Consider the following 72,089-nt stretch of genomic DNA (forward strand, 5'->3'; position numbering starts at 1 on the left):
ACGTCAGCACCTCCGTACACAGTTGGCCTACGACCCTCGTACCTGCAAAACAAACACGCAACAACACAGAGGTAGCAAGAATAGAAACAAAAAAACATTAACAGTTGTATTTTTTTCTTCGGCTATAAAAGCCACTACAAGTTGTAATTTTTTTTACACAGCAATCAAAACAGAAGAAAAAGAAAAATTTTAAAGGTAGTTTTGGCGATTCTGTTATTTTCATTTTTTTTGTTTGTTTTATTTTATTATTTTTTTTAAAAAAGGGGAAGAAAAGAAAAAAATAAAGAAGAAAAGTCGAATATTACCGCTTCTTTTTGCTTTTTTGCCGCCATGGGAGGCCGAAGTTCGTCGTTTCTAATGAAAAATGACATTTTTTAGGCTCAGGGAGTTGAAAAGCCAAAAAATGGCATTTTCTGACCGGCGGCCGCCACGGCGGTCCAATGGCCGGAGCCATGGCCGGAGAGGGGAGTTGAGAGAGAGGGAGAGTGTTTTCTAACTTTTTTTTAGAGAAAGGGGAGAAATGAAAATTTTTAAAAAAAATTTACTTTTTATAGAGGATCAAAACGACGCCATTTTAAGCCTTAATCCTAGTGGCCAAAACAATGTCATTTCACCCCTTTAACCCGCACATTGACCCAACCCGTAGGAGGATCCGTGTGTTTTTGTGGAAGGGTGTATTTGCGCGTTAGACCCTTCCGCATTTTTCAATTGTTTTAATCAAATCATTTTTTATTTTTTTATTTTCTAATTTGTACTTCAAATTTTATTTCATTTTCGATTTAGTCCTAGAAAAGGGTTATTCACGCCTTTCAAATGGGTCCTCTACCTTATTTTCATTCTCGATTTTTACCTAGATTTTCGATTAAACTTCAATTTAATCCTTTTGCGCTTATTTTATTATAATTTTAGCCCCTCTTATATTCATAAACTTATTTTATTAGGATTTAGGCTCTTAATTTTAATTCAATGTCAATTTAATCCCCATCTATCTCTATCTAGGTTTGTTATCTTTTTTGTTGTGTTTTATTTATTTGCTTGCCATTTCTTTTTTATTTTGATTTTCGTATTTAATGATGTTTTTATTTTATTTATTTTATTCTTGACTTTCATTGTTATTATTATTATTGTTATTATTGTTATTTTTATGGTTTTTTATTATTTTATTTATTTACATATTTTATTTCAAATTGTGTCTTTAAATTCCATTTATGTTTTAATTCGGTTCTTTACTTTCAATAATTTTTCTATAAACTATTTTTTCCTTACATTATTTACGTATTTATTTGTTTATTTATTTTTTTAAGTTGGTGTTGTCCGTGCATACCTTGGCATTATTACCATTGTTATTATTTATTTTATTTATCTTTTGATTATTTTTATTAATGTTAAAGTAGTATATTATATGATTCTCGTAAATTGTCTTTATTATTTTCATTATTGTTATTTATTAATGCAACAGTTCATTCATGTGTTATTTTAAATATTACACATTTTTATCCAAATTTGTAAAAAATAAAAAAAATTAGAAAATAAGCAATATTTCGTATTTTAGAATTCGAAAAGTCGTTCCCTAACTTATGGGGTTTCAATTTTTTCGATAAATCCAAATATACGAACCATTTTTCAAAAACACATTTTCAAAATTATCTTGGAAATTAAAAAAGATTGTTTTCCAACTTACGGAATATGATTTCTTTTCTAAAACCGAGATAATCAAATATTTTTAAAAATAAACAAAATTTTCGGTGTTTATTCTCATTTCGGGATTTAAGATTAAGCCTAACTTACGGGGTATAATTCTTTCTCTCGGTTGACGTGAAATACACCCATTTTAAATTCTTTTAGATAATTTTAACAAAAGGATCGTGTTTTAAGTCTCATCAAAATTTTTAACTTTCGACATTAAGACATTAATTAATCAATTAGGTACCAGTTTTGGGCGTGACGAGGGTGCTAATCCTTTCTCGCATGTAACCGACTCTCGAATCCATTTTTCTCAAATTCCGTAGACCAAAATCATTGTTTTAGTAAAATCGAAACGTTTTATTAAAACACTTGAATTGCAAGGTGATCCGATCACATCTCAAAAATAAATATCAGTGGCGACTCCCCTTTTTTTCGTTTTTATTTTCAAAATAAAAGTCGACCCTTTTTACAAAAAATGGTTTCGACAGTTTTATTATGACTAGCATGGGAGAGTGACATTGTAATAATGCTAATGAGGTTTTGTTGAAATGGTAAGATAAAAGATGGTGTCATCTTGATTCTCTAAATTTGAGTCTTGCATGTGGAAATTATAATGTTGAAAATAGATCAAAATTGAGTTCTGCAAAAGATATAGAAGAATAGATCTAGTTGTGGATAAATGTTTATTTTTAGTAAAAGAACAGAGAAAAAGATTTGTAGAGGATTTGAAGTCAGTTTTATTCAAGTAAAACAATATGAATAAAAAAAATTCTATATAAAAAGAAGACATAATTATTTGTAGTTAGAAATTAGAGAAATTTGATAAGACCAATCCATTCAAAAATTTAAATAAAAAATATAAATTTGGCCCAAATAATTGAATTACTAATAATATAATAAATTAATATTGAATAAAATAATGAAGTAGACCGCTGTATTTAAATAAAATTAATATAATAAATCCTTCTTTTTCAACTGCTCCAGAGACACCTTTTTGTGATTCAACACCTCCCTTTCTTCCCTAACGTTTTTATTATTTCAAAATATGTAACATAAGAAATGTTGAAACAATCTTCACTGTTCTATGTTTTTGGTTAATATTCTCTTTTCAATCAAAGCCTCTCCTTCATTTCATCAAATGGTACAATTGTGGTTATGATTTCTTATATTTACTTTTTACTCTAAATGGTGGAGAAGAAGCAATCATCTTACTTCTTTCTTTTCAACTCTAACAAACACCATATTTGCTTGTTAAAAGTTGATTTTAGTTAGGGTTTCCGTTTACCTTTTTCCTTTTTAGGTTTTGGTTCAACACACAAATAATTGGTTCAATCAATTCAAATTGATTTATGATTCGAGATTTAACCGCAATTCAAAATAGTTCATGATCTAATCAGTTTAATTCCTTTTTTCAATTTGATATATCGATTAATTCTCAATCTCAACCCGTCATTACAGTACAATTTAAACAACCTTACTAACAACCAATATTGTGTGGCTAGAAATCAACTATGTTACAATAACCGATGAAAATGGTGAACTTGCAAAAACTAACAACGTTTTTGCTTGAATGTAATGATTACTTGTTTCCGTGTCTATTATGTGAGTGAGGGACCACAATTTCGTAGTTTATTTTAATTTTACCATTTGAATCACCATCTTTTGTTCTCACTCTATTCATTAAAAGTATCGAATTCATATTCAGCGACTCTCTTATGTATTAGCTATTTAGTGGAAACCATGAATAGCTTCAAAAAATTATTCCTATTTTGTGGAGAGAGAAAGTATTATAAATAAGTGAATAAGATGTATTAAAGGAAGGTAGAGAGGAAGATTAGAGCAAATCTATTAACACTAAGCGTAGCGAAATGTGGTGGTTGACAAGGTGGACAAACGGAAATATGCTGACAACAGAATTTTAGAAAAAGCTTTAAGAGTTCAAAATTCCAAAAGTCCTTTCTGTAGCACCCCCAACTCGTATCCCTTGCCAAAATCGATTACGGAGCATTACCGGAGTTTACAGATCAAACAGATAGAAATTTTCAAACATTTCATATCATCAAAACAAGTTATCAAAGCATCATTTTAATCCAAATTATAAACATATCAAATCCAAATCAATTTTGCCTAGTTCATGAGCACTTAAACATAGAATTAAATTCACATGCACCTATCCAGATTTAGTTCAATTTATCATGCCAAAATACGGCTTCAAAAACAAACACATATTTATATGTATAAAACCAACCAAAATTAAACTTATAACCTCATTTACAATCAAACCACAAAATAACTATTATTTAGACACCCTGGGTACATGCTGACACAAAGGATAAACATCACCACATTTGAGTTCGGGATCGTTGTTGGATGCTAAATCGGCGATCAAAAGTTAAGTACCTAACCTGTGCACGGGAAACAAAATCGTACGCCGAGTATAAACTCAGTGGTATTTCTATAATCCGAATATTTAAAGATAAGAAATTACAAATATACAATTGAAATATAAACACATATTAATATTTAATTATTACAACAACCATATCATATTTCATTTGTTTCACAAATATCTCAATTCTCATACTTCCTATATAATTAGCTTTGCACAATTTATTTCACATTTCATTATACAATTGCAATATCCATTCCATAGTCATTTCATGAGTATATAACTCATATGCTTCATATATTTGCAACATATTGCACATTCTATTTTCAATTCACTATTTCACTTCCATTTCTCATACCATGCCATTTCAATATCAATTATAAAACTTTATTATTCATTTACCCCTATTAGCATAGCTCAGACTCGAACAGGTACACGGATCCAACCAAACACACCAGTTTGGCACCCAATGCCTCATTGGATAATTCGAAGTAATAATTTGACACTCAGTGTCTCATCGGTTAAACCGAAGTAAATTGGTATCCAGTGCCTCATCGAATTAATCCGAAGTAAATTGGTATCCAGTGCCTCATCGAATTAATCCGAAGTAGTAAATTAACACCCAGTGTCTCATCGACTCGAAGTCGAAGAAATCCCTGAACTCTTCCAACCCTATGGCATGCCATCTATATCCAACTCAGCCTGATACAGTTAATAGGGTTTCAATTCACTTTTCAAATACAACCAATATTCATTTCAATTCAAATAATCAATATATTCAATATATATACCAATTCAATCAATATAAATTCAATAAATTCATCACATACTAAATCAATCCATTTCAATTGCAAAACACAATAATTCTCACCTCAACACTTATCAGATACGTTAAATTAAATTATAACAATTAACAACTAAATTCGGATTATAAAAATACAAACCAAAAATTCCGAGCTATTCCTCGTCGACTTTATCTTTCCCCTTTTTAGTCGAGGATTCTGGTATGACATTAGCTACGGAATTAAAACAATTAAAATTTATCAATACAAAACAATTCAATTTCATATTGCATATTTCAATTTTTACTCAACATTTGTCTAAATTCTAATTTAGTCCCTAAATCGAGACTAATTTTATTTCTTCACAATCAATTCTATATTTTCATTCAATTTCCACTTTAAACTAGATTTAACTCTCTAATTTCACTTAAATTTCAAATTTTTCACAATTTAGTCCCTATTACTCAAAATTTACAATTTATTCTACAATTCAATCCTTTTTCACTTCTAACTTAAAAACCTATCAATTTAATCCCTAATACTAAAATTATTCAACATTAACAACATTTAAAAACTCAATAATTTCTAAAATTTTGACATGGGTCGGGTAGTATATAATACCAAGATTTCAAAAACATAAAAATTAAAAAAAAAATGGACTAAATTAACTAACCAATTGAACTTTGAACAATTGAAGCCCCTAAGGCCGTGGCTTTCTCCTTCCTTTCTTTCCTTTTTTTTCTTTCTTTCTCTCTTTTTCTTTCTGTTTCATTTCTATCTTTCTTTCTTTTTATTTATTCTTTATTTATTTTGTTTTATTATAATATAATATAATATATATTAAAAAATATTTTATTATAATATATATTAAATTTATAAATATATTACTTTATGTCGCCTCATTAAAGAACAATGGCATAATTGTTTCTTTAGTCCATTTAATTTTTCTTTAATCTATAATTCAACTTTCACCTATATGCAATTTCGTCTTTATACTTAATTACTTTTAATTCAAGCAAATTCACTTAATCGAAACCTAAATAACTACACAACTAGCTTCGTAAATATTTATCAAAAATATTTACGAGTCCGATTTACGGGAACGGGATCCCAAGAATGCATTTTTTTAATTTGATCATTCTTAATTAATTAACCATCGAAACGTTGAAATTTCTTAACGAAACTTTAATACCACCTTAATGACACTCCGTAAATATTTATAAAAATATTTTCGGCTCAGTTTATAAAAACAAGGTCCCGATATCTTATTTTTTAAAACCACTTGAACTTAATAAATCACTTATATAACATAAATTATCAAATCAATTTTTTTTCTAAAACAAATCACATTTGACTCGTAAATATTAAATAATAATATTTACGAACTTGTTAGATTTGGTGGCCTCGAAACCACTATTTCCGACACCACTAAAAAAAACGGGTTGTTACACTTTCATTAATTGTGAAAGGCTTTTATTTATAGTGTCTCAAGAATGGGAGTTACAAAGCTGTCAATTCATAGGAGTAATGAACGATACCTAAGACATTAATGGTTTTTTTAATTAATAAAGGGTTTTGTTTGTGATGTTGGATGATAAATAAGAGTTCACTAGGTTTCTAAAAGAATTGAAAAGCACTCAATGTTATAGGAAAAAAGTTAAGAGGAAACTTGTTAACTACCTTGATATCTGAACTACCAAGCTAAACTCTTTGGAATATCCTAAAAGTGAAGATAATTCAAGAACCATATTATATTTTAGAGTTATTTCCACTTCTTCTATTTTGGCGAAGTAATACCATGTGAAACATCTTATGAGGAATATCTCGTCCCTCGGGAAAAAAATGCACTGGATTAAGCCCCTAAACTCCAAAATTACATCAATTAAGCTCCTTAACCAACATTTTTCGTCCTTGACCATTACATCATTGATGTGGCTACTAATGGTTGTTGAGTCAGTTGTTTCATTGTCGATGTGGTGGTTCACATCAGTAAAAATAATAATTAATTAAAAATTTGAAGTCTAGAATGAATCTGGATAACCATTTGTCTAGGTACATTTTGGATATAAAATTTTAAATTATACAAAATTTTAATTTTTTTAAATTTAATAATTTGTAAAAACATTATTAAATTTTATAAAAATGTTAAATAAAATTAGAAAAAAATTTAACAAACAAAAGTACAAGTACCAAACCAAAAAAATTGAAAGCCCAAGTACCACATTGATAATTTTGTTAAAGTACAAGGATAAATCTTGTTATCCCAAAAGGAAATTAAATTTTATTATAATAAAATTTTATTTAATAATTTTGATCTTAAAAAAGGGGAAATTTTATAGAAGTGATAAAGAAGTGAAGCGAAAGAGGCAGAAGAAATATCGTATTCAAGTTGTTCGAAAAATTTGGATCTGACCTAAAAAGAATACACCAAATAAAATAAGAAATTAAAGAAAACGAAAACACTAAAAGAAGAAATTTAAGAACAAAGAAAAAATAATAAATAAACAAACAAACGAAAATTAGAGAAAAAACAAAGTGAAAGATGGATAGATAGATAAGTGTCCAATTGAAATCTTTGAGATATAAACCCCAACAAACTCAATTAATGATTTTAGTCGACCTTCCAAGAAATAATCATTGGCAAATTGAAGGATGAAAAATAAATTCTCACGATTCCTTGAAGAAATTTGAGAAAAGAATTGCTTCTAAAAAAGCACAAGAAAAAAATTTTGCACAAAGAAACTAAAAATAATTTTGCACAAAGAAACTAACTTCCAAAGTTGAAAACTTTATTAGAGAAAACAATGGTGTTTTAGTGAACAATGGAGTGGGATGGGAAGGGAGTAAAAGTTTTGGAGGGAAAGTAAAGAGGCTTGAGATTTTGGGGTAAAAATGTAAAATATCATAGTTTGGTATTTGATTTATTCGAATTATTCGAGTTATTCGAATTTGAAAACCAAAATTGATTCGAACTTGAAATTTGAAAAAAAAAATTGAGTTGACTTGAATAATTCAATTAATTCGATTTTATTTTAGTCTAATCAAATTTTACTTACCACAGCCCATAAAGGTCTCAATGCCATGTTAAAACAGAAAATATCAGTCAAAGGGTTATTTGATGAATTTAGTTGTATATATATATTTCATTTATTAATTTTTATATATAAGCAACCTAATATATGTTTTTTAATGTTTACAATATTATAATATTATATAAAATATTGTATAATTTTAAAAAACAGGTTAAATCAAGTTTAGGCCTACAGTAAATGAAAGGAAAAGATTGGGACTAGAATCATTTGAAATGTCAAATTCCTGAGCCCTTGATTGATTGTTTATTGAATTTATTCCATTTTGTCTCAAGAATCATGATTTAGTGCGCACTACCTTTTTATATGATTGGAAGCCATAGTTTTTACTTCAAATTGCATCTGGCTTTTGGTTCCCTTAAAAAGGCATGATGGTATTTTGCAGTTTCTGTGTTTATAAACACAATTCAATAAATTTCTGCAAAATGGTAAAATACCCAACATTTGGAAAAAGAAAGGCAAGCCACTATGAAGATAACAGGACCACATCATACAAAACCATAACCTCTTCACATTCATGGAAGTATCCTACAACATATTGATGCTTATGTAACAATTGCTTTCCTGATTCTGCTGTTTGATATAAAAGATGAAAAGCTGATCATCAAGCAGGTTCAAATTTTAAGATAAAAAGGGAGAATTTTATAACATACATCCATTAACATAACAAGTCTCTTCCTCTCTGAGGACTAATTAGAGTTTTAAATCACACAAGCTACAGCGACGATGATATATTATTACAGTGATATGCAGGACTGTTGCTCAGAAAAGCTTAGAGAAAACCCAGCTATATACAGGTTAGATTTTCCCTAGCAAAATACTAGTATTACAGTATGAAACAAATAAATGAATTTTTTTTGTCTAATTAGCCTGTTACAGATTCTGTCCCAAAATCAAAACAAGAAACAAGTTGATTGGGTGGGAAGAACATCTTACTCTCTTCTTCATCATCCATCTTCCACAGTGAGTCCCAGCAGTATTCCCATGAAAAATTGCAACCTTGTTGACTGTAGTTATCAGGCAGAGGTTTTATTATTGTGTCTTCTTCAGGCATATCAATGTCTTTCCATATATCATCCATGGAGTAGCCATTTCCATCTTCAAATTCTGGACTGTTTTTCTTTCCTGCCATGTCAAGGCCCCCAGTGTCATAAAAGCTTACAATATTTCCAGTACCAGAGGAGGGCAAGGAATCGACTGCAGTAACAGTTGATGATGATGAATGACAATTTGAAGATGATGAAGATGGTGAGATGGGGATGGCCCGTTTCTTTTCTTGAGCCGTTTTTCTCATATGGGTTCTCCAATAGTTCTTAATCTCGTTGTCAGTACGCCCTGGTAATTTTCGAGCAATTCTCGACCACCTGCATATGATATAATATATGTTTATAAATAATCAAACCAAGCTTTGAGGTTGGTAATGGAAATTACAGAGTTCCATTCATATTGTTTTTCAAACCTGTTTCCCCATTTGGCATGAAGTTCAAGGACGAGGCGCTCTTCATGGGGAGTCATCTTTCCCGTTTTGAGACCAGGGTGCAGGTAATTAACCCACCGTAACCTGCAACTTTTTCCAGTTCGGTTCAAACCTATAACAACAAAAACCAAGTGGTTAAAGGCAAAAGGCTCCTTCCAAAACCACCAAATCTTACAGATAAATCCTACCTATTTCATTGTCTCCCGCCACACCTTCAAACCTGAAACTTTGGCTATAAAATCCCATCGTCGATCTCCAAATAAGTGAACAAAGTTCGCCAGAAGGATGTCCTCTTGTTCTGTCCAGGGACCCTTTCTGATTTCATCTTGCACCATCTTTTTTTTCTCTCTCTCCCTCTCTCTCAGATTCTTGCTGGAAATGGGCATTTAAGTCCAAGTAATTGCTGCTGTTTCATGAAGACTTAGGCGTACACTACTCTAATATATATATATGACTACTAAGTTACTTGTAATTGTCAAGAGAGGGTTTGATTGTCTTGTTGCTGGTATATACTAATAAATATGAAGATATGGTTGCATACAACGGTTCCCTGCTGTAATGCGCGCATGCCATTTGTGATAGGGAACCTTATGCATCTGATGTCAGCCACTATAGCAAATAATCTAAGTGATAGATTGATCTGTTGATGTAATTCTCAACCGTTGTATTTCAATACACAAATGAGTTCTGTAGGTAATTTATGTATAGTTATTAGTAATGCTTTAGTCATGGCAGTATATGAAATGAGCAGGCAGCATATGATTGGATAAGGAGGAATAAGGGAAAGGAAGTCCCTAGATCCTCCATCCCCCATCCATTCAAGTTGAGGAAATGATGATAGTGCCCCTTGACTTTTATTAAAGGCCATAGATACGGAGAAGCTAAGTAAACATTACGAAAGAGAGAAAGGACGAAACTCGGAAAGCAAAGCAAAGCAAAAGGAAGGCACTATTTGGATGTCATAAAAGTAAAATTTCTTTCTTTAATAAAAAATGGAGTAAGATATTATTCTTGAAAAACCTATTGTTCAATGCCAGGTAAATCCACAATCTACTTGTTTCTAAAAAATAGAGTTGGGTTTTTTTTCTTATAGTGCTCCTACCACTCTAAAGCATTGGAATCTTTGTTGTTGTTGTTGGTTTTTTTTTTTTTTGGGGGGGGGGGCTATTTTAGATTGATTCATTTCATTTTGATTCTACCCAAAGCAGCCAATCCATGTTCTCATTCACCATAATATAGCAATTGACCTGGTTTTACTTCATGTTCCACATCTTGATATGTGCCTTGAAAGGGGGGTGGTTTTGCATCTCAAAGTTATTCATTGAAAAGCTCCAAAATGAATGCAGAATTTTGGGTCTACTTTGGTTTTCGTTTTGATTGACAGCTTAACAAATGGTTACTAAAGGTCTCGAGGCAACGTTTTAAATCAGTAGGAAGGGCATTATAAAGGAAATGTTTAAAATGGAATATGGCGTCATTTGCCTCTGCTAATGCTAACAACATTAGGTTTGTGGGTTTTGAATGTTAGAACTGTTTCCAGCACAGCATAAAAAAAGAATACAATGAAATCTGGAAGGCATTGAATGGCCTGGTGGCTCCTTGCTTTTAACACTAACCCTAAAACGAAAAGAGACCCAAAAATAAAGAAAGAAAGAAATGAAGGATGATGATGTGGAAACCACCAAAACTTGTGGCCACCCCCACCCTGGTCCTCTTTCCATGTGCCTGATGCGTGGTCCCTGAAGCTTCATTTCAATGAAAATCAGGTGTTTCATATAAGATAAAGAGTATATGTTAATAAGAAAATGACTGTCATATTCACAGATACGTATCACAATTTCTTCATCTTTAATTTTCTTGCGCACAAGTGTGTTGGAGTTGAGCTGCAGACAATTAATTAAGTTTACATATGTTGTCTGATAAAATTATGAGGCTTTTAGGGTCATTATGGATGATATCTTTTCAAGAAATAGTATTATAGCAGTCATACATAGAAATATGGGGTAAGTGTTCACTTTCACTCATGAGATAAAATCCAAGTCTGTCAAGTTAAAATATTTTGCCAGTTCTTCTAGTACTAAGATTCAGGGTGAATCTAGAGCAAGTGACAGGAGCTCCACCTAGAGGTGTGTATGGGACGGGTTAGGTTCGGGCTCGGGCCGGGTTTAACTAAAAATTAGACTCGTTTGTTAGGCTTGGGTCTGGCCAAAAAAATGAGTCTAAAATTTTGCCCAAACTCGACCCAGATAAAAATATCAAAACCCGGGCTCGACCCGGCCAGCTCATATTATTTTTTATATAATTTAAAAATATATATAATACATCAAAAATACTAAAAAAATCAAAATAAATATTTCCCAACAAATTGAAAATAAATTTTAAAAAATATGTATACTTAAATAACACTAAGATAGATGCAACTTAACAAGCAAATGCCTCTAAAATAATAACAAAATTAACAAATGTCTTTAAAATAATAACAAAATTAACAATAAAAATTTTATACAATATCCAAACAATAACAACAAAATAGTAGCAACATAATAGTAAAATGGTAGCAAACTAGAGAGAAAACAATAAGAAAATAATATTAAAAACAAAAAAATAGATTTTTTTTGTCCTTTAGTGAATTCGAGCCGAGCTCGGGCCAAAAATGTCTTACCTGAGGCCCAACCCATTTTTTAAACTGGCTTTATTTTTTTATCCAAGCCCATATTTTTGCCCAAACCCTCTCACATTTCGGACATGCCGAGTGGCCCGACCCATGACAGGTCTAGCTCCACCTCTCCTAAATTCTGTTAAATTTTTGTTTTTAGGCCCAAAGTTTGTTAATTTCACTTTCTTTTTAATGTAATATATTTATATTGAGGGTAAACTACAAAAATAGTCACTTTTATTTGCCTCAGGTTACATTTTAGTCACTTATGTTTAAAATGTTATGTTTTAGTCACTTATGTTATTATTTTGTTACAAAGTGATCACTCTTCCGTTAAGTTCTGTTATCTCCCTAACAGTAATCCTACGTGGCAGTCCAACTAGATTTTAAGTGCCAACTTGGATTTCCTAATGGGATGAGAATAGATTTTTAGTTAAATAAATTTAATTAATTAAAAATTTTAAACCCTAAATCTTAGTTAAAAAACCGTTCATCTCCCCTTTTTTTAGTTTTCTTTTTCAGTTGACTAAGAAAGCTATTATCATCAGAATTTTTTATTCACCTACAAAAACAAAAGAGGATTCAATGGAGGGTCCAGGTATGTCTTCTTCACCGACAAATTAATGTTCTAAGACTTAAAATCAAGTGGTTGTCGATAAATTTATGTAATACGATGAACTGCAATGAGTGTAGCATGTGAAAACCAAGCCAAAACTTGAAGAAGCAAAGGGTTGCCATTACACCATCTAGAGACTTTCCGAAGGAAAGTCCAGAGGCAATGGAAAAGATCACCATGAACATCAAGGTGAGTCCATAAACTCGCTTTCGGCCTAATTTATCACCAAGTCAACCAAAGAAAAGTTGTCCAGCTAAAGTTCCACAAAAGGCCACACCATTAACAGTAGCAACAATACGAGGAGGCAAAGTTCCAGGCTTTTCAGAAAGTGAATCGAAGTAGTAAATACGACCGAGCAATTTTGTGATAAGATAGATGCTAAAAAGGTCATAAGCATCAGTGAAGAAACCCATTCCAGCAATCACAATTGTAGTGAAATGGTACCATTGTATCTTTGCTGCATCCAACGCATTAAGAACTCCAAGCTGGTTTGCCATTTTTGTCTTTTTTTACCTGAAACCAGATCAAATAGGAAATTAACAAAACATAGGAATTTTGGGTTTTCTCTGAATAAACAATCCCATGTCAAATAAAAATGGAAAAAGCCCCAAGTTGAACAAAAGCTGGTTCAGCCATTAAAACAAACTATTTTGGCTTTTCATTCTAGGATGTTAACTGGAACATCATTTTTTCACATGCTGAAGTCATTGTAGCTCATCTTATTACATAAATTTGTCGACAATCACTTGATTTTAAGTCTTAGAACATAAATTTGTCGGTGAAAAAGACATACCTGGACCCTCCATTGAATCCTCTTTTGTTTTTGTAGGTAAATAAAAATTTTTGATGATAATAGCTTTCTTAGTCAAGTGAAAAAGAAAACTAAAAAAGAGGGAAGATGAACGGTTTTTTAACTAAGATTTAGGGTTTAAAATTTTTAATTAATTAAATTTATTTGATTAAAAATATATTCTCATCCCATTAGGAAATCCAAGTTGGCACTTAAAATCTAGTTAGACTGCCACGTAGGATTACCGTTAGGGAGATAACGGAACTTAACGGAAGAGTGATCACTTCGTAACAAAATAATAACATAAGTGACTAAAACGTAACATTTCAAACATAAATAACTAAAATGTAACCTGAGGCAAACAAAAGTGACTACTTTTATAGTTTACCCTTTATATTGATGATGTTTAATATTTTGATCATTACAATATTAGAAGATGATAGAGTTTGAATTCATATTAATTAGATGTCATAATTCTACCAATACTCTAATCCGTATTATTTCTTATAAAAATTTTACATATGTAAATTTACTTATAATGTTTAAAATTTTAAAATTTTTATTTGGTCATAAGAAATTTATATATTGTGTGCAGGAGAATGAATTATATGAAATAGGGATGTGATGGGTGTCGAAACCACTAAATATAATTTCCTACTCTCTAACTTAATTAAATAGTAGTATAGAGTAGTAGGGTCGATCCCACAGGGACTGGGACTTCTAATTTTCTTGTTTACATAACCAGGTTCCTAAGTCTAGGTAGTTGTCGTACCCATGATATGTGTGTTGCAGAGTTGAAAAAATAAAAGGGGGATTTTAGTTGATAAATAAAATAAAAAACAAATATAAAATAAAATAATAACAGTGCAAAATAAAATTAAGGCAATTAAATTAAATTGGTGAATCAAATATGTTAATGCTTAGCCTCAGCTTCAGTATACTTCGAAATCAAATCGATCCTTAAAAGTAGATTTTCCTTTTAAACGATAAGCTAGTTATAGTGATTAAGGAAGCCCCAACCGCCAACTTTTCCTTGTGTAGTTGGTTCTCTAGTATGACCTGTAAACCAACTCTTACTGATTATCTAACCACGTAACATGCGTCCGCAATTTAATATCTCAGTAGCCTTGTGATCTAGAAAAGCCCAACTCAAATTAACGACCTCAACCGCATGGGTCGTTTAAATTCGATCACTATCTCCCTTGACGAAAAATAACTATCTTTTTCCATTTGAACATGCCAATTTGTTCACGGGAACTCAAATACGGTAGACGACCAACTTGATTTCCCAATTTTTTGCCAATACAACTCCCACCCAACGTGCACTTTGAGCTGAAATTTGATCAACTTTAAAGGACGATTGTGACTATCTCAAATACCAAAGAGATAACGAATGCCATGTTGAAAGGTTTTTAGTGCGGGTTCATATCTCACGATTTTTTTGGTCGAAATGATAACTGGGCTAAAACTAAAAGGAAATAGTTGAGTATGAAACTAATCATGCTTAATGAAATATTAGAATGGGTTTAGGTGTAATGGTGATAGGTGGAGGAAGGAAGGGACTTAAAGAGGAATTCAACCAAAGAAAATAGAAAAAGAATGGCAGAATGCTTGTACTGCTAAAAGACGAGTGAAAGAGAAATGAAATAAATGATTTTTATTCAATTTCCAGTCTATTTTCCAAAGTAACCTTACAAGGTATTTATATACATTTCATATGTTAATTTTAGCCTGATTCATCTAACAACCAACCACATAAAACCAGATTTTATATCAGATTTTTTTTTCTAAATTTAACTTTTACAAAGTCAAATAGAAAATCTGATCAGCCATAAATTTCTCAAAATTTTCAATTCGGCCCCCTTTTATTGCTTGTGCTCTAATTTAGCTCGATTTGCTTGTTCACTCAAATTTCGATACTCCAACTACGTACCTGGTAAAATTTAAAAAAATTACAAGCTCAGTAGCAAAAATTGCCGAAATTGGGCGTGTTAAACATACAAATTCAGCTTATTATCAGGATGTCATGTCATCTTATATTCCATTCCAATAATTGTATGCCATGTCATTATTTTTTCATCTCATTCTGAGGACAATGTCACATAAGATAATATATTACTTGTAGAAGCCCAAATTTGCTGGGCCCATTGTCCAAATAAAATAAAATACAACAAACCCAAAATTCAATCCCAACTACCCAAACCTTAAGCCCAAAATAATCAGCCCACAAACTTAAAATTTCAGCAGCAAACCCTAGCTGGCCGCCGCATGCCTTACGTGGCCTCCTCGTCTGCCACGCCTCCAGCCCACGCCTCCACTCGCACGCTTCTGCCACCACTGTCGGCCACTGGCACCTGCAAAGCCAACAAGTAGACGCAACAACAAAGAAAAAGAATGTAAAAAAACAAAATAGAGATAAAAGCATTGGTAATCGGGTTATAAAAAACCCCAAGCACTGCTCATGTATCTTCTTCTTCGTTTGGGATGAACAAAAAAAATCAGAAAGAAACACAGAAATTTTGAAAAGATTGGATCCTTGTTATTTCCTCTTCGTTTTCCTTTTTTTTATTTGTTTACTTGTTTTATCTTACATTTTTTCTTCTTTTGCAAATCTATTTTTTAATAACTATAATAAAAAAAATCAAAATCAAAATAAAGGGAGAGGGAACTCACCGGAAGTGGCCTTGGTTCCGTCGTCGGAGGGTCTCTCCTCCGTCGTCCAAATCGGGTCCAAGAGGCCGAGAACCTCCCTTGTTTTCGACTCCCATGGGTGGAGAGAGTCTTGGCTCTCAAGGACGCCGTTAAACGGGGCTGCAAAGCCCATCCCATCGTGTCGCCGGTTGTAAGTCGACGACGACGTAGTTGAACGCCGGAGGAGCCCTAAGTCGGAAGAGGGGACTGCGCGAGAGAGGGGCCATGGGGACTCTCTGTGTTTTTTAAAAAAATAATGTTAAACTTTTTTTGGGGGTTTCTTTGCTAAAAATAAATGGCAGAAAAAGAAAGCATTTGTTTGCTTTTATGGATTGCAAAACAGTGCCGTTTGAGGGGGGAAATTAACACATTCTTGCCCTTAATGGGTAATTTATGCCTTTAGTCCCTTCACCTTGCGCTGAAGCGCACTTTAACCTTTTATTTATTTATTTATTTTTTAAAATTTGGGCTGCGAATTCCTTGTCTACTTCAATCGGGTCCTTTGACCATGTGTGCCCCTTTGCATTGAAACACTGTGCACAAGGGGCTTGGCATATTTCTTCCTTCGCTCCCTGATATTTTTAGCACGTTGCAAATCAGTCCCTCGTTCCATCTTTTAATTTTTTAATTATCCCCTTTATTTTATTTCTGGTTTCAATCATGCCCATTACCTTTTAACCCCATTTTTTGTACATTTTTAAACTGTTTCTTTTATTATTTAAGATTTTCTTTTATATGTTATTTTGTTTTAGACTGTTTTAAATTAACTAGTATTTATCTCTAGCTTTTTATATGTTATTTATCTTAAATACATGTGTTTGCATTATCTATTTTGAATTTATATGTACTATGTAATTTAGATTGTTTCCTATACTATTTATTTTGAAATTCTTTATATTATTTATATCAAAACTGTTTTATTTTTGTTTAGAGTTTCTATACATTGAGTATTTTATACATTATTTATCTTACATTGGAACGCATTATATATACTAATTATTTAAAATCATTTGGTACTTTTTCAGCTATGATATATGTCTTATGTTTATTTATTATCCATTTTAAAATTTTTCGTATCTTACATTTCTATATGTACATACATATTACTTTTAAAATTTTTATACATAGTATTTTAAAATCGTTTTGTATAAACTTTTTTATTTTATTTGTTCAAAATTCATTTATTATCCCTTTAAAATTATCCTACATTTATTTGTTCTAATTTATTTTATACTACTCATTTTGAAATTGTTATATATGTTATTTAATTTATTCACCCCTTTTTTATTAATAATGATGTTTAAATAATGTGTGTTGAGTGATTATTTTCATTGTGTGTGCCATTGGTATAATTTTATTTATGTATCATTACTCTATGTTTATTATTGTATTGATTAGTTCACGTCATTGTATTGTAAATTAAACTCCGACATAGTTATCCAATTTAGATTGCTTTATTTTATTCTAAGTGAGATAAATTCATACCTTCAAATAGATTACCTCGCTATTATTCAAAATGAATTTTGCTAAATAAGGCAATATTTTGCATTTTGGAAATTTGAGAAATTGTACCCTAACTTACTGGGTCTCGATTTTCTCATTAAACCCAAATAACAAAATATCCTTTTAAATTTCAAACATATAAAATTTCGAAAATAAAGGCAATATTCCGTATTTAGAAAATTCAAGAAATCGTGCCCTAACTTACTGGGCTTCAATTTTTCTCGTGATTCTAAATAACCGAATATCCTTTTAAAATTGAAATAAATGAGGTTTAAACAAAAAAATATATGCAAGCTTACTCTCGAAAATACGAGGTGTCGTGTTTTAACTTACTGAATGTGACATCTTGTTACTTCGAGATAAGAAGGCATTTTTCCATTTTGATTTATCCAAGTAATTTTTTTTAAATAACGCAATATAAAGAAGGATCGTATTTTTAAATTCTTTTCGAGTTTTTAATTTTCGACACCAAGACATTAAGTAATCAACTAGGTACCAATTTTAGGCGTATCGAGGGTGCTAACCCGGCCTCGTCCGTAACCGACTCCCGAACCCATTTTTCTGAACTTCGTAGACCAAAATAGTTGTTTTAATAAAAATTAAATCGTTTATTAAAAACAACCACTTTTTGAGGTGACTCGATCACACCTCATCAAAAAAAGGATTGGTGGCGACTCTCACATTTGACTTCATTTTTCAAAACCCAAGTTGACCCCGTTTTCCATCAAAAAATGGTGTCAACAGCTTGGCGACTCCACTGGGGACTTTAAATAAGAGAGTCAAGCCACGAGTTGATTGCTTTTTGTCTTTGTGTCAAAAATTGAAAACTTGCTTTTTGCCTTTATTTTGGCTTTTATTATTTGTTTATAATTACTGCTTTGTTTAGAGTTTAGGTGTATATTTCTGCACATTCCATTGCATGACCGTTGGTCACACCTTTTAAGTGGGAGTGAGAAACTACGCCTTCGTGAGGTTTTCACCTCCGCATGGGATAGTGAATCGCTTCCGGGATACATCCGTACCTATGTCTTCGTGAGATTTTCATCTCCGCATGGCCATAGAGAAATGTATCCCCCTGAACCGAACTCGGTCTGCATGAGCCTATAATGGGTGAGGATCGAGGAATCTGCTGGTTCGGGTACCCTTACTTTAGAACCAAACCTCATGTAGTGAACCTTAGGAGCCCATCCTAGGTAGAACCACTTCGAACCCCTAGTATTCACCCAAATAGGTGTTCTATTTATTCTTGCTTGCTTTTGCTTTGTACTAACCTGTTTTCTTTTTGTTATGATTGCATTGCATTTTCATCATAAAAAGAGGTGTTGATTCACGTTCAGTTGTTAAATAGAGAGCTTGTCATAAGGAAATGGGTTTCTTGATAAAGTGGATAATAATACGGTTGTCCGAATATGGTCCAAGAAAACATGATAAGAGAAGGATGATAGTTTAATGGAGGACCACACAACCATTGCTCTGTGGCCCGAGAATTTAATGTGACAAGGATTATTTGAGAGCCGCTGAACTTTCTTAAAAGAGAAGCCAACGAGCACCATGAGGTTTAATGAGCAACGAGTCACAGCCCAGATTGAGTAAAAAGGAGATATAAGATACGTCCCTTTTGAAGAGTTCGTGAGACTTATCTTAACGCTCGAATGAAGAAAATGATCGAATGTCTCCGCATATGAGGGCAAAGCCGTATGAAGGATGATAGTTTAATGGAGGACCACACAACCATTGCTCCGTGGCCCGAGAATTTAATGTGACAAGAATTATTCGAGAGCCGCTGAACTTTCTTAAAAGAGAAGCCAACGAGAACCATGAGGTTTAGTGAGCAACGAGTCACGGCCCGGATTGAGTAAAAAGGAGATATAAGATACGTCCCTTTTGAAGAGTTCGTGAGACTTATCTTAACGCTCGAACGAAGAAAATGATCGAATGTCTCCGCATATGAGGGCAAAGCCGTATATGTATCCGCTTTATGTAAAGAGATTTGTTTTCTAGTAAAGTTGTTCTAATAGAATTGAATCAAGAATCAACGTCTCTTTTTGCATTCATGTATCTGCATTACATTTCATTGCAAGCATCTTTTTATTCATTAACATTACATTTCATTGCATACAATAAATTTCTTAAAATCCAAAAGTGTATTGAGTTCAGAACTTTAGTACAGAGCCAGATAGATGAAAAAGAATTAGAATTCTTTGAATATATCGATGGATTGGAAAGTAAAGATGTTTGTGCCTTTGAAGAAAGAACTAAAAAACCTATCAAGGACTTGTTTCTACATCCCTAGAGGCGTTCTAAACAACTGGACTGCAGAAGAGATCCCTGTAACATTTAGAACTAATTCAGAGTAATATTCAAAACACTTGTTGCCCTGAACCAGAGGTGATAAGAATCTTTTGTAAAAGGCACATGTCCAAAATCTAATTTCAGTGAAAACTTATCATTCAGTTTCATCTTGAGCAAATATTCTTTCATTCTTTTCATTCCCTTTATAATCATACTATGCATATAAGTATTCTTAGATTCTTTTATTTGGGCCTCCATTTGTTCCAATAACAGGTCTTCAGATATCAACGAGATGAGCGACGCTGTTACTAATTCAGAGTCTCTATTTGAACAAGACATGGGTATAGATGATCCTCAAGATTTTGAAGGTGACCAAGACAACGTTTTATCTCTGGATTTGTTAAGAATGATGGAAGAAGAAGGAAAACAAATTCTACCCTATAAGGAATCAGTAGAAGTTGTGATCTTAGAAGAGGGCAGAGAGGTAAAAATTGGCGCTTGCATTGCCAAGAAAACAAGGCAAGACCTTGTTGAGTTGCTTCAAGAGTTTAAAGATGTCTTCGCATGGTCCTACCAAGATATGCCAGGGTTAAGTACTGATATCATGGTACACCGATTGCCTATAAAGGAAGAATGCAAACCAGTCCAACAAAAGCTCCGAAGGATGAGGCCTGATGTCTTGCTAAAAATAAAGGAAGAAGTTAAGAATCAATTTGATGCTGGTTTCTTACAGGTGGTCAAGTACTCAGAATGGGTAGCCAATATAGTCCCTGTTCCTAAGAAAGATGGGAAGGTGCGAATGTGTGTGGACTACAGAGACTTGAACAAAGCCAGCCCAAAAGATAATTTCTCACTGCCTCATATCGATACCTTGGTAGACAACACGGCCAGATACTCACTGTTCTCTTTCATGGATGGCTTCTCCGGGTACAACCAAATTAAGATGCTTTCTAAATACAGGGAAAAGACCATATTCGTAACAATGTGGGGGACGTTTTGTTATAAAGTGATGCCTTTTGGATTGAAAAATGCGGGAGCAACGTATCAGAGAGCCATGGCAGCATTATTCCATGATATGATGCATAAAGAGATAGAAGTTTATGTTGATGACATGATCGCAAAATCCAGAACAGAAGGGGAACACGTGCAAGTTTTGAGAAAACTGTTTCTAAAGTTAAGGAAATTCCAGCTAAAACTTAACCCAGCCAAGTGTACTTTCGGGGCTAGATCAGGAAAATTGCTAGGATTCTTAGTCAGCGAAAAGGGAATTGAAATTGACCCAGACAAAGTTAAGGCCATACAAGAATTACCTCCGCCAAGTACTCAAAAAGAAGTTCGGGGTTTCCTAGGAAGACTAAATTACATCGCTCGATTCATTTCACAATTAACTAAGAAATGTGACCCCATATTCCGTCTTCTTAGGAAACACAATCCAGGTATATGGGATAAGGAGTGCCAGAAAACTTTCGAAAGAGTTAAACATTACTTGTCCAACGCCCCAGTACTGATGCCACATTGCCCTGACAAGCCACTGATACTATACTTGGCAGTATTTGAGAATTCCATGGGGTGCGTGCTCGGCCAACATGATGAGTCAGGACGAAAAGAAAGAGCGATCTATTATCTCAGTAAGAAGTTCACTGAATGCGAAACGAGATATTCGCCAATTGAAAAATTATGTTGCGCATTGGTTTGGACTACTCGGAGATTGAGACAATACATGTTGTACCATACGACTTGGTTAATCTCAAAGTTAGACCCTCTGAAATACATGATGGAGTCAACTGCTCTAAACGGAAGGATGGCCCGATGGTAAATTCTACTATCTGAATTTGACATAACCTATGTGAATCAAAAGGCTGTAAAAGGGAGCGCGATAGCAGATTTTCTAGCAAGTAGAGCCCTGGACGATTATGAGCCTTTGAACTTTGATTTCCCAAATGAGGATCTGATGTATGTGGCAACTACTGAAGCAAGCACACAAGAAGGCAATACTTGGAAATTAAATTTTGACGGAGCCTCAAATGCCATGGGCAACGGGATTGGGGCAGTCTTGGTATCTCCAAACGGTGATCATTATCCTTTCACCAGTAAACTAGATTTTGATTGCACAAATAACATGGCGGAATATGAAGCATGTATCATGGGAATCCATGCGGCTATGGAACGCAAAATCAAGGTACTTGAGGTATATGGGGATTCAGCATTGGTAATTTATCAGCTCAAAGGCGAATGGGAAACAAGAGACCCTAAGTTGATTAGTTACCGAAGGATAGTCCTAGAATTGATTGAGGAGTTTGACGACATCACTTTTTGTTATCTCCCACGAGACGAGAATCAGATGGCCGACGCTTTAGCTACATTGGCTTCCATGATCAAAGTAAATAGACCAGAGTATGTGAAGCCTATCCAAATGAGCATTTATGATGCTCCAGCCCACTGTTGTAACATTGACGAGGAAGAAGAAAAGGACGACAACCCTTGGTATCAGGATATATTGCGATATGTGAAAAATCGTGAATACCCAAACCAAGCAACTGAGAATGACAAGAGAATGTTGAGGAGGCTGGCCAGTGATTACGTCTTAGATGGAGAGATCCTGTACAAAAGAGGAAAAGATCAGGTGCTGTTAAGATGTGTGGACGCTGTGGAGGCCAAGCAGATCTTGGAAGAAGTCCATGATGGTATTTGTGGAACACACGCTAACGGTTTCACAATGGCCAGACAGATCATGAGATTTGGATATTATTGGTCTACCATGGAAGGAGACTGCATCAAATATGCTAAGAAGTGCCATAAATGCCAGATTTACGGAGACAAAATTCATGTGCCTCTATCACCTCTTCACGTCATGACTTCCCCATGGCCTTTCTCCATGTGGGGCATGGACGTCATTAGGCCGATATCACCAAAGGCTTCAAACGGACATCGTTTCATTTTTGTAGTGATTGACTACTTTACTAAGTGGGTAGAGGCTACTTCTTACGCCAATGTCACAAAGACAGTTGTCAGCAAGTTTTTAAAGAAGGAAATCATATGTCGGTATGGAATGCCCGAAAGGATTATATCTGACAACGCATTAAATTTGAATAATAGCACGATAGCAGAGGTTTGTAGTCAATTCAATATCAAGCACCACAACTCATCGCCATACCGTCCAAAGATGAATGGTGCGGTGGAGGCAGCCAATAAAAATATCAAAAGGATTGTGGGGAAAATGACTGAGACCTATAGAGATTGGCACGAGAAGTTGCCATTCGCCCTCTATGCTTATCGAACGTCCATCAGGACTTCTACCGGGGCAACACCATTCTCTTTGATTTATGGAATGGAGGCAGTGCTACCAATTGAGGTTGAAATTCCCTCCCTCCGAGTTTTTTCAGAACTAAAGTTAGACGAAGCAGAATGGGTCCAATCCCGATATGATCAGCTGAACTTGATTAAAGAAATGAGGTTAAGAGCTATCCGTCATGGTCAAATGTACCAGAAACGAATGATGCGAGCTTACAATAAGAAAGTTCGTCCTAAAAACTTCCATGAAGGGGACTTGGTACTGAAGAAGATCCTTCCCATACAAAAAGACTTCAGAGGAAAGTGGATGCCAAACTGGGAGGGACCTTATGTAGTAAAAAAGGCCTTTTCAGGAGGGGCATTAATTTTAACTGGGATGGATGGCAAAAGCTTGCCCAATCCTGTGAATTCGGATTCAGTGAAGAGGTACTTTGCCTAAAAAAAAAAGGAGAGGCCAAGGCGAAAACCCGCAAAGGGCACCTTGAGACCAAAGGGGTTTTGAATTAAAAACCCAGGAATGGGCAATTCAAATTTTCGATCAAAGATGAGGCATAAAGTAGTTTTGTCTTCTCCGAATTAACAAGAAGGAAAGATGCTACATCTTGGGGCATCAACAAAGCCTTCTAGGACTTCTAAACACATATCAAGTTCAAAAGGGTCCTTAAGAAGTTTGGGGCAGAGAAGCTCATGCTACGATATCTGGGCACCTATTTCCATTTTATTCATTTTTTGTATTTTTGAAAAAATACATCATCTTGATTAATTTATTCTCGTTTTGTATTCTAGCAAAATTTGCTATCTTGATTAATTTGTTCATTTAGAGCTTTGCTCTCAGCAAATTTTCATCTTATCCGTTGTGATAATCTTTTTCATCTTATTCCTCTCGTATCTCAGCAAAATTTGCTATCTTGACTTGTTTGTTTAGAGCTTTGCTCTCAACAAAATTTCATTTTGTCCATTTTGATAATCTTTTTCAAGCATTTTTCATTGAAATAACGATTAATGGACTGACAATACACATGCAGAAGGAGTTCTGCATATTACTCTGAAAGTTTCTAAATAATACGAGGACCTGAAACAGGATTATTGTTTAGAACTAACCAAACCTAAGGGTTGGAAACATTTGAGAAATGATAGTCTAAATAGCATCTATTTCTTTAGGTTTTCTGTCAAAGGTACTGGCTGAACAAGAAGGCATCAGTGATAGAACCTTGATGAACAATGAGGAATGACAACCTAAGCATTAAAAATGGATCATTCTCATGACATTCTACAAATATAATACATACACATCTAGTTAGGAGCATTTGATTCATTCTGATCATGTCATCCTAAACACTGGGCGTAAATAGGTCCTATCTTCCTATATTGGTAGGAAGTGGATCAAAGATGCAGATCTTGTCTTCCCATATTGGTGGCGAAGTAGATCGAAGAAAGCAGATCTTGTCTTCATGTATTGGCGTGAAGTAGATCGAAGGTAGCAGATCCTATCTTCTTATATTGGTAGGAAGTGGATCGAAGATGCAGATCTTGTCTTCCCATATTGGTGGCGAAGTAGATCGAAGAAAGCATATCTTGTCTTCATGTATTGGCGTGAAGTAGATCGAAGGTAGCAGATCCTATCTTCCTATATTGGTAGGAAGTGGATCGAAGATGCAGATCTTGTCTTCCCATATTGGTGGCGAAGTAGATCGCAGAAAGCAGATCTTGTCTTCATGTATTGGCGTGAAGTAGATCGAAGGTAGCAGATCCTATCTTCCTATATTGGTAGGAAGTGGATCGAAGATGCAGATCTTGTCTTCCCATATTGGTGGCGAAGTAGATCGCAGAAAGCAGATCTTGTCTTCATGTATTGGCGTGAAGTAGATCGAAGATAGCAGGTCCTATCTTCCTATATTGATAGGAAGTGGATCCAAGATACAGATCTTGTCTTCCCATACTGGTGGTGAAGTAGATCGAAGAAAGCAGATCTTGTCCCTGTATTTGGCAGTGGAATAGATTGAGGATTGCAGATCTTGCCTTCCTGTATTTGGCGGCAAAGCAGATCGAAGATGGCAGATTTTACCTCCCTGACTACAGTGGAGTACATTGAAGCCGATAACTCTGTCTCCCTGGACAGCAGTGGAATAGATTGAAGCTACAACGGCAAATCTTGTTCCCCGACATTGCAATTAAAGAGATTGAAGCCACAATGGCGAATCTCACTTCTCTGGCAGTACAGTGCAGCAGATTAAAGCTACGACGGCGAATCTTGCTTCCTTGATATTGCAATTTAAAAGATTGAAGCCGCAACGGCGAATCTTACTTTCTTGGCGATGCAGTGGATTAGATTGAAGCTACAACGGCGAATCTTGTTCCCCGACATTGTAATTAATCAGATTGAAGCCACAACGGGGAATCTCACTTCTCTAGCAGACAGAAACCAGATCTTATCTCCCTAAGCAATAGTGCAGCAGATCGCATCAAGTCTTATCTCCCTAAGCAATAGTGGAGCAAACAGAACCACAGATCTTATCTCCCTAAGCAGTAGTGGAGCAGATCGCATCAAGTCTTACCTCCCTAAGCAATAGTGGAGCTGACAGAACCACAGATCTTATCTCCCTAAGAAGTAGTAGAGCAGATCGCATCAAGTCTTATCTCCCTAAGCAATAGTGGAGCAGACAGAACCACAGATCTTATTCCCCTAAGCAGTAGTGGAGTAGATCACATCCAGTCTTATCTCCCTAAGCAGTAGTGGAGTAGACTAAAAACACATATCTCATCCCCATGGAGTCGTAGCAGAGTAGATTGAAGCTACAAGGCGTATCTGAAATTGCAGTAGAGTGGATCAAAGCAACAAGACGTAGCAGGCTGGAATAAGGCTACTTGAAGAAGAGAAGCACCTAAAGAAGTCAAGCCTCGGCGAGACCAGGCAAATTTGGTCTTTCTTAGTCTTTGCTCTGTTCTCGTTACACGAAAACGAGCAAAGAGGGGCAGCTGTAGAAGCCCAAATTTGCTGGGCCCATTGTCCAAATAAAATAAAATACAACAAACCCAAAATTCAATCCCAACTACCCAAACCTTAAGCCCAAAATAATCAGCCCACAAACTTAAAATTTCAGCAGCAAACCCTAGCTGGCCGCCGCATGCCTTACGTGGCCTCCTCGTCTGCCACGCCTCCAGCCCACGCCTCCACTCGCATGCTTCTGCCACCACTGTCGGCCACTGGCACCTGCAAAGCCAACAAGTAGACGCAACAACAAAGAAAAAGAATGTAAAAAAACAAAATAGAGATAAAAGCATTGGTAATCGGGTTATAAAAACCCCAAGCACTGCTCATGTATCTTCTTCTTCGTTTGGGATGAACAGAAAAAATCAGAAAGAAACACAGAAATTTTGAAAAGATTGGATCCTTGTTATTTCCTCTTTGTTTTCCTTTTTTTATTTGTTTACTTGTTTTATCTTACATTTTTTCTTCTTTTGCAAATCTATTTTTTAATAACTATAATAAAAAAAATCAAAATCAAAATAAAGGGAGAGGGAACTCACCGGAAGTGGCCTTGGTTCCGTCGTCGGAGGGTCTCTCCTCCGTCGTCCAAATCGGGTCCAAGAGGCCGAGAACCTCCCTTGTTTTCGACTCCCATGGGTGGAGAGAGTCTTGGCTCTCAAGGACGCCGTTAAACGGGGCTGCAAAGCCCATCCCATCGTGTCGCCGGTCGTAAATCGACGACGGCGTAGTTGAACGCCGGAGGAGCCCTAAGTCGGAAGAGGGGACTACGCGAGAGAGGGGCCATGGGGACTCTCTGTGTTTTTTAAAAAAATAATGTTAAACTTTTTTTGGGGTTTCTTTGCTAAAAATAAATGGCAGAAAAAGAAAGCATTTGTTTGCTTTTATGGATTGCAAAACAGTGCCGTTTGAGGGGGGAAATTAACACATTCTTGCCCTTAATGGGTAATTTATGCCTTTAGTCCCTTCACCTTGCGCTGAAGCGCACTTTAACCTTTTATTTATTTATTTATTTTTTAAAATTTGGGCTGCGAATTCCTTGTCTACTTCAATCGGGTCCTTTGACCATGTGTGCCCCTTTGCATTGAAACGCTGTGCACAAGGGGCTTGGCATATTTCTTCCTTCGCTCCCTGATATTTTTAGCACGTTGCAAATCAGTCCCTCGTTCCATCTTTTAATTTTTTAATTATCCCCTTTATTTTATTTCTGGTTTCAATCATGCCCATTACCTTTTAACCCCATTTTTTGTACATTTTTAAACTGTTTCTTTTATTATTTAAGATTTTCTTTTATATGTTATTTTGTTTTAGACTGTTTTTAAATTAACTAGTATTTATCTCTAGCTTTTTATATGTTATTTATCTTAAATACATGTGTTTGCATTATCTATTTTGAATTTATATGTACTATGTAATTTAGATTGTTTCCTATACTATTTATTTTGAAATTCTTTATATTATTTATATCAAAACTGTTTTATTTTTGTTTAGAGTTTCTATACATTGAGTATTTTATACATTATTTATCTTACATTGGAACGCATTATATATACTAATTATTTAAAATCATTTGGTACTTTTTCAGCTATGATATACGTCTTATGTTTATTTATTATCCATTTTAAAATTTTTCGTATCTTACATTTCTATATGTACATACATATTACTTTTAAAATTTTTATACATAGTATTTTAAAATCGTTTTGTATAAACTTTTTTATTTTATTTGTTCAAAATTCATTTATTATCCCTTCAAAATTATCCTACATTTATTTGTTCTAATTTATTTTATACTACTCATTTTGAAATTGTTATATATGTTATTTAATTTATTCACCCCTTTTTTTTATTAATAATGATGTTTAAATAATGTGTGTTGAGTGATTATTTTCATTGTGTGTGCCATTGGTATAATTTTATTCATGTATCATTACTCTATGTTTATTATTGTATTGATTAGTTCACGTCATTGTATTGTAAATTAAACTCCGACATAGTTATCCAATTTAGATTGCTTTATTTTATTCTAAGTGAGATAAATGCATACCTTCAAATAGATTACCCGCTATTATTCAAAATGAATTTTGCTAAATAAGGCAATATTTTGCATTTTGGAAATTTGAGAAATTGTACCCTAACTTACTGGGTCTCGATTTTCTCATTAAACCCAAATAACAAAATATCCTTTTAAATTTCAAACATATAAAATTTCGAAAATAAAGGCAATATTCCGTATTTAGAAAATTCAAGAAATCGTGCCCTAACTTATTGGGCTTCGATTTTTCTCGTGATTCTAAATAACCGAATATCCTTTTAAAATTGAAATAAATGAGGTTTAAACAAAAAAATATATGCAAGCTTACTCTCGAAAATACGAGGTGTCGTGTTTTAACTTACTGAATGTGACATCTTGTTACTTCGAGATAAGAAGGCATTTTTCCATTTTGATTTATCCAAGTAATTTTTTTAAATAACGCAATATAAAGAAGGATCGTATTTTTAAATTCTTTTCGAGTTTTTAATTTTCGACACCAAGACATTAAGTAATCAACTAGGTACCAATTTTGGGCGTATCGAGGGTGCTAACCCGGCCTCGTGCGTAACCAACTCCCGAACCCATTTTTCTGAACTTCGTAGACCAAAATAGTTGTTTTAATAAAAATTAAATCGTTTATTAAAAACAACCACTTTTTGAGGTGACTCGATCACACCTCATCAAAAAAAGGATTGGTGGCGACTCCCACATTTGACTTCATTTTTCAAAACCCAAGTTAACCCCGTTTTCCATCAAAAAAATGGTGTCAACATTACTAATAAAAATTAATGTTTTAAAGCATAAATAAATTAAGAAAACATGGTAAATTTAATTAAAAAGAAAACAAAAAACTTACGGGTTCTCTTTACTAACAAAAATCCTTCTGGGTTCTCTATGAAGAAAACCATATGTCCCCTCTCTCTCTATGAAAATAAAATGTCCTCTCTATTTCGTCTATGTTGGCTCCTCCATCGTAGATTTGACTATAGATCACTACACCAAGCCAGAAAAATGAGAGAAAGAGAAAGAAAGGAAGAGTGAAAAACCAAAGATTTAAAAAAAATGTTCTATAGAACCATGGGTAAATTTGATTAAACTAATTTTTTGATATTTAAGAAAATTGATTGATTTTGGATAGAGAAATAGAAAACGCGTCCTACAAAATGCGTTTTCTTTACTAACTTAACACATCAAATTCTTTTGTTAAACTGTTAAATGTTAATAGTTTTACTTTTAGTCTCGAGTTCAATTCTCCTCCTTCTCACATTTGTATTTTTTATTTCATGTTGTTTTAAACTTCATTTGTATTTTAAAATTGATTTTTGAAAAATAAAAATATGTGAAACTAGAAAACAATAAAACAAATATTTTTTTTATTATTTTTGCTAAAAATAGTTTGTAAAACTGAAAATGTTAAAAACAATGGTTTTTTACTTTAAATGAATTAATTCGAGTTCAAACTTATATAAATATAAAAAAATATTCTTTTCTTTTCAATAGTTTTTCAAATATTAAATTTGGTACTCTGATTCAAATCCGGATAAATATAAGTTTTTAGATTTTATTTCTAATATTTGTATTATAAAAAAAATAGAGGTACCAAAGATATTTTCATGTCCTTATTATTAGAAAAAATATTTTTTATTTAGAAAAGGTGTTTTTTTTTTAATTTTTTTAAAATAAAAATAAAAGAATATTTTCAAGAACGGAAATGTCTTCGGAAATTTTGATCTCATCCAATGATCAGGGAGATAATGGGGGGACTCCAATGAAGATTCACATCACAAAGAAAGTTTATTTCAAAGAGACGATTGAGGATACTGTTGAAAACATGGTGGTAGATCTGAGTCTGAATGTCGTGGTCTTTTGGAAGGATAAACTCTAGGGTGGGATAACGGATGACCCACCATTAGGCTATGGTATTATCAATGAAGAGGATTTGGTCTTTGTTGAGGGTGATATTTTAAGATCCAACGTCAATGTGATTTCGACTATTGATTTTTCTGATCGTCTCAAGAAATGTCTTGTTAAAGACATGGAAACCACTGTTGTTGTGAAGCTGTTGGGATGAAACATAAGTTATGGGGTTTTACATTACCGGATCTCCAATTTGTGGAGGCCCTCTCAACCTTTTCAACTTATAGATGTCGAAAATGGTTATTACTTGATTAGGTTTCAAAGTAAAGTCGACTACGATATGGTGTTGACTTGAGGGCCATGGGTTGTTTTTGGCCATTACCTTATTGTTTAACCTTGGACGGTTGATTTCAGCCCGTCGAAGCCATTTCCAAACATGGTTCTGGGTGGATCCATTTTTCGAGTATGCCAGGCTTCCTCTACAAATGAAAAGTTTTAGAAGAAATTGGTAGCTTGATAATCAAAGTAGTCCACTTGGATATTAAAATATATAGTGGCATAAGAGGACAATTCGCAAGGATGGTTGTCTTCGTCTATTTGGAAAAGCCACTTGTCTCACAGATCCTTACAATTGGAAAACTTCAAAGGGTTGAGTTTGAGTCTTTGCTAGCCATTCGCTTCTCCTATGGCTGTTATGGTCACCTTAAGGACGTCTACCTTTATAATGGTTCGGATCTGAACTCCGTTGCTGGTAAGGAATAGGTCTTTAATCTGATTGCCAATGAATCTGTTCCGGTGGGGATGAGTGATCCTTTTGGCCCACAAATGATTGTGGAACGAAAATCGTGCTGAAACCAAAAAGAGATTCAAAATTAGAAGCCGAAAATCTCGGATAAGGAATCAGATAAATCTCGTTTTAATGCTTTAAGCACGCTGGATAATATGGCTATCAGTTTCAGTGATAAGCATCAAGGGTTTGAAGAGATTGTTTTACATAAAGGAGAGTTTTTAAATAACTTAGGTGTTAAGACTATAGAGCTAACCCTGGGTTGTCTAATGGAAAAAATAAAAGAGACCGACAAATGGACCAATCAAGCGGCGTGGGGTCCAAATGGTCAAAGTCGCAATTGCCAGTAAGTAACATCAAGCTTGCTATGGGATCCGATTTTCATGAATAAATTAACTCAGTGGAGCTTTCACAGGTTTTTACTGGGTTAAAAAGGTTGTAAGTGACCGGGGCACACTTGACCTAGCACCTCTCTTAGACGACAACAATTCGGAGGGAATGATGCTTTCAAAACAGGCTAATAACAGTAAGATTGTTTCAAAATCCATGATTAAAATTCTAGTAAGTCTTTAATTCATTTCAATATTGTTTATGAAGGCCTAATTGAATCTGTGGTAGATTTGAATTCGAAATCCGTTGACCCCAATAAGCATTCTATCGTTACTTTTAGGGAAAATTTAAACCCTAATTCTTTTAATTTTTCATAGGCAAAAGAGTTGTTGGTTTGTAAATTTCCTCTTTCAGGTACTAGAAGTAATGACCCGAGGGCAAGGAAAAAATGTTCAATGAGGGAAGACCCTCAGCAAAACCATCCATGGCCAAGGGGGATGTTTTAAAGTAGCAGGAAACTCTCATATTCCTCTCCCAAAAGCCATGTCTGCCTCAGCTACGATCATTAGCTCTCAAACTGTAGCTGAAGTAGATAAGTTTGATAAATGTCATGATGACCATATTAGTGGTGTTAGGCTTGAAGAGATTTCCTAGGAGGTTTGTTTTCTTACCCTTATTTTTTTATTTATGAATTTTACAATTTTCTATTAAAATTGTCAAGGTGTGCTACTTCCAAGTTCTCTCGCTTTTTCCATGAGTATAACCATAAACACAAGCCGGATTTAATTGGTTTTTTAGAAACAAGAGCCAATGGATACAAAGCTGATTCAATCATTGCCAAGCTCGCGTTACAGTCTTCTCATCACGTTGAGGCAATCGGTTTTTTTAGTAGCATCTAGATTGGATGGAGAGACTCGTTTGATGTAGAGGTTCTCAAAAGTCATCCCCGATTCCTAATAGTCTGAAATAAAGACATCTCTAAAAAGCCCTTAAAAAGTTTAATCTAATATATGGGAGCTCGTGGTTGGCAATTGGTGAGTTTAACGCCATTCTTTCTTCCAATGAAAAAAAATAGAGGAAACCTTAGCGAGAAGATGCCTTTTTTTGGAAAGTTCAGGGACTCGTTTAAACTGCTTGATTTGGGTTTTCAAGGCTTGCAATTTACATGGCAAAGAGGTGGAGTGTTTGAGAGGTTGGATAGGGCATTTGTAATTTTCCTTGGAATTTAGCTTTCCCTCATGCCACAGTAACTCACTTGCCTAAATTAAAATCTGATCACCGTCCTCTTCGAGTGGATCTTCTAACTGATATTTATTCTACCGAGCATTCTTTTAAATTTCTTACGGGATGGGTTGAGCACCCAACCTTTTCAAACTTTGTTAAAGAAAATTAGAGTGTCTCTGGTAGCATATCAACGACACACTCTAATTATACAAACAAAGTGAAGATTTGGAATAAGGATGTGTATGGTCACATTACTTCTCATAAGAATCACTTAATTCACAAGCTTAATAACATTCAGTCTGTGCTTGATAGTTCTAATTCAGTATTTCTACATCAGTTGGAAATGGAAATCAAAGAAGAGTTAGATAATGTCTTACATTATGAGGAGCTTTTGTAGCGTCAAAAAGTAAGGTGTGATTGGTTGTCTTAGGGGATCGCAACTATTGGAACCCACCCATTGTTTGAAAAGTCAAAAAGGGTGGGCACCGAAAGTAGAAAGTAAAATTGGTTGGCAAGTTGGGTTAAAAGTTGGCATGGGATAATTGCAATTTTGGTCCCTAATTGTATAGGGACATTGCAAGTTGATCCTTGAACCTCAACTATAAATAGGCCTAACCATTTCTTACTTTCTTCATCCCACACTTGCCATTCTCTACTTAAGGTAATTGTTCTCTCTCCCTATTTGTAAACTTTCACTTGTATTTTTGGAGTGAAATATATTTGATAGTGCCCGAGGACGTAGGCAAAATTTGCTGAACCTCGTTAAAATTCTAGTGTTCTTTATTTTTGTTCTGCATATTTTGCAAGTGTCATTGTAGTGATTTATTGTGCTATTAAATTACGATAGAGTGATATTCTGGCTAGGAAAGATCTGGTATGTAAGCGATCCTCGTGATCCACCTCTCTTTCTTGGGAATTGAACTTAGTGTGATTTTTCAGTACAATAATTTTACTCTTTCACACGCTTCCGCGCAACAGCAACACTAAATTTTTCCACAGGCGCACCTTGCAAAGAAGAAAGTAGAACAGAATTGTGACCTTAAAAAATGATTTAAGGGAATAGATTTTGGATGAGGATAGGTTAAAGACGGAGACAATTAATTTTTGTGGAAATCTCTATAGGGAACATCCAGGGCCGATGCCTGTTCGTACTTGGGGAATACGACCGTTTACGGTACTATTCATGTATACGGCACTATTCACGTATACAGTACTGTTCACGTATACGGCACTATTCACGTATACGGTACTGTTCACGTATACAATAGTTGGGATTGAGGAGAAAAATGGCAGCAGCATCGTCATCAGCAAGGACTACTGTGACAAATGCAAAATTTGAAGTAGAGAAATTTGACGGTACCAATAATTTTGGTATGTGGCAGTGTGAGATCCTGGATGTCTTATGTCAGCAAGAGCTGGATATAGCCCTTGAAGAAAAACCTGACAAGATGGATGACAAGGAGTGGGCCAAGATCAATAGACAGGCGTGTGGTACAATCCGCCTATGTTTGGCCAAAGAGCAGAAGTACTCCGTCATGAGGGAGACATCAGCGAAGAAGCTGTGGGATACATTGGAAGAAAAGTTTCTAACGAAAAGTCTTGAAAATAGGCTTTATATGAAAAAGAAACTTTTTCGGTTCACGTATGCACCCGGTATGTCGATGAATGACCATGTGAACTCATTCAATAAAATTTTAGCAGACTTGCTAAATTTGGATGAGAAATTTGAAGATGAAGACAAGGCATTATTGTTGTTGAATTCCCTTCCTGATGAATATGATCATCTTACCACCACATTGCTTCATGGGAAAGATTCAATCACATTTGATGCAGTCTGTAGTGCGTTGTATAGATCTGAGACTCGAAAGAAAGATAAAAGAGATCACAGAGATACAACTGCAGAAGTCTTAACAGTAAGAGGTCGTTCACACAGCAGCAAACCTGGTAGAAGGGGTAAGTCCAAAGGGAGACCCGCCAAAGATGAATGTGCCTTTTGTCGTGAGAAAGGGCATTGGAAAAAGAATTGTCCTAAGTTACAAAAGGGCAAGTCTATTTCTAATGCATGTGTAGCGGAGCATGATGAGGAGTCAGACTTTAGCTTGGTTGGCATGGCAATGGCATGTCAAACGGATGAGTGGATATTGGATTCGGGATGTACTTACCATATGTGTCCTAATAAGGACTGGTTTTCTAGTCTTGAAGAACTAGAAGGTGGAGTTGTTTTTATGGGCAATGATAGTGCCTGTAAGACAATGGGTGTAGGTACAATCAAATTGAAGAACCATGACGGCTCAATCCAATTTCTGACAGATGTTCGCTATGTACCCAGCTTGAAGAAAAATCTCATCTCATTAGGGGCCCTAGAATCTAAAGGGCTCACAATCACTTTGAGAGATGGATTACTAAAGGTAGTAGCTGGGGTATTGACGGTGATGAAAGGCACTATAAGAAATAACTTGTACTATTTAAATGGAAGTACAGTTATTGGATCAACATCAACAGCTTCTGCGAAAGATGCAGATTCAGAGGCTACCAGGTTATGGCATAGGCGATTGGGACATGCTGGTGAAAAAGCTTTGCAGACTTTGGCGAAGCAAGGCTTGTTGAAAGGTGCAAATTCTTGCAAATTGGAATTATGTGAACATTGTGTTCTGGGCAAGCAGACGAGGGTAAAATTTGGTTCAGCAATTCACAATACGAAAGGAATTCTGGACTATGTTCACAGTGATGTGTGGGGACCTACCAAAGTGGCTTCTTTGGGAGGTATGCACTATTTTGTCACTTTTCTTGATGATTATTCAAGAAAAGTATGGGTGTATCTAATGAAAAGAAAAAATGAAGTTTTGGATGCATTTCTGAAGTGGAAGAAGATGGTGGAGACTCAGACAGGTCGAAAGGTCAAACGACTTCGATCAGATAATGGTACTGAGTACAAAAATGATCCATTTCTACAAGTATGTCAAGATGAGGGCATTGTGCGACACTTCACTGTTCGAGATACACCACAGCAGAATGGGGTGGCAGAACGCATGAATCGGACTATACTGGAGAAAGTTCGATGTATGTTGTCCAATGCTGGATTGGGCAAGGAATTTTGGGCTGAGGCAGTTACATATGCGTGCCATCTAATTAACCGATTGCCATCAGCTGCAATAAATGGAAAAACTCCTATGGAGATGTGGACTGGTAAACCTGCTACTGATTATGATTCTTTACATGTTTTTGGTTCCACTGCATATTATCATGTAAAAGAATCTAAGTTAGACCCAAGAGCAAAGAAAGCATTATTCATGGGTATAACTGGTGATGTAAAAGGATACCGTCTCTGGTGTCCTGATACAAGGAAGATTGTTTTCAGTAGAGATGTAACTTTTGATGAATCAACCATGATGAAGAACGAGGATTCACAAAAGGATGACAAAACCAGTAGTACTTTGCAGCAGGTGGAGTTTGAAAAGGTTAATGATGATCCAGCTAATATTGAAAGAACAAATGATGAAGAAGTTTCGACCCAAGAACTTCTACAGCAACAAGATTCAATTGCATATAGGAGGCCAAGAAGAGAGATTCGTAAGCCTGCTCGCTTTGATGATATGGTGGCCTATGCACTTCCAATTGCAGATGATGATGTTCCTTCCACTTACACAGAAGCAATAAGTAACTCTGATGGTGTAAAGTGGAAGCAAGCTATGAATGAAGAAATACAGTCTCTTCATAAAAATAGGACTTGGGAGTTGGTGAGACTGCCCAAGGGAAAGAAGGAAATTGGATGCAAATGGGTATATGCAAAGAAGGAAGGATTTCCTGGTAAAAATGAAATTCGATACAAGGCTAGATTGGTAGAAAAGGGTTACGCTCAGAAATAAGGAATAGACTACAATGAAGTGTTTTCTCCAGTTGTGAAGCATTCGTCTATTCGGATTTTGCTAGCCTTGGTTGCGCAATATGATCTTGAACTAGTTCAGCTTGATGTGAAGACAGCATTTTTACACGGTGATTTGGAAGAGGAAATCTATATGACTCAGCCTGATGGATTCAATGTTGCTGATAAAGAAAATTGGGTTTGCAAACTGACAAAGTCGCTTTATGGATTGAAACAATCTCCGAGGCAGTGGTACAAGCGATTTGATCAGTTCATGAAAGGGCAAAGGTACACAAGAAGTAAATTTGATCATTGCGTATATTTTCAGAAGCTACAAGAAGGAACTTTCATATACTTGCTCTTATATGTTGATGATATGCTGATAGCATCTAAGAGCAAAGTTGAAATTGAGAGATTGAAGACTCAACTCAATCTCGAGTTTGAGATGAAAGATCTAGGTGAAGCTAAGAAGATTCTTGGCATGGAAATATGTAGAGATAGAGCTCATGGCAGAGTTAGCTTGTCTCAGAAGCAGTATTTGAAGAAAGTACTACAGCAGTTTGGTATGAACGAGCAGACCAAACCTGTAAGTACCCCGTTGGCTTCTCATTTCAAGCTTTCTGCACAACTATCTCCTTCGACGAATACAGAACGAGAATACATGTTGCAAGTTCCGTATTCTAATACAGTGGGTAGCTTGATGTATGCAATGGTGTGTACAAGACCCGACATTTCACAGGCAGTTAGTATAGTGAGCAGGTATATGCATAATCCTGGAAAAGGACATTGGCAAGCTGTGAAATGGATTCTACGGTATATTCAGAAGACCGTGGATGTTGGATTACTGTTCAAGCAGGATAATACACTTGGTAAAGGTGTTATTGGGTACGTTGATTCTGACTATGCCGGTGATTTGGACAAGCGAAGATCAACCACCGGTTATGTGTTTACACTTGCTGGAGGACCAATAAGTTGGAAGTCTACACTACAGTCTACAGTTGCATTGTCAACCACAGAAGCCGAGTACATGGCTGTAACAGAGGCTGTAAAGGAGGCTATTTGGTTACAAGGTATGGCTAAAACCTTGGGGTTGGTTCAGGAGCATATTAACGTTTATTGTGATAGTCAAAGTGCTATTCATTTAGCAAAGAATCAAGTCTATCATGCACGTACAAAACATATCGACGTACGATTCCATTTTGTGCGGGAAATTATTGAAGAGGGGAAAATTTGTCTTCAGAAGATCAAGACTGCAAATAATCCCGCAGATATGATGACCAAGGTGGTAACAGCAACCAAGTTCGAACATTGTTTGAACTTGATTAATATCCTGCAAGTTTAACAGTTGAAGAAGGCACTATCAAGTATTGTTGTCAAAGGCAGAAAGAATTGTGTGAAGATAAGATTATCCTAATCAAATCTTCAAGGTGGAGATTATTGGAACCCACCCATTGTTTGAAAAGTCAAAAAGGGTGGGCACCGAAAGTAGAAAGTAAAATTGGTTGGCAAGTTGGGTTAAAAGTTGGCATGGGATAATTGCAATTTTGGTCCCTAATTGTATAGGGACATTGCAAGTTGATCCTTGAACCTCAACTATAAATAGGCCTAACCATTTCTTACTTTCTTCATCCCACACTTGCCATTCTCTACTTAAGGCAATTGTTCTCTCTCCCTATTTGTAAACTTTCACTTGTATTTTTGGAGTGAAATATATTTGGTAGTGCCCGAGGACGTAGGCAAAATTTGCTGAACCTCGTTAAAATTCTAGTGTTCTTTATTTTTGTTCTGCATATTTTGCAAGTGTCATTGTAGTGATTTATTGTGCTATTAAATTACGATAGAGTGATATTCTGGCTAGGAAAGATCTGGTATGTAAGCGATCCTCGTGATCCACCTCTCTTTCCTGGGAATTGAACTTAGTGTGATTTTTCAGTACAATAATTTTACTCTTTCACACGCTTCCGCGCAACAGCAACACTAAATTTTTCCACAGGCGCACCTTGCAAAGAAGAAAGCAGAACAGAATTGTGACCTTAAAAAATGATTTAAGGGAATAGATTTTGGATGAGGATAGGTTAAAGACGGAGACAATTAATTTTTGTGGAAATCTCTATAGGGAACATCCAGGGCCGATGCATGTTTTACCACCTACTGCCTTCCCGCCTTAAGGATTTTGATATTTCTTTTTTGAATAAATCGTTATCTGATGAGGAAATTAAGTCTGCGCTCTTTGAAATGGCTCCTTTAAAGCCTTCAAACAGTGATGGGTATCACGCTTTGTTCTATCAAAACCAGTGCGATCATGTTGGAGCTTATGCTTGTAATTGGGTTAGAAAAGTTTTCTCTAGGGATAACATTAATCTTGTTCTTAATAATTCGCTTCTTTTGCTCATCCCCAAACAGTAGAGCCCAAAATTTTTCTCTTATTTTCGCTCAATCAGCCTTTGCTCTATTCTCTACAAGCTAGTTATGAAGATCATCGCGAATCGGTTTAAAATTGTCTTTCTACAGATAATTGGCCCTAAACAGGCCAGTTTTGTAGCTGGCAGAAACATCACAAATAATGTTATTTTTGCGTAAAAAGTCATTTATTCCATAGGAAGCAAGTACAAGAACAGGAGATAGATGGCTATTAAAATTGACTTAGAAAAGGCATATGACAGAGTCCACTGGGATTTCATAGAAACATCTCTTCAGGCTGTAGGTATTCCTCTATTTCTCCTTAATGCTATTATGTCAGCTATTACTACTTCTACCATGCAGGTTCTATGGAATGGGGTTCCAACCCAGAAATTTTGTCCGGCTAGAGGAGTTCGCCAGGGATGTCTGTTGTCCCTGTATCTTTTCATCTTGTGCATGGAATGGCTAGGTCATAGCATTCACTCAGCCATAGATGCAGACAGTTGGTCCCCTATTTGATTGGCTCGTACTGGTCCACCTTTTTCTCGTCTCTTTTTTTATAGGTGATTTGATTCTTTTTGGGCAAGCCGATGAATATCAAGCCAAAGTCATCAAAGGTTTCCTCAACAATTTTTGTAAGGTTTTGGGTCACAAAATCAATATGCGGAAAACCAACATCTTTTTCTCGAATAGGGCTGAAGATGCCGTAAGGGATTATATAAGTAGATTATTTGGTTTCTGAAAAGTGCACAATCTGGGTTCTTATCTAGGGATTCCCCTTTTACATAAGAAGGTCACTACTAATACTCTATGGTTTGTTGTGGATAAAGTTCGCAGTAAACTGTCCGATTGGGATGTAAAACAACTTTCTCTATCTAGAAGAGTGACTTTGGCTCAGTTGATTTTGCTTGCAATTCCAAATTATTTCATGCAATCAATGACGATAAATTGTCAGAGCAAGGAAGATGGCTCTTGTTGGATGGGATTCGGTGTGCCCATCTAAAGCTAATGAAGGTCTTGGGTTAGGGCATTAAAGGGATCAGAATACTTCTTTCATAATGAAGGTTGGTTTCAATATTATGACCAACTCTAATTACCTTTGGCTTAGGGTCCTCAGATCGAAGTATGGGTTTCAAGGTAGTTTACCTAAGGCTTTAAGAAATGGGTGCTACTATTATTTTTTTGGAGATCCCTCACAAAGGTATGACCTCTTATTCGGGAGAATTTAATTTGGTCAGTAGGTGACAGAAATTGTATAAATTGTTGACATGACCCATGGATCCCCAATATCGGCCCCTTGTATAAGTAGATTCCCTCTTGCTCTAATCTTGATTTGAATTGTCCTCTTAATAACTTGGTTACAAATGATGGTTCATGAAACTTAGACTTTTTCAGACTATGGGTTAATGAGGATATCATCAACAAAATTGTGGGAATCCCACCTCCTCATTCCTTATCTAGACCAGATAGGATCATTTGGGGGGGTCTTTGACTGGGTCTTTCTCTCTTAAAAGTCAATATAGTAAGCTTCGAGAAGGCACTTAGAATTTAAAAGAACCTATTTGGAAGTTACCGTGGAAGTTTCAAGGTCCTCAACGAGTTCGATACTTTCTGTGGCTTGTTTTCAAAGAACGCTTATTAATGAACACAGAAATGATGCTGAGAGGAATAGGAAATGATAGTGCTTGCAAAGTCTGGGGATTTGGTGCCGATGATGTTTTACATGTCCTTAGAGATTACCCTACGGCCAAAGACATCTGGAACAAGCTCATCCCTACAGATAAGCTCTTTAATTTTTACTCTAATTCTCTTATGAATGGATGATAGTGAACCTTCTTAACCAATGGTTTTTTTTTCCTTAAAGGAGTTGACTGGTAGTGCCTTTTTGGGATAATTCTTAGCGCATTTGGAAGAATCGTAATCTCTACATTTTTCAGGACTACTCATGGAATACTGAGGATATCATCAATGTATATGTTAGTTGGTCAAACTAGTTTACCTCTGCATCCAAATCTTTTAAGCATGGTTCATAAAGCCTTGTTACGAGACCAGATCCAACAAAGAATTGTGTACACCTAACTACAGATGGTTCTGTCGGAATTGAGGACGAGTTTGCTACTGTCGGAGGATTTGTATGTGATCACAATAGGGAGTGAATCTTCGATTTTAGCAGATACTTGGGCATGTGCACAGTTGTTGAAGTTGAACTCTGGGCATTCTAGATGGTTTGAAACTTACTCTACAACGGGGCTATGGTAACTTGCTAATTCAAACTAACAGTCTTGAAGTCGTTATTGCTATTCAAGACGTATCTTTTGGAGGTTCTAATTCGGCTCTTGTTAGGAGAATTCACCAACTTTTAGATTCAGTAAAACACTGAAAAATTCAACATATCTCTTGCGAGGAGAATAGAATTGCAGATAGACTTGTCAAGATGATTCGTAACAAGAGTTTTGGTCTTAGACTGGTTGAAGATTCTCTTTTAAAGAATTTAGCTTAATTATCTGGGTAATTAGTTTCTCTTTAAAAAAAATATTTTCAGAAACTGAATTAATTTTCGTCCATTTGTTATACCGTTAGTAAAACATTAAATTTCATCTGATGAAAACGACATTAAATATTTATATATCTATAAATGGGAAAATGCAAAACGATAAGATATTTAAATTGATAGATGGTGCTTTGTTCGTCAACTTTATGAACCAATTGGCTAAATCGGTTTTAATATTATATATATATATAGTAGCAGTTTTTATTGCCGACTGCTTAAACGTGTTTTTGTCTGGGTCTGGAACAAAAGGTCCCCATTCTTTGGGGATGATGCCTCTGCTAGTGCTGCCAATTGATATGATTATTAGCTAGTGATTACTAAATAATATGAAGGCCCGATCATGTAATTTTGACCTTCATTTGCTTAAACAACAATCAAATAACGACGTTATTTAAAACCCTTTTTTTGGCACCTCTTTAGAATCTCTAAGCATAATGATATCCTTTATGAGACACTGTTCATCACTCATCACTCAAACAGTAGGTACAATGATCAATTTTAGAATAATTTAAAAAATACTGGGTGTTTTTTATGGACCACTTACCACTTCTACTGGAGTGATCTTCAGATTATATGAAAGTGGAATTACAGATTTCTTTAAAAAAAAAAACTGGAATTCGGATGAGTAATTAATACAAATGCATATCTAGTATGAATACATTATTTTTTTACAAGAAAATTCAATCTATTTGAAGTATCATCTTCCTAAATATGTGTATACATAAATGTCAAATTAGCTTCTGTACATAGTTGTTGCTTGTACGTAGCTAAGTTGTAGTTATTGGATGGATGGTATATATCTGCAAGCTCCACTACGAATGGCAGTGTCTAATGATTTAGAAAAGAAGAGAAAGAAAAGGTATAAGTTAAGAAGGGAGATAAGGGTATTGCATCAGCTGAAGGTGAGTGGTGATGGTGGTGGTGGGTCTTTGGTTTGGTTGATAAAAATCCGATTGCTATTCTATTCAATCTACAGCTTGCACGTAATGTCATGGAATCTAATTTCAAAGAATTAGGCCACCTTACACCATTAATTCGCATTTGCTATTCACCATCACATTTTCACCGTGAAAAACGTAATATATATATATATTTAAAAATAAATTTATATTTTTTATCGTATTAAATGGCATAATGTTAATTTTAATCTTCAATATTTATATTTTAATCAATTTGATTTTTATTCTTTTTTTAGTAAATTAAGCCACTAGCTTTTTAAAAAATGTCTAGTTGTTTTCTTTAATAGAAATACTAGCCAAAACATTAAATTTTTAATAAAGTTTACATGGCAACCCACGTGCATTTTATTTATCTTATATGTCATTTCAACAAATAATTTTAAAATAAAAGTAAATTAAAATCATAAAAGAATCATAAAAAATTCATAAAAAATCAAAAATATTAGCATAAAGTACACGTAGATTGCCGTGCAAAATATTTCCATTAACAAAACATTAATTTAGACTTTTTTCGGTTAAATTTGACTCTTATAAAGATTAAAAGCCAAATTTAACTTTTAAAAAAATAAAAGTTAACTTATAAAATATATAAACGATAAGAACTAAATTCGACATTATGCCTAATGTTTTAAGATTTGTTGATGCACACATTCCCATTTTATTTGTGGGTATTTATTTTTAGTTGGCATTTTTAATGTGATTTTATCAATTTTTTTTGTGGTGCAAAGTAAAATGAAATATTATTAACAACAATAAAACCGATTTATTGAGATTATTTTGGAATGCTTCCATCTATCAAATATTATTCGATAATTGATATGAGTTGTATTTCAGAAATTGAGATTAACGGTGAAAATCAGGTTTCATCCTTCTAATTAAACTAATTCTATTGAAGTTGCATTAATCACAAGATAATGGCTGAATTTGTGAAGATTTATTATCAATACTCTTTCTCCTTATCTTAAACGTCTAATCTAAGTGGATTGGAATATATTGAACTAGTGACTAATTGGATTTGAGTATAATATTTTAACTTTTAAGGGAAGATGAGAATTGGAGTCTTTAATTCAATTTTAAAAAATATTTTTATATAAATGATAAAAATTATATTATAAAAATAATATATGAATTTTATAAAGTTATAACAAAAAATTATATTATTTAAATCCTAAAAAAATTCTAATGTCAAAAATTACATTTTATAAAAGTGTTATAATATATTTATTTATAAAAATTTATGGCAAAAAAGTATGGGCATAACTTCTTATTTATGTGTTCATGCTATATATTATAAAATTAATATATTTATTCATAAAAAATGTTATAATTTTTATCATAACTTTTTTTATAAAAATAACTTTAAAAAATTTTGGCAAAGAAATTACATTATTTATGAAAAGTGTTATGAAAGTTATTGGACAATTTATAAATGTTATATATTATAAATTTTATATTATTTTTTACTTGATTTGCGTATTAACTTAATATAAGTCTTTCTCCAAATTAAGTTTATATAAACATTTAAAATTTAAGCTACAAACTATTTGAATCGTGAACCCAAATATTATAAGATCGATGCTAATTATACAAATATATAAAGTTTTCTTATACCATATCATAGGGTATGATACACTACAACCATTGACATTTTTAGTGGCAATATAGTTGTGACAATAAAAATTTCACCACAAATAGTTAAGTATTTGTGTGCAGGTGACACCAATAAAATAAGTAAATGTGATTTACTAATATTTTGTCACTATTATGACAGTAGTTATGACAATTTAAATTACTATAAGTGTATAATTGTTACCAAATCTATTGCTGTTTAAATGTTAAAAATTGTCGCTAAGTTCTTTTTTCCCGAGAAATGATATGATAGAGACAATATATCTAGTAGTAGTCACTCCTGTTAATCATTTTTGTGACGATAATTTTTTTGTCACTATAAAATTTACTTTTTGCAATGATGTAATTGTGACAATTTAAATTACATCACAAGTAAATAGTCACTTTAAGTGTATAACAGTTACCGAATCCATTAGCCACTACTAATTAATCACTAATAAAATGCTAAAATTTGATGTCAGGAAACAATGTAATAGTCACAACATATCTAGTAGTCATTATTATTAATCATTACTGTGACTATAAATTTTTTTGTCTATAAATTTTTAACTTTTTTTAATGATATAATTGTGACAGTTTAAACCACATCTCAAGTAAATTGATACTATTAATGTATAATTATGACATTAAAAATGTTTGTGGATTTGTTTCTTAAAAAACACATATTTGAACTCATCATAATAAAATAATTTTTTTTGCTGGAATAGTGTTTTTAATAAAAAAAAATAGTGTCAACATTGTAATTGAAATAGTTAGCAATATAGAGACCAAAATTGAAATTTGACCGTTGTCTTATAATGTCAAAAAAGGCAAGACAAACTCAAAATATGTGTTAGTGTCTAGGACCCTTAAGGCATTTAAATTATATATAATCAATCACGTAACATTTTAATCGAAATGTTAACAATATTAATTATTTGAACTAAATAATAACATTATATAAATATAGAGACCAAATTATAAAAGAAATTAAAGTATAAAGATTAAATCTCAGATTTAAACATATAATAGAGGGACTAAAACTAAAATTTAACATTTTCCTATAATGGAGAGAGAGAGAGAGAGAGAGAGAGAATCACATACATGTTAACAGAAGGAATGCCTGATGGCCTTCATTTTATATATACTAGTACGGTTCCACCCACAGTTCGCATTGAGTTAATTTTTTGAGGCTAAATTATAAATGGTGACACCATTTTTTTGTGAAAACAGGATCGACTTAGATTTTGAAAATGAAAACGAAAATGGGAGTCGTCACCAATCCTTCTTGATAAGGTGTGATCGAGTCACCTTAAAAAGTCGTTGTTTTTAATAAACAATTTGATTTTATTAAAATAACGATTTTGGTCCACGAAATTCTGAAAAACGTGTTCGGGAGTCGGTTATGTACGAGGAAGGATTAGCACCCTCGTAACGCCCAAAATTGATACCTAGTTGATTAAATGATGTCTTAGTGTCGAAGATTTAAAACTTTAAAGAGATTTAAAATACGATCTTTTATTGAAATGCTAAAAAATTTCGAGAAAAAAGGCATATTTCACGTTAATCGAGAAAGAAAATTATATCTCGTAAGTTAGGCCACAATGTCTTAAACCCTGATACGAGAATGAATGCTGAAAAATTTACTTATTTGGAAGATATTTGATTATCTCGGGTCTAGGAAAGAGATCATGCCCCGTGAGTTAGAATACGATCTTTTGTTAATTCCCGAGAACATTTAAAACTTTGTTTGAAATGATTCTTGTATTTGGATTTATCGAGAAAACTAAAACCCCGTAAGTTAAGGTACAATTTTTTCGAATCTCAAAATACAAAATTCTATTTATTTAAAACAAATATAGATATATTGAGTAAAATGAAACACGGCGTCGTAATAAAAATGCGAAAACAAATTACATTGTGATTATGCATAACAAAACAATAATGAATACGATGGTATAAAAATAATACGAGCGATAGTAACGAAAATAAGATAAATAAAGGGACAAATCAATAGCATACAAAATAAAAAATAAAATGAAACATTCTTTTAAAATAATAATGAAAGCGTAAATAAATAAATAAATAAATAAAATGAATAAAATTATAAAAAATATATAAAAAGATATATAAGTATGTATATGTATATATGTATATTAAAATTATAAAGTATAAAAAAATATAAGTAATTATACAATAATAATAATAATATAATGAGACACATATATAGATTTACATAAGTAAATCTAAATGGAAATGTAATGATAATAACAGTAATATTAATAATAATACTAATAATAATGATAATAATAGTAATAATAATAACCTAATTAGTTTAATAATAATAAAATAACAATAGAAAATTATTAAATTAAAAACAAATAGAAATTTAGGGACGAAATTGAAAATGGAAACAAAGCAAAGGATTAAATTGTAACGCGCGTGAAAGGAGGGGGACCAAATGAGAAATTATTCCTAATTTCAAAACGACACCGTTCTAGGTGTTTTTCTTTTAAAACGGTCTAAGGACCAAATTAAAAAAAATAAAACTTTGTGGCAAAAATTAAAAAAGAAAATAGGACACAATTGTAACCAGCCTCAAAAGCGGAAGGATTAGGGACACAAATAGCCCCTTTTTGTCCAAAAACAAGCGGATCCTAGGCGGTTCGGGTCGGGTCGGGTCAGATGGCTCAAAACGACGTCGTTTTGGGGCTTAAGGACACCGACCAAAACGACGTCGTTTTGTTCGGCTATTTAAGCCAAAAAATTTCCAATAAATTCATTTATTTCCTTCCTCCAAAAAAAACAACAACAAAAAACCTCTCAAGCCCTCTCTCTCCCTCCGGGCACTGGCCCATAATCCGACCATCGACCGTCGCGCCGGCCGCCGATCATCAGCGCCACCGCCGCATACGACAGCCAAGAAGCTGAAAAGCTTCCCTTTTTTTCTGAATCGCCCTTCAACTACTCCGAGTATCCCGGCGTCGTCAAATAGGTAAAAAACTCTCCTTTTTATTACTCGTTTATACACGTACGAAAAAAATCAAAAAGATAAAAGAAAATAGATATATATTTGAAAAGAAACGAAGAAATCACCTTGAGTCTATTTCTTTTCTTTTTTTGCCTTATTATTTCTAAAAATGTTCGTAAAAAAAGGGGGAAATTACAGAAAGGTTCGGTTTTTATAGCCGATTCCCCTTTTTTCTGTTGTTGTCTCTTTTATTGTTTTGCAGTCACACGATGGCGCATGTGGGTAAGTGGCGGTGGTGGGTTAGTGGCAGAGGTGATATGACAAGGGCAATGGCAGTAGTTAGAAGACCTAGGTGCGGCGCACCTAGGGTTTTTTTTGCTAATTGGTCTTTGGGTTAGTTTAGGTCGTTGGATCAGGGTGTTTGGGCTTGTAATTGGGTCTTTTGGGTATTAGGTTTTGGGTAGGTTTAGGTGGGTTTTGTTTGTAATGGGCTCGGGCATAAAATTGGGCTTGTATAGTTGCCCCTCTTTGCTCGTTGTCGTGTAACGAGAATAAGGCAAAGACTAAGAAAGACCAATTTTTTCTGTCTCGCCGAGCCTTGACTTATTTGGTGCTTCTCTTTTTTAAGTAGCCTCCTTTCAGTCCACTGTGTCTTGTTGCTTCGATCCACTCCACTGCACTTCAGAGAGATCTGATTTGTAGCTTCAATCTTCTTCGCAACAACTTTAGGGGGACGAGATTCGTGGTTTTAGTCTGCTCCACTGCAACGTCAGGGAGATAAGACTTGATATGATATGATCCGCCATCTACAGTTTGCTCCACTATAACTTTAGAGAAATAAGACTCGTTATGGTAAACTTAATCCGACCTACTACAATTTTAGAGGTATAGGATTTCATCATTTTAATCCGCTCAACTGCAACTTCAGGGAGACAGGATTAATAGCTTCAGTCTGCTCCACTGCAACTTCAGGGAGATATGACTCGTTGGCTTTAATATGCTCTGCTGCAACTTCAGAGAGATGAGATTTTCCATCTCCAACCTGCTCCACTGCAACTTCAGGGGGATAAGACTTACTTTCTTCAACTTTAACGCCAAAGAGATAAGATTCGCTGCCTTCAGCTTTAATCTGCTCCGCTGCTAAGGAGATAGGATTCGCTGCCTTCAGCTTTAATCCGTTCCACTTCAACTTTAATCTATTCCACTACAATGCCAAGGAAATAAGATTCACTGTCTTTGATCTGCTCCACTACTACTTAGAGAAACAGGATCTACAATCTTCATCCTACTCCACTGTTGCTCAGGGAGATAGGACTGGGGGCTTAAATCTACTTCCTTACTACCTTGGGAAGATAAGATTCACCATCTTTAATCTACTCCACTACTACTTAAGGAGACAGGATCTACAATCTTCAACCTCCTTCACTACTGCTTAGGGATATAAGGCTGATGTTTTTGATCTACTTCGCTGCTACTACAGGAAGACAAGATCTGCTACTTTCTTCGATCTACTTTGCTGCCAATACAGGAAAATGAGACCTGCTATCTTCAACCTACTCCACTGCTGCTCAGGAAGATAAGGTTTGTGTTTTCGATCTACTTCGCTGCAAATACAGGAAGACAAGATTTGCTATCTTCCACCTACTCCACTGAGGCTGGTTTCTTCAATCTACTTCACTGCCAATACAGGAAGACAAGATCTGCTATCTTCGATCTACTTTGTTTCCAATACAGGAAGACAAGATCTCCTATCTTCAACCTACTCCACTGCTGTTCAGGAAGATAAGGTTTGTGTTTTCGATCTACTTCACTACCAATACAGGAAGACAAGATCTACAATCTTCTTCAATCAATTTCACTACAACTACAGTAGTATAGGGTTTGTGGTTTCACCGATCTGTTCTGGGGAACATAACCTGTAGAATCTATTTCATGGGCCTATTTATGCCTAATGATTAGGATGTTATGATCAGAATGAATCAAAATCTCCTCACTACATGTATATGCATGCATGCAAAATGCCATGAGAATTATCCTTTAACGTCATTATTCAATGTTCATTAAGAATTCATCAGTGATGTATCATAGAGTCTTCTTGCTTGAGGGGTGCCTTTGACGAAAACCAAAAAAACACTCAGCCAGTAGCCTCGAGGTTCAACTGTTCTTTTGAGACCTGAGTTTTGGGTTATCTTTTCCTTCTTTGTATTGGCCGTTTACGCCATTCTTTGGGTGTCGCGACCACATGCTCATGCAAGAGTATGGAAAGTTTTCCAAGAAACCTCTTCTTATTGCCTGGCAAGCGAAGCTTTATCGCTGGCATGATAATCAATGTTTCTGGCCACAAAATCTAAAGATATAGTCTTAATCTTTTAGACCGTCTCCACTTAGACGTTTCAGCCATTAAACCTGGTGCATTCTAAATAATAGTCTAGTTTTAGGTTCCTGTATTATTTAGAAACTTCCACAGTAATATACAAAACTTCTTTTGCTTGAATATTATCAGTCCATTAATCATTATTTCAGCATAAGATGTTTGAAAAAGATTAGTACAATGGGCGAGATGAAATTTTATTGAGATCAAAGCTCAAAATGAATAAATTGATCAAGATAGCAAATTTTGCTAAGATACAAAATGAATAAGATGAAAACAGGTACCTCAGATATCGCAGTATGAGCTTCTCTGTACAAAATTTTTGAAGACCATTCTAAATTTGATATGTGTTTAAGGGGTCTGCAATACTTTGTCGATGCCCCAAAACGTTACCTATATTTTCTTGTTAATTCAGGTACAACAAAATCAACATATGGCCCAATTTGATCAACATTTAGGCTACTCTGATCACTTCGTGCCCCATTCTGATCTGCATTTGAGTCGCCCTTTTCGAGTTTTCAACTCAAATCCCCTTTTGGTCTCAAGGTGCCCTTTGCGGGTTTTCACCTTAGCCTCTCCTCCATTTTTTTAGGAACAAAAGCGCCTTTTGTGGGTTTTCACTTTGGTCCATTTCTTTCTTTAGGTGAAGTATTTCTTAACTGAGTCTGAGTTTACAGGGTTTGGCAGGCTTTTACCATCCATCTCACTCAAGATCAAAGCTCCTCCAAAAAAGGTCTTCTTTATAACATAAGGTCCTTCCCAATTTGGCATCCATTTCCCTTTAAAATCCTTTTGTAGAGGAAGAATTTGTTTCAACACAGGTCCCATTCATGAAATTCCCTTGGACGAACCTTTTTGTTATAGGCTCGCATCATTCGTTTCTGATATATCTGACTGTGACGAATACTTTTAACCTCTTTTCTTCTATTAGGTTCAGCTGATCATATCGAGATTAAATCCATTTGGCCTCATCTAACTTTAATTCGGCTAATACTCGAAGAAAAGGGATTTCAACCTCAAGGGGTAAAACTGCCTCCATCCCATAAACTAGATAAAAATGTGCCGTCCCAGTAAAAGTCCTAATAGATGTCCGATATGCAAGGAGAGCGAAGTGTAATTTCTCATACTAGTCATTGTAGGTTTCAGTCATTTTCCCTACAGTTTTCTTGATATTTTTGTTAGCTTCTTTCACGACACCATTCATTTCTGGGTGATACGATGATGAATTATGGTGTCTGACCTTGAACTGACTACAAACATCCACTATTAAGCTGTGTCTCAAATTCAGCGCATTGTCAGATATAATTCTTTCAGGCGTCCCATATCAACATATAATTTTCTTTTTCAAAAACTTGCTAACTGTTGACTTTATGACGTTGGCATATGAAGCGGCTTCCACCCACTTAGTGAAATAGTCAATAACCACAAAGATAAAACGATGCCCATGAGAAGCCTTCGGCGATATTGGCCCGATGACATCCATCCTCCACATGGAGAAAGGCCATGGAGAAGTCATAACGTGAAGAAGAGAAGAAGCTGTGTGTATTTTATCACCAAAAATTTAGCATTTATGACATTTCTTGACATAATTAATGCAATCTCCTTCCATGGTGGGCCAATAATACACGAATCTCATAATCTGTCTGGCCATTGTGAAGCTGTTGGCATGCGTTCTGCAAATACCTTCATGGACTTCTTTTAGTATTTTCTTGGCCTCCACAGCATCCAAACATCTCAATAATACTTGATATGTTCCTCTTTTATACAAAATCTCTCCATCTAAGACATAATCAATGGTTATTCTCCTCAACGTCCTCTTATCATTCTCCGTTACATGGTCAGGGTATTCACTATTCTTTACATATCGCAGTATGTCTTAGTACCATGTATGGTCATCGTTTTCCTCTTCTTCAATACTATAGCAAGGAGTTGGGGTCTCATGAATTCTGATTTGAATTGTATCATGTCTTCTAGTTTGTTCACTTTGATCATACAGGCCAGAGTGGCCAAAGCATTAGCCATCTGATTTTCGTCTCGTGGGAGATAACAAAAAGTGATACTGTCAAACTCTTTGATCAATTCCAGAACAAATTTCTGATAGCGGATTAAATTTGGGTCTCGTTTCCCATTCCCCTTTGAGTTGGTATATTACAAATGTAGAGTCTTTGTGTACCTCTAGTATCTGAATTTTTTGCTCTATGGCTGCTCGGATGCCCATAATGCAAGCTTCATATTCAGTCATATTCTTAGTGCAATCAAAATCCAATTTACTGGTAAAAAGATAATGATCTCCATTAGGGGACACAAAGACTGCCCTAATTCCGTTGCCTACAGCATTCGAAGCTCCGTTAAAGTTTAGCTTTCAATGATGATTTTCCTGAGAATCATCTTCAGTAATTTCCACATACATCAAGTTTTCATTCGGGAAATCAAAATTCAGAGGTTCATAGCCTTCTAAAGCTCTGCTGGCCAAAAATTCTGCTATTGCGTTCCCTTTGACAGCCTTCTGATTTACGTAGACTATATCAAACTCGGAGGAATCTGCCACCTAGTCATCCTCCCGTTCAATGCAGTTGACTCTATCATATATTTTAGAAGGTCCAACTTTGAAATTAACCAAGTCGTATGATAGAGCATGTATTGTCTCAATCTCTGTGCCGTCCAGACCAGGGCATAACATAAATTTTCAATAGGCGAGCATCTCATTTCACAGTCAGTAAATTTCTTATTGAGATAGTATATCATTTTTTCCTTCCTCTCGGTTTCGTCATGCTGACCTAGCACATATCCTATGGAGTGGTCAAACACTGTTAAATACAGGATTAGTGGTTTATCTAAACTAGGTGGTGCCAAAACTAGAGCATTGGACAAGTACTGTATTGTCTTGTCAAAAGCCTCTTGGCATTTTTCATTCCACGCATCTGGATTATGTTTCTTTAGAAGACGAAATATAGGGTCACATTTTTCGGTCAGTTACAAAATAAACCGAGCAATATAATTCAGTCTTCCTAAAAAACCTCGAACTTCTTTTTGAGTACGTGGTGGAGGCAAATCTCGAATTGCCTTGACTTTGTCCGGGTCGATTTTGATTCCTTTTTTACTAACCACAAACCCAGAAGCTTCCCTCACCTAGCTCCAAAGATACATTTGGCTGGATTGAGTTTGAGTTGGAACTTTCTTAATCTTAAGAACAACTTCCTTAAGATTTGCACATGTTCTTTTTCCATCTAAGATTTTGCAATCATATCGTCAGCGTATACTTCAATTTTCTGATGTATCAGATCGTGGAAGAGGGTCACCATGGTTATCTAGTATGTGGCTCCAGCATTTTTCAACCCGAATGGCATCACTTTATAACAGAATGTCCCCCATAGGGTTATAAATGTGGTTTTCTTCATATATTCAGGATGCATCTTAATTTGGTTATATCCCGAGAAACCATCCATGAAGGAGAATAGCAAGTGTCCTACCATGTTATCCACCAAGGTGTCGATGTAAGGCAAGGGAAAATTATCTTTCGGGCTAGCCTTATTCAAGTCTCTGTAATCTACACACATACGTACCTTCCCATCTTTCTTAGGGCTGGGTACAATATTGGCCACCCATTCTGAGTACTTGACCACCTGTAGGAACCTAGCATCAAATTACTTTTGAACTTCCTATTTTATTTTTAGTACCACATCAGGCCTTATCCTCCGGAGCTTTTGCTGGACTAGCTTGTAATCTTCTTTTATAGGAAGACTGTGTACTATAATGTTGGTATTTAATCCAGGCATATCCTGGTATGACCATGCAAAGACGTCTTTGAACTCTCGAAGCAACTCAATGAAGTCTTGTTTTGCCTCTTCAGTTATGCATGTTCCGATTTTCACCACCTTTCCCTCCTCTAAAGTTACAGTCTCCACCGTCTCCTTATGAGGTAGGATTTGTTTCTCCTTCTGCTCTACCACCCTCAACAAGTCCGAAGATAAGTTACAATATATGTCATCTTCAATGTCATGAGATTCCTCTGAACACATATCCCGTTCAAAAAGATTTTCCGAGTCCATAGCAGAGTCATTCATGTCATTAATATCTGGGAACCTGTTGTACGTACCAAATAATATACAAAGAATGTTAGAATTTAAGAATACTTATTTGTATGATATAATTATGACTTAAGGAATGAATGGTTTGGGAAGGAAATCCATGAAGATAAAAGAATCCAAAAATGATCATTTGTACGAAAGAATGAAATAATCCTAAAAGAATATATGCTCAAAAATAATTGCAAAGATATATTTCATTAAAATCACGATGTTCAGATATATGTCTATTCCACAAAAGTTTTCATTGTCTCTAGGCTTAAAACATTAAGTATGTTTTGAATATTACTCTAAGAAAGCTCTAAAAACTTCAGGTATTTCTTCTGCAGTCCAATTATTTAGAATACTCCCAGGTTCATAGGGAAGTACATCTAACATATTCCCTTCTTCATTCGCCTCCTCATATATGGCATTGACGCCTTCCTCCCTCGACACACTTCTCTCGAGGTGAATGATTCCCCCTGATACAAAGGTTTCAGATATGTGGCAAATTATCATGGGTTCCTATTCAATTTCATCCCCACTTAGGCGTGCCCTTCTTCTTCATTGCTTTTTTTTTCTTCCTCCTTCATTCTTTGTTTTATGTCTGGCTTATATCCTAAGCCAAAACGATCCCGTTTTTCTTTCGGCACTAGAACTTTAATTCTTCCTTGGAGATACCTCCCTAATCCTCTTCTGGGTAAGGTCTCTTTTCCTACCATCAACTGTAACCCCATCTTCGTTGTCCTAGATATTTTTGGCATTGGAATTTTGCTTCCCTCAAAAATAAAGGTTGTGTTCACAAACTCCAAAGATCGAAAGGAGCATTCAACTGTTTCATTATTAGTTTCCACGTAAGGCACCTCATTAGCTACAGCCATTATGATATCTTTCTCGGTATTTATTGTCACTAACCGACCCTCCGATACCAACTTCAGCTTCTGGTGTAATGATGATGGTACTGCCCCAGCCGAATGTATCCATGGCCTCCCTAATAAGCAGATATAGGAATACTTAATATATGTTACAAGAAAATCCACATCGTAGACAGTTCGACCAATCAGTAAGGGTATCTCGATTCTTCCCATGAGCTTTCTCTCTGTGCCATCGAATGCCCTAACTATATTTTGGCATGTCTTCATATGTGAACTATCCACAGGCAGCCTGTTGAGCATAGATAAGGGCAATATATTCAATATTGATACGTTATCTATCAGAACTCCTGGCAATGTATACCCCTTGCATCGAGTGGTAATATGCAAAGCATTGGTGGCTCCCCTGCCTCCAGGTGGTATCTCGTCACCATTAAAGAAAATGAAGTTGTCGGTGCTTATGTTATTGACTAGTCGGTCTAATTTGTTGACAAAGATGTCATTGGCCACATAGGTCTCATTCAGCACTTTCGTCAACACCCTCCGATGTACTTTAGAACTTAAGAGCAAGGTTAACATGGATATGCGGGCTGGTTGTTTGTGTAATTGCTCCACAACACTATATTCGCTGTGTTTCAGGAATTTGAGGAACTCCTTGGCTTCTTCCTCTTTCACTGGCTCAGTAATAGGTAACACAAGCTCGGTTGTTTTTTTCTTCTTTTGTTCCGTTACTATAGTCTTTCCCTTTACCGGCTCGGCTAGATGACTTATCAAGTAGTAGCGCTTTCCACTACGTGTATAAGAACCCATGCCCTGATCCTCTTTCACAGTACTGGCTGAAATTTCCTTTCCTTAGGCAGTTGTGTTGCACTCATGGCTCCACGGGACTTTTTTGTTATCTTTGTAAGGGAAGGCTGCGGGCTTCTTAATTATTATTTTTGGCGTTACTGTTACTCTCGCCTCGTTCTTCCTTTGTTGCGAGATAATGACTACAGGATGGCTTATTTTCAGAACCCTTGCCGTTGGTTCCGACAAGCATATGCTTCCTCCTTCCTCGACTTCTTCATAGAACTCCACTTCCTTATCGTCCATCATGCTTTGAACTAAGGCTCTAAATTCTATGCACTCTTGGATCTCATGCCCTTCTTCGTGATGGAACTCACAACAATTTCTTGTCTCTCGACATCTGCCTTCTAAATTCGAACTGATTAACCCCATTTCTATCATTTTCTTCCAGACCCATTTCAAAGGGGTTCTTACTTCAACAATATCTGTCTTGATTTTCCTCCCAATGTTCTCATTTATCATGTTTATCCCCTTATCAGCATGGTTAGGTAATGGACTTTCCATACTGGGTGAATCATCGAGCTTGACATCGCTCATACTGATCAGTCTTTCGACCAGCTTCTTGAAGGATGTGTAATTTTCTATTGAATACCCCGTAATTCCCGCATGATAGTCGCATTGTGCATTAGCGTCATACCATTTGGGGTACGGAGGTTGTAAGGGCTTTAAGTAGAAAGGGGATACAATATGTGCATCAAATAAGCTTTTATACAACTCCCTGTATGGTACCGGAATTGGCGTGTACTGAGGCTTTTCTGTGTTCTGTCATGTGTCGGATTCCTGTCTTGATGAACCTTGTTTATTAGTAGCCACTTTTCCTAGTTAGTTCACCGTGATCGATTTCAAGTAACCCTTGTTATAGGTCTTCATGTTGTTTACCTCATTCTCATTTTTCTTTAGAGTCATCATTCGGTTACCTTCTCTAGCATCGATCATCCCACTCCTTATGGAATTTTCAATATTTTCTCCATTCATGACTATGTCAGAGAAGCTTTTCGTGGCACTTCCAAACATATGAGTAATAAATGGTGCCTTCAGTGTGTTAATGAAGAGTATTGTCATCTCTCTTTCTAAAAGCGGTGGCTGGACCTGAACAGTAACTTCCCTCCATCATTACGTGTATTGCCTAAAACTTTTGTTAGGCTTTTTCTCCATATTTTGCAGGGTAATTCTATCAGGGACCATATCAGCTACATGACTGTATAGCTTCATAAATACTTGTGCTAAGTCTCTCCATGAACTAATCTTGGTACGACTTAATTGATTGTACCACTTAGATGCTGCCCCTATGAGGCTATCTTGAAAGCAATGTATAACCAGTTGGTCGTTGTTAATGTATCCAGTCATACGCCTACAAAACATGGTAATATGAGCTTCTGGGCAACTGGTCCCATTATATTTCTCAAATTCCGGTATTTTGAACTTTTGGAGAAGTAACAAATCTGGGACCAGACTTAAGTCTTTAGCATCAATCCCCTGATAATTCTCAATACTTTCTATTTCCTTAAATTTTTCTTCGAGCCATTTACATCTTTCCTCCAACTGTTTTGGCAATTCTTCTTTTCTTTTTTCTTTCTCAGCCACTTCGTCGAAATCAGGGATGATGGGATTGGTAGGGTTTTCTCCGGGGTTAGAACCTAATCCAGTTTGGAAGTTCATTGGCATTGAGGTGCCAGCCTGAAACTGTTGAGGCCTGATTGTAACAGAAGACCTGCGTAGGTGTACATCAACTTGGGGCTGTACATGCGAATGAGTAAAGCCCGGAGGGTAGAGGGGTCCATCATTATCTTCTTCTTCAACATTAACCATAGGGTCATTTCCTTTGTCATTTCCCTCAGCTAATAGTTGTGTTAGCTGAGTCATCATGCTCTTTTTGGACTCCAGCATGTCTTACTGAATTTTTTCTAACCGATCCTGCATTTGGTCTTGCATCTCTTTTTAGAGCTGTTCGAGCCTTTCCAATATTTGATCCCTGTTTTTCGACTTTGTCCGAGTACCATAAGGGTGTTGGTTTTCCAGATTAACTGAAATAATTTTTTTAATTAGGTTCTTTTAATAATCGTTAATGCATATGATGCGATGAAATGCATGAAATGAATGCAAAAAAGCGTCAATTTTAATTCAATTTCATTTTGAAAACTTTACTAGAAAATAAAGTTCTTTACATAAGATGGATTACAGATAAGGCCTAGCTCTAATGCTCAGAACTCTAATCTTCCTAAGTAACGAGGCTAACTCTTGTCCCCGATTTGATTCTAACTCATACTTTACGCTCAGTGTATCGGCTTGCACTGCCAAAGTCTGCAGGTGATCAGCCACCTCTCGGATCTGAACCACGGCTTCTCCCATAATATGATCTCTATTTCTGACTTGGTTCTGTAAGTGGTGCAGCTGTTCATTCTGACGATCTTCATTAGCTTTTAGGTACTAGATCCAGATATCACAATTTTGCAGTGTTGTTTCTAACTCTTCTATCCTTTCTTTCATTTCTTCGATCTTGCTCAAGCTTGCTTTCAATTCCATCATAGAATTCTGATTTCGATACCGATAGAGAGATCCTTCTTACTCGGTCACTCTATTCTCTAGTTCACCTTTTTCCTTTTGATTCTCTGACAAACTCTTCTTTAGAACCTCATTTTGTGTCTGAACCTCTTGGAACTTCCTTTCCCAGCTATCAGCCTTGTTCTTTTCTTCTCGAATCTCTTTACGCCACTAATCTAAAATTTTTCCCAACCTGGCAGTTCTTATCGATAAGCGAAGCTTCTTGTAATCTGTCTTCAAGCTATCTAAATCTTCTTCGGCCTTAGTTTTTCCTTTCTTTAATATTTCTGCCTCGAGTTTCTAAACATCCGTATCTAATCTCAAGTTCATCTTTTCTTCTTCCATTTGCTCCATCTTCTTTTCTAATTCTGTATTTCTCCTTTCAAAATCTTGCTTTATGATTTCTAATTTAGAAGGGACGACTCGTAAATGTTCCTCCATCAACTGACTGATTTCGTCACTTGGCTCGGGGATATTATCATTGATTCTCTTAACCCACTAGTTATTATACTCAGGAATTGTCATTGGACCAATGGGTAATCTCTTCATCCGACGAGTCTGGTTCCATGCATTGGACATTTCCTAAATCTTCTTTTTGTAACCGTCACCTTTGTATGAGAATTCACACTTGGCTAGTCCATGAGTTGCAGGTATAAATTGTCTTGACCTATACTGTCTAAGTACTAGCAACGGGGCATAGCCAACAGCTCCCCAAATTCCAAGCAGAGGAACCCAGTCATAATCGCCACATCGATACAAAATCTCATCCGGACGCAACCACGGGGCTCTCCATTCGACGTCCTCTTCACTAAGATTCTGAAGAATTGCCATCCACTTCTCCTCCAAGATGTCATCCCTCATTGGTGTAGCTACTATCTCCAGTGGTGAATAATTTTCGGAGAAGACCCGATACGAAACCTTATCGACCTTTCAGAATTGATTATGGAACCAGGCAAGTAAAAGCTGCGTACATCCGATAAATCTAACTTCAGCCGCTCTCCGGCAGGCATTTAGTGACCTGAATGTTTCTGCCAAAATCGCTGGGATCGGTGTAACCCCCCTATCGAGCCGATCAAACAACTAGGCCGTATATACTCAAAGCAAATACATCTATCCTCCTTTTCGTATCTGGGTGTGCTAGAATTATATCCTTCAAATTCTTCCAAGGAATGCACTTGTTATCCCCCTTCTTTTTTATTCGAGAAGCAACCAACTGCTCACTCATCCCAGTTATGTTCATCAACTTCTTCAAAAAGGGCGGTACATTTACAGCTCGTGAGTAGATTCTATTGACTTGAATTTTTGAACACCGAAGTAAAGCCATGTATTCTTCTATCGTAGGCACTAAGTCGACCTTCCTAAATGTGAAACAACTGTAGGCAGGGTTCCAAAACTATACGAGAGCCCGAAACAAATGCTTGTCTACCTTCACATCTAGCAGATATGGCAAATCCCCGTAATTAGAATAGAATAACTATCTAACCTCATTGTTCCACTGATCCCAGATTTCCTTCAACTCTTGCAAACTGTCTTGAGTTACACTAATACGAGTAAAGTCCCACAATTCTGATACATATACTTCGGCCAAACTATCACGTTTCTCATGCTGTGTCGTTTCTGACCAAGCTCAGACGGCCGCATTATCTTCCACCTTATCAAGAAACCTTTTTTCCATGACAAACTTTCTATATAGCAACTGAATATGAACTAACGCCTTTTATGATGAAATATCATGTAGCTGAAATGTCATGCATTCAAAGTAAAGCATAGAAAGTCAGTATCAGGTATAAACATACAATCCAAGACAATCCAAAAACAATAAAACGCATATTCGAGTATCTAATAAGGTTAGAGTGTAGTTCTACCTAGGGTGAGTTCCTAAGGTTCACTACATGCGGTTTGGCTTCTAGGGCAAAGGTACCCGAACCGGCAGATTCCTCGATCCTCACCCATTATAGGCTCATATAGACCAAGTTCAGTTCAGGGTAATACATTTCCCTATGGCTGCACGGAGATGAAATTCTCACGAAGACATAGGTATGGATGTATCCCAAAAGCGATCCACTATCTTGCACGAAGGTGAAAACCTCACGAAGGACTAGTTTCTCACTCCCACTTAAAAAGGTATAATCGAGCGGTTATGCAATGCAATATGCAGAGATTAAAAGACTCGAACCAATAAAGCAAACATATCAAAATGATGCAGACCATAAAAATGCAATAAGAGGGTCGTAAATTTAAATCGAATTTCAACTTTCGACAAAAAGACAGAAAACAATCAATTTGTGGCTCGACTCTCAAAACCACTCCCCAGTGGAGTCACCAAGCTGTTGATACCATTTTTTTCTGAAAACGGGATCATCTTAGATTTTGAAAATGAAAACAAAAATGGGAGTCGCCACCAATCCTTTTTGATAAGGTGTGATCGGGTCACATTGAAAAGTGGTTGTTTTTAATAAACAATTTGATTTTATTAAAATAACGATTTTGGTCCATGAAATTCAGAAAAATGGGTTCGGGAGTCGGTTACGTACGAGGAAGGATTAGCACCCTCGTAACGCCCAAAATTGGTACCTAGTTGATTAATTGATGTCTTAGTGTCAAAGATCTAAAACTTTAAATAGATTTAAAATACGATCCTTTATTGAAATGCTAAAAAAATTCGAGAAAAAAGGCATATTTCACGTTAATCGAGAAAGAAAATTATATCCTGTAAGTTAGGACACAATGTCTTAAACCCCGATATGAGAATGAATGCTGAAAAATTTACTTATTTGAAAGATATTTGATTATCTTGGGTTTAGGAAAGAGATCATACCCCGTGAGTTAGAATACGATCTTTTGTTAATTCCCGAGAACATTTAAAACTTTGTTTGAAATGATTCGTGTATTTAGATTTATCAAGAAAACCGAAACCCCGTAAGTTAGGGTATGATTTTTTCGAATCTCAAAATATGAAATGCTATTTATTTAAAACAAATATTGATATATTGAGTAAAATAAAACACGACGTCATAATAAAAATGCGAAAACAAATTACATTGTGATTATGCATAACAAAACAATAATAAATACGATGGTATAAAAATAATACAAGCGATAGTAACGAAAATAAGATAAATAAAGGGACAAATCAATAGCATACAAAATAAAAAATAAAAAATAAAATGAAACATTCTTTTAAAATAATAATGAAAGCGCAAAATAAATAAATAAAATGAATAAAATTATAAAAAATATATATATAAAGATATATAAGTATGTATATGTATATATGTATATATGTATATTAAAATTATAAAGTATAAAAAACATATAAGTAATTATACAATAATAATAATATAATGAGACACATAGATTTATATTTACATAAGTAAATCTAAATGGAAATGTAATGATAATAACAGTAATATTAATAATAATAATAATAATAATAGTAATAATAATAACCTAATTAGTTTAATAATAATAAAATAACAATAGAAAATGATTAAATTAAAAACAAACAGAGATTTAGGGATGAAAATGGAAACAAAGCAAAGGATTAAATTGTAACGTGCATGAAAGGAGGGGGACCAAATGAGAAATTATTCCCAACTTCATAATGACACCGTTCCAAGTGTTTTTCTTTTAAAACAGTCTAAGGACCAAATTAAAAAAAATAAAACTTTGTGCCAAAAATTAAAAAAGAAAATAGGACCCAATTCTAACCAGCCTCAAAAGCGAAAGGACTAGGGACGCAAATAGCCCCTTTTTGTCCAAAAACACGCGGATCCTAGGCAATTCGGGTCGGGTGGCTCAAAACGACATCGTTTTGGGACTTAAGGACGCCGACCAAAACGGCGTTGTTTTGTTCGGCTATTTAAGCCAAAAAAATTCCAAAAAATTCATTTCTTTCCTTCTTCCAAAAAAAACAACAAAAAACCTCTCAAGCCCTCTCTCTCCCTTCGGGCACTGGCCCAAAATCCGACCATCGGCCGTCGACCGGCGGCGGCGGAAAGCTGAAAAGCTTCCCTTTTTTCCGTCGAATCTCCATCCAACTACTCCGAGTATCTCGACATCGTCAAATAGGTAAAAAAACTCTCCTTTTTATTACTCATTTATACACGTACGAAAAAAAATCAAAAAGATAAAAGAAAATAGATCTATATTCGAAAACAAACGAAGAAATTACCTTATTATTTCTAAAAATGTTCGTAAAAAAAGGGGGGAAATTACAAAAAGGTTCGGTTTTTATAGCCGATTCCCCTTTTTCTTTCTGCTGTTGTCTCTTTTATTGTTTTGCAGGCACTCGATGGTGCATGTGGGCAAGTGGTGGTGGTGGGTTGGTGGCAGAGGTGATGCAACAAGGGCAGTGGCAGTAGTCAAAAGACCTAGGTGCGGCGCACCTAGGGTTTTTTTTGCTGATTGGTCTTTGGGTTAGTTTAGGTCGTTGGGCCAGGGTGTTTGGGCTTGTAATTGGGTCTTTTGGGTATTGGGTTTTGGGTAGGTTTTAGGTGGGTTTTGTTTGTAATGGGCCCGGGCATAAAATTGGGCTTGTACAATAAAGTAATGATTTTAATGTTATAACATGCTTTAAATTCTTGTACTTTTGTATATTTGGAATATAGTCTTCGTATTTTTATTTTTAAGAATTTAGCTCATTCACTATTCAATTTTAAAAATTCAGGCCTAATTATTAACATCTTTTCCCACTTTGTTTCAAGTGAACATATAATCGATTATACCAATTAAATTAAAAAATCTTTTTTTAAAAATCAAACATTTTGTTAAATCAAATTATCAATATTGCGCTAAGCATAGATTGTTTTAGATCAATCTATAGTTATGTTTAAATTTCACATCATCATTTTAATTGCGATAGTTACGAATGTTAATTATTTAGACTAATTAATATCATTGTAAAAGTAGAGGATCAAATTATGTCAAATTAAAATATGAAAATCAAATTCCAAATGTGAGCATAGTAGAGTTTGAAACTTCAATTTTACCATTATCTTATAATGACTAAAAACTTAGAAAAAGGAGTTGTGTCATTAGTTGGTCCAAATATTTAGTATCATTAATAGTTTCAGTAGAAGACAAGGATTTAAAAAAAAACACTTATTTAAACTCATTAACAATATTAATTATTTTGACTAACTAATAACAATATAAATATAGGGGCCAAATTATGTTAGAAATTAAAATATTAAAATTAAATTTTAAATTTAAACATAATAGAGGGACCAAAATGAAATTTGACTATTTTCTTATAATGTAAAAAAATAGTGTCGATATATCAAGTTATATAAATTAAATATCAAATTTCAACACAAACCAAAACTAAAATTAAACCTTAGAAAACTACATAATCAAAATTAAAATCCAACCATTATAAGAGATAATGTAAAAGAAAATGAAAACATCTAATGGTAGCCGTGATTAAAGGTGCTCCTAGGCCGAGCCGAGCCCAACTAAACTTTTAGGCCTGTTTGCTAGGGCCCGGCCCAAAAAATGAGCCTAAAATTTTGCCCAAGCCCGACCTGGACTAAGTTTTGTCTGATACTTGTAGTTTGGACCAGGTTTTGTTTTTTAGTTCTTGTATGCTGCTTCTTCAGTTTTGGGTTGTGCCTGGTACTTATAGGGTCAGTCTTTTGTTTTTCTTTGGTTTCTTAATAAAATATCTCGTCTCTCTTTTATAAAAAAAATTACTAAGATAGATGCAACTTAACAAACAAATGCCTCTAAAATAATAACAAAATTAACAACAAAACAAATGTTATACAATATTCAAACAATAATAAAATAATAATAATAACATAATAGTGAAATTGTAGCAAAATAAGGAGAAAACAACAAGAAAATAACATTAAAACAACAAAAAATAATGGATTTTTTTGTCATTTTGTAAATTCGAGCCAAGCCCAGACCAAAAACGCCTTACTTGATGCCCGACCCGTTTTTTAAATAGGCTTTATTTTTTTCCAAGCCCATTTTTTGAGCCTATATTTTTGTCCAAACCCTCTCACTTTTCGAGCGAGCCCAGCTCGGTCCATGAGCAGGCCTAAGCGTGATATGAGCCAAAACTTGGTCAACTGGCCTTGCATTTTTATTGTTTTTGCATAATAACTTATTTGACTTTCAACTTTATAAAAAAAGTTATTTTAACTCCTTCATTTAATTTTTTTTATCTCTTTTAGCTCTTAAACTTCTGTTGGTGTCAAATCATCTCAGCATGGATGGAAAAGTTAACGTATGTTAACTTTCCTAACGTGTGGCATACACGTAGATTACTACGTCAACAATTATTTAATTTTAAAAAATTCATAATTTTATAAAATTAAAAATTATTTAAAAAGTATAAAAATATTTTTTAGTATTAAAAAATCAATTAATTATTAACGTGGCATATATGTGGATTGCCATGTGGCACGTGTATGCCACATCAATAAAGTTAAGAGATGTTAACTTTTTTACTGCTTTTTTTATAAAACTAACCCAAAAAAATTAATTACATAAATAACCTATTTTTTGATAAAATACGTAAATAACCTAAAATCTATAGTAAAAGTTGGTGGAGCCAAAGTGTTTGGCTTCACCAACATAACACGTCAGCATTAGGGATAAAAAAATCAATTTTTTTATGGAGCCATGTAGAATGGTGCAACCTGTATAAATATTAGGGAAATACTGCTATTTTTGAAAAAATAGGAGGCTCTAAATAAATTTTCCTTTTTTTGGTGGAGCCAAATAATTTGGTGCCACCAGATTCTAGGCCTCTGCTACATTTTGTCCTTTTCCTCTCTTTTTTATTTGTTTTTTTTTATTTGTTTATTATTTGTTTTATAATATTTTAAATTTATATTTTAAATGTTTTATAATATCTGTTTATTCAAACATTTATTTTTTGAAAATTTGTTTTTTAAAATTGTTTATTATTTATTTTATAATATTTTAAATGTATATTTTAAATATTTTATAATATTTGTTTATTCAAACGTTTATTTAAATTTTTTATTATATTTTTTATAATATTTTTTAAAAATTTTAAATAAATATTATAAAGCAAATAATAAACAATTTTCAAAAAATAAATTTTCAAAAAATAAATGTTTGAATAAACAGATATTATAAAATATTTAAAATATAAATTTAAAATATTATAAAACAAATAATAAAATAATAATAATAATAAACAGTAAAAGGACAAAATGTAGCATAGGCCTGGTGTCAAATTATTTGGCTCCACCAGAAAAAGAAAAATTTATTTAGAGCCCCCCATTTTTTCAAAAATCATAATATTTTTCTAATTTTTATACAGGTTGCGTTATTTTACATGGTTCCACCAAAAAATTGATTTTTTTAATCCCCAATGCTAACGTGGCATGTTGGTGGCGCCAAACACTTTGGCTCCACCAACTTTTACTGTAGATTTTAAGTTATTTACGTATTTTATCAAAATATAGGTCATTTACGTAATTAATTAATTTTTTGGGTTAGTTTTATGAAGAAAAAAAGCCTTTTTTATCCTTTCGGGGTGATTTGACAAAAATGCAAGTTTAAGAGCTAAGAGAGATGATGAATTAAATGAACGACTAAAATAACATTTTTATAAAGTTGGTGGACCAAATAAATCATCATGATTTTTCCTTTTAATTTTAAAAACACAATATAATAACATCTTATTTGGCAACGATGTCTACGTCAATAAATAAATAAATAAGAAGCAGTTAAGCTGCATAACATGAATTATTTAATTTGTTATTTAGTTGGTAGACGACCGTGATGTTAAAATGGATTCCAGGTCCAAGTGGAATAGTCATATCAGACTCTCCTTTGGGCTTCCTCTACTGCATTTTCATCTATCTATTTTAATTTCCGGTTAAACGGACAAACATAATGGAATTCATTTTATTTATGTACATGACATCAATTCAATATTTTTAAATTAGTCACCAGATCGATCCGATTTAAAAATTATTAAAAATTTAAATTGAACATTAATTTAACTCTCTCTTTTTTTTTTATCAATTTAACCAGTTTGTACGATCTAACAGATTAAATTAGTGATATAAGACTAATAAGGTTAATTAATGTGATGAAATATGCGAATGGGAATGAAAATAAGAGATGTTGAGGTATAGAGGAGACGTGGGTGGCTTTGGGGTTTGGGACTTCACATGACAGAAGTGCATGCTATTTATCAAAAATATACGTTTCACGTGCCTTTGCATGGGAAAAAGTTGCCGATTATTTGGACTACCCACCAATTTTGGTTGGTTTTAACACCATCAAAACATTTGCCCACTTGTTAATCTTATTATATATGAAATATGATTTCAAACTTTGCATTATCTTTAAACTTATTTATGAAAAAAATATATTATTCCATCTGCCCCTAAATTAAGAATTTTTTATTTTTTAAAAAATTCTTTTTTCTGTTTACAATTTATAAAACTTTTAATGATAAAATTTTGATTTAATCCTTTTAAAAATATAAACTTATAGATTATTAAAATAAAAAATATACAATTTCATTCTAGTTTCCTCTCGCTTCACCCAAAACAATTAAGTCCTTTGGAATTTTTTGCACCCAAATGAGTCCTTAAACTGACAATTTTGACAAACAAGACCTTTTTACCAATGTTGACCGTTAGAAACTAATGACAACGGTGACGTGGTCGTTAAAAATTATAATTTAATGATTTCTTTTATAATTTAGTTCCAAAATGTATTAGACAAATAATTGTCCATGTATATTAAATTCAATTTTAAATGTTTTTAAGCAATTAAAAGAAATTATCCATAAAATTTAATTTGAATGTACATCTTAAAGGAAGAAATCGCAAATTTATAATTTTCCATCCTTTTAAATTTCCTAGTTTTTTATTTGACTTGAAAAATCAATTTATCGGTTGATTACATTTTTAAATTTATTTATGACAAGAAAAATATTATCCAATACATTGGTGGAGAAACTTTTTAATTTAATTGATGTTAAAAATTCACCATTTGAATTGAAAATCCACCTCACCTTACTTCACATCATTTTTAAGGTCAGTTTATCATTGCTTTTAAGAAGTACTTTTAAAGCAAAAAATGCATTTGAGATAAAAATATTATTAAATAAGATGTTTTTGAATTTTTGAAAAATGCTTTTGGGATTAAAAAAAAATACTTTGCAAAAGCACTTTTAAACCAAATTACTTATTAACCTAACAATACTTTTAGAAGCAATATTAAACTAAGCCTTAGAGTGGATTAGTTTGAAATTTATTGGACAAATTAAAGTTTTGTTACCCCTATTTTAAATATAAGTTAAAAATAAGTCATATTTTCTTGATAATATAGGTAAAATTAAAAAAAATGCTAATGTGTTAAATAATTCCCATATATAAAAGGATAAATGTGCCATAAGTCTTGGTACTCTTTATAAATTTGGAATTTAGTTTTTGTACTTTTATCATATGATTTTAATCCCTCTATTTTTTAAATTTCAAAATTTTAGTTACAGCTGTAAACATTATTCAAATTATGGGTAAACTATACAAATGATCGTTTAATTATTAAAATTTTCATTTTAGGCATCCAAATAAAAGAAAATTATAATTTAAGCACATATGTTATATAATTTCATCATTTTAACCAGTCCCATTAAAATGAGAAACGGAAATTTGACACGGGTTTTTAAAAATTAAACCTAATATTTAAATTTTCATTTCAACTTTTGTTTTTAAACAAAAAAAAAAAACCAATAAAATTGAAACGCGTAGCTTTAGCTTTGGTTTCATTGTTTCACCATCATCACCATCCTTCATCATCTCGTCAACATCAGTTGAATTGAAACCCCCATGCCCCAATCGTCATCTTCTTCTCCGACACCAGCCTCCAAGACCTCTCTGACAACCACTCCTATATATGCTTCTCCAATCGCTTCTCTGCCGTCAACCGCCACTCCTCCATTTTCCAAGCGATGGTTGGCTTCATCTTTTTAACTGGAGCAATTGTAGGCCTTGATGAAGTTATTGGTTTAGCTATGACTCTCCTCTCTACTTCTTTAGCCTCCATTTCATTAATTTGGGTGCTTAAATTGCAAAATTTTTTTATTTAGATGCTTAAAATGAAGATTTTTGATAGTTGATGATCATTTGTGTAGTTTATCCTAAAATTATTATGTTAATTTCAGGTTGATGAAATAATTTTTTTTTATTTCAAAATATCACACTAACAATTTAGCAAAATTAGTAATTAAAAATAAATTTTAAAATATAAAAAAATAAGGAAACAAAATTTTAAAAAATAGAAATAAAAAGATGAAATTATAAAATTATGAAAAGAAGACAATAATTTAACCTAAATAAAACTGGTAAGACTTTTAGAAAGGGCGCTAAACAAAAAAGGCATAAATCTTGAAGGTGTGGGATACAGGCAATGTGGAAGCTGTCGGGGATTGTTTTGGCAAAGTAAGGTTTCGTTTTACACAAAGTTAAGATTGGGAATTCCCAGAAAGTAAATAAAAAAAGGAGAGGAGGTTTAACAACCGCAATTATGGGGGTTTTGGTGACGACGACACAAGTCCTTTCTTTACTATTCTATTGTTCAAATAAATTTAAGGAAATTGCAGTCTTTTTAAATTGAATGAGACAGGTAGGTGTAGGTTTAAGACTTGCTTTGGGAGACCTCCAAAATTGTTGACAATTTCCAAATTATTTTTTAGAACACTTTTAATGGTCAGTCAACTCCTTCTCTTATTCTTCTGGATTTAATTAGAGGATTAATTTTATATACAACCTTGGTTAAAGATTTATAAAGCAAGTTTCACTTTGCATTCATTAAGCATCTACAAAAGCTAATATATATGCCATAATTTGGCATTACACACCAAAACCATGGACCCAGCCAGATGGAAATTGAATAATACCAAAGGAAAAGAAAAATCATAATAAAAGCATGTGCCAACATCACCTCTCAAAGGCACAATCAAGTTATACGAATATTTCAAGATTTATAAGCAGAGATGTAGGCTTAGTTATATCAAAGACAGGTTTAATCATCCACAGCTTCTACATACGTTGATGACAAGATGACAAGATGATGAAATGACCAACAATCAGTTATTCATTGCTTAAAAAAAACACTTCTGACTCTAAAAGTACTTTTAAAAGAAAAACTGTGAAGAACAAGCTGCTTTTGGCTGAAATTTTTAACTTTTCAGAAGTATTTTTCAAAAACACTTCTAAAATGGAGCTGAAAAAGAGAAGTTAAAAATTTTAGCTTTTCTTCCCAAAAACACTTTGGGTGCTTAATTACTTTTTCACCCCTCCAATAACATAGTATTTTTATTTTTTTTTCTTGGTGCTTAATTACAATTGTGTTAAAATCATTAATTAGAAATAAAAAAATATTTTTTAAAATACTAATTACAAATATTTAATGGTTATATTTAAATATTTAAAATATAGTTTATATATTCTAATTAAATTTTATAAATAATTAATATTTATTGCTTAAAAATATTTAAAATTTATATTTTATATATTAAAATATTAACAATAAGTTATAATAATTTTTTTATATTCTTACTAAAATATAATAACATTAACTAATTTAAATATTATTTAAATGCATATTTGTTACTTGATAATAACATGTCTAAAATGGACAATTTATTTCTCAAAAACACTTTTTAACCGCAATGCTAAACACTCAAATTTTAAACTAAACTTTTCAAAAGCACTTTTCTACAATACTTTTCAAAAGCAATGAAGAACTGGCCCTAAAACACCACCACTACCACAACAACAACAAAAAAGCTGGAAAAATATGATAAAAGTATAGTGGAAACTCCTATATTATGATTCAGATTGTATTTTGCCTTTTTCACTAAAAAATTAATAAAATTAATCTCTATATATTAGATAAAAAAACAAACTAGTATTCATGTAAAAAAATCCATCCATTTCTCTTTTTTAAAGTAAATGGGTTAAAGCCCTAAATCCCATACATTTCTATTGTTAAAAAATTGGTCATTACACTTCAACATGAGGTACATGTAGCAGGTCATGTATAACTGTTTGGTTATTTCGTCAATCACACCAATTTTTCCCAGTAAAAATGAAAGAATTTTTTGTAACACAAATGACCAATTTACTCTTAGATCAAACGTATATGAACTAATTTGTCCATTTTTTAGTAGAATGGGACAAAACACAATCTAACTCTTACTACAGGACCTTTATGGTACTTTTATCGCGAAAACACATAAAGATTCAAACAACCAAGAAAACAATATGGCTATCGAGTCCAACCAAAAATAAATGCCTAGTTAAAAACATAAATTTTTTTATATAGTAGTGAATAGAGTCGAATTCACAAGGAATATTCTATCTCTTTAATAAAACAAATAATTAAAAAGAATAAGATTTTAAAAGTAAAAGTTGAAAATTTTAAAATAAATATTACAAATAAAAATGTAAAAAAAATTAATATTATAAGAATATAGTCAGAAGAGATATCTCAATTTAATTTTGATTAAATAATTACGGATTTAAAATTTTTAATTAACAACATAAATATTCTGACCCTAAAAAACACATGTTAAAAAGAAAACATAAAAACAAAATATATTGTATGCAACAAAGTCTAAATTTAACCCTAAAAATGTCTTTTTATAGGTAGAAAATTAGATAAAAATGGTTTTAATGAATTAAAATATTGTTTTTTCAGGTTTATGATAGTTTTGTGCCTCTAACAACCATTTTTGGGCATCTTTTCCTGATGCTAAAATAGATAGTCAAACATTTCGATTCTCTTTTCAACTCTAGCTCAACATAGATTGATTACATCTTTCAACCTTCTCTACCTATTCCATAAATAATAATTAAGCATTGAGAAAATTTCACTAATAAACAGTCTTCCCATGTGCATTTTTTTTTTGTGTCCCATCATCTCTACTTTTATGTTAATTTGGTTTTATTTTATACTTGACATAAAATTTTAATAATATCAGTAATTAAACTTAAATTTTTGAATTGAAATTGTAAAATACTAAATTTTGAAAACTAAATTTAAGCTAGGAGTATATGGACTTTGAGCATATTTTAACTTGTTAAAGAAATGCTAAAAAATTGTGGTGCCATTACCGTTAAAAAGTTGGAAAGTTGAAATGTTTATTTTAACATGATGTAAGAAAATAAAAAAATCACTTAATTTAAAATTATATTCAAATATGTTAATATTACATAGATCAAATCTAAATTTTAAATGCTCCATAAGCAATTAAGCAATTAATATAAATTATTTGTAAATTGGGTAAACTACACTAGATCACCTAATTATGGGCTATTTTTTTTACTCACTCAATTATAATTTTTTTTTAAATTGGTCATCCAGCTAATCGAGATTTTTTTTTTGTCCATTTCCGTTAATTGCACTAACAAGAGAGTGATATGACAATTGAAAAATTAGTACAATAACAAATTTAGCCCTCAACTTTTACATATTATATCAATTTAGTCATAATTTTAGAAAATTAGCCCTCAAAATTTACAAATAGTCTCAATTTGATCCTAATTCTAAAAAATCAAAAAATATATAAAAATACATAAATATTTTCGAAAAATATATAATAAATTCAAAATTTATTTTAATATTTGTATTGATATTTAATAATAGAAAGAAAAGAAAAAAACCATCTCCTCCCCCACCGTCCCTTTCCCTCTCTCCCCCTCTCTATTGTTGCTGTTGCTGCTGCAATAGAGGTTTCAAAAAAAGGGTTCTATGAAAACTAAAATGGGAAAGGAATATTCTGGCTTTCATGCATCATCTAAAGAGTAAGCTTGAAAAGTATTCATGTATTTTTATATATTTCAAAAAATGGGGTGGAGGGTTTTTATTTAATATTAATATTAACATTAATATAATATTTAAATTTATTATTATATTCTTTGAAATTATTTATGTATTTTTATATTATATTTTTTTTGTCAATAATCGTTTTATATTTTTAAATTTATTATATAATTTTTAAAAATATTTATGTATTTTTATATATTTCTTAAAAATTAATTTAGAATTAGGATAAAATTGAGGGCAAAATTTTTTATCATATTGACTTTTCAATTGCCATGTTACCCTCCCATTAGTGCAATTAATGGAAATGAATAAAAAAAATCTCAATTAACTGGGTAACAAAAAATGAAAACATCCATAGTTAAATAACCAAAAAAGAAAATGGCTCATAAATTAGTTAGGTTACTCGTGGTGTAACTTACCCTTGTAAACTTTAATTTGAATATATAAATCATATTTTAGATATTAAAATAATTCTTGCAAATTCAAATATATAAAATGTTATATAGGCACTAAGTTGTTAGTTACGAATCAACTCAACATTGACTTAATACAAAATAATACTAAAAATTTAAAATTGAAACAATTAGAGAATATTGTTATAGGGTGTTTTTATCTTTTTCTTACATTTATATAAAATTTATAAAAATAAAATAAATAAAAAATGAATATAGAGATGGCAGAATTTGAACCTAAAATATCAAACATTTTAAATTTTTAATTTTACCAT

The 72,089-nt window shown here is 33.8% G+C and overlaps 2 protein-coding genes and 2 long non-coding RNA genes across 5 annotated transcripts; 2 read left to right on the top strand and 2 right to left on the bottom strand.

Annotated features, from left to right (window-relative positions):
* Positions 1-8,565: 8,565 nt before the first annotated feature.
* On the bottom strand, positions 8,566-10,376 carry LOC107954079 (transcription factor MYB59). Of its 2 annotated transcripts, none has more exons than XM_016889557.2 (3): positions 9,612-10,376; positions 9,406-9,535; positions 8,566-9,310 (listed from the first exon to the last, which is right to left on the bottom strand). In XM_016889557.2, exons 1-3 carry the CDS (start codon positions 9,667-9,669, stop codon positions 8,812-8,814), a joined length of 687 nt encoding a protein of 228 aa, XP_016745046.1. In that variant the 5' UTR covers positions 9,670-10,376; the 3' UTR covers positions 8,566-8,811. The 2 variants fall into 2 exon arrangements, with proteins under 2 accessions (XP_016745046.1, XP_016745045.1); XM_016889556.2 differs by having other exon boundaries at positions 9,644-10,094.
* Positions 10,377-15,146: 4,770 nt separating this feature from the next.
* On the bottom strand, positions 15,147-30,822 carry LOC121219411 (uncharacterized). The gene is made up of 3 exons (XR_005916134.1): positions 30,523-30,822; positions 29,140-29,276; positions 15,147-15,418 (listed from the first exon to the last, which is right to left on the bottom strand). It is a non-coding gene; the product is annotated as an uncharacterized lncRNA (long non-coding RNA).
* Positions 30,823-31,097: 275 nt separating this feature from the next.
* On the top strand, positions 31,098-32,911 carry LOC121219412 (uncharacterized). The gene is made up of 3 exons (XR_005916135.1): positions 31,098-31,273; positions 31,343-31,453; positions 31,672-32,911. It is a non-coding gene; the product is annotated as an uncharacterized lncRNA (long non-coding RNA).
* Positions 32,912-38,968: 6,057 nt separating this feature from the next.
* LOC121219133 (uncharacterized) lies at positions 38,969-39,746 on the top strand. The gene is made up of 3 exons (XM_041096811.1): positions 38,969-39,167; positions 39,307-39,360; positions 39,514-39,746. Exons 1-3 carry the CDS (start codon positions 38,969-38,971, stop codon positions 39,744-39,746), a joined length of 486 nt encoding a protein of 161 aa, XP_040952745.1.
* The last annotated feature ends 32,343 nt before the right edge of the window (positions 39,747-72,089 follow it).

The sequence above is a fragment of the Gossypium hirsutum genome, chromosome D07 (assembly GCF_007990345.1).
Source record: "Gossypium hirsutum isolate 1008001.06 chromosome D07, Gossypium_hirsutum_v2.1, whole genome shotgun sequence".
NCBI lineage: Eukaryota > Viridiplantae > Streptophyta > Magnoliopsida > Malvales > Malvaceae > Gossypium > Gossypium hirsutum.

What these genes read in the sequence shown, in the direction of transcription:
- LOC121219133 (XM_041096811.1), top strand. Translation starts at nt 38,969, where the DNA reads ATGGCTATTAAAATTGACTTAGAAAAGGCATATGACAGAGTCCACTGG. An exon ending in TAGAGGAGTTCGCCAGGGAT is followed by an intron (nt 39,168 to 39,306) that starts GTCTGTTGTCCC and finishes CTTTTTTTATAG; the next exon opens with GTGATTTGATTCTTTTTGGG. An exon ending in TCAAGCCAAAGTCATCAAAG is followed by an intron (nt 39,361 to 39,513) that starts GTTTCCTCAACA and finishes GTTCTTATCTAG; the next exon opens with GGATTCCCCTTTTACATAAG.
- LOC107954079 (XM_016889556.2), bottom strand. Translation starts at nt 9,809, where the DNA reads ATGCCCATTTCCAGCAAGAATCTGAGAGAGAGGGAGAGAGAGAAAAAA. An exon ending in TTTTATAGCCAAAGTTTCAG is followed by an intron (nt 9,536 to 9,643) that starts GTTTGAAGGTGT and finishes TTGTTGTTATAG; the next exon opens with GTTTGAACCGAACTGGAAAA. An exon ending in CATGCCAAATGGGGAAACAG is followed by an intron (nt 9,311 to 9,405) that starts GTTTGAAAAACA and finishes TATCATATGCAG; the next exon opens with GTGGTCGAGAATTGCTCGAA.